The 72,089-nt window shown below is 39.8% G+C and overlaps 3 protein-coding genes, 2 long non-coding RNA genes and 1 other non-coding gene across 6 annotated transcripts; 3 read left to right on the forward strand and 3 right to left on the reverse strand.

Annotated features, from left to right (window-relative positions):
• The first annotated feature begins 14,494 nt into the window (after positions 1-14,494).
• On the forward strand, positions 14,495-19,311 carry LOC120287772 (sugar transporter ERD6-like 7). The gene is made up of 18 exons (XM_039301135.1): positions 14,495-14,806; positions 14,920-14,982; positions 15,542-15,631; positions 15,772-15,831; positions 15,941-16,006; positions 16,144-16,209; positions 16,374-16,449; positions 16,546-16,610; positions 16,710-16,802; positions 16,899-16,979; positions 17,140-17,224; positions 17,502-17,527; positions 17,578-17,655; positions 17,782-17,841; positions 17,923-17,976; positions 18,080-18,139; positions 18,262-18,376; positions 18,806-19,311. The coding sequence occupies exons 1-18, from the start codon at positions 14,621-14,623 to the stop codon at positions 18,922-18,924; spliced, it is 1,443 nt and encodes a 480-aa protein (XP_039157069.1). The 5' UTR covers positions 14,495-14,620; the 3' UTR covers positions 18,925-19,311.
• A 1,375-nt stretch (positions 19,312-20,686) lies between these two features.
• LOC108954558 (rust resistance kinase Lr10) lies at positions 20,687-23,714 on the forward strand. The gene is given in 3 exon segments (XM_039299673.1): positions 20,687-21,111; positions 22,388-22,456; positions 22,579-23,714. Coding segments are annotated over 3 exon segments (1,569 nt in total). The 5' UTR covers positions 20,687-20,747.
• Positions 23,715-35,461: 11,747 nt separating this feature from the next.
• On the forward strand, positions 35,462-38,498 carry LOC120286826. Its single transcript, XM_039299367.1, has 3 exons — positions 35,462-36,319; positions 37,007-37,072; positions 37,205-38,498. Exons 1-3 carry the CDS (start codon positions 35,467-35,469, stop codon positions 37,723-37,725), a joined length of 1,440 nt encoding a protein of 479 aa, XP_039155301.1. The 5' UTR covers positions 35,462-35,466; the 3' UTR covers positions 37,726-38,498.
• A 4,313-nt stretch (positions 38,499-42,811) lies between these two features.
• On the reverse strand, positions 42,812-43,397 carry LOC120286816. The gene is made up of 2 exons (XR_005545529.1): positions 43,138-43,397; positions 42,812-43,028 (listed from the first exon to the last, which is right to left on the reverse strand). It is a non-coding gene; the product is annotated as an uncharacterized LOC120286816 (long non-coding RNA).
• An 8-nt stretch (positions 43,398-43,405) lies between these two features.
• LOC104457047 lies at positions 43,406-49,048 on the reverse strand. The gene is made up of 4 exons (XR_005545640.1): positions 48,463-49,048; positions 43,999-44,205; positions 43,771-43,900; positions 43,406-43,452 (listed from the first exon to the last, which is right to left on the reverse strand). It is a non-coding gene; the product is annotated as an uncharacterized LOC104457047 (transcript).
• Positions 49,049-50,708: 1,660 nt separating this feature from the next.
• LOC120286617 lies at positions 50,709-51,754 on the reverse strand. Its single transcript, XR_005545264.1, has 3 exons — positions 51,703-51,754; positions 51,374-51,526; positions 50,709-51,283 (listed from the first exon to the last, which is right to left on the reverse strand). It is a non-coding gene; the product is annotated as an uncharacterized LOC120286617 (long non-coding RNA).
• Positions 51,755-72,089: the final 20,335 nt, after the last annotated feature.

Genomic DNA, 72,089 nt, shown 5'->3' on the forward strand with positions numbered 1-72,089 from the left:
GTTTTCGGGAATAAGATGAACGAGAAAAGAAAAGTCGTAAGAAACAAAGCAAGACTCGTGGCCAAGGGATATACGTAAGAAGAATGGATAGACTATGATGAGACTTATGCACTAGTAGCAAGGTTAGAAGCAATTCGATTATTACTTGTTTTTGCTTGTTATAAGAATTTCAGGTTATTCCAAATTGACGTCAAAAGTGCTTTCCTAAATGGATTTATCCATGAGGAAGTCTATTTGGAACAACCACCTGGGTTTGAAGACCCAAGGAAGCCAGACTCGGTATTCGGAGCGAAAAGGCCTTGTATGGTTTAAAGCAAGCACCTCGAGCTTGGTACGACAGGCTAAGTTTTTAATACAAAATGGCTTTGTCAAAGGTAAAGTAGATACTACTCTGTTTATCAAAAGAGAAAGCAAAAGTTTTTTACTTGTTCAAATATATGTTGATGATATTATTTTTGGATCCTCTGATGAAAGTTTGTGCAAGAAATTCTCTAAGTCTATGCAGGATGAATTTGAAATGAGCATGATGGGAGAACTAACATTCTTTCTTGGACTTCAAGTGAAACAATTGAAGGAAGGGACTTTTATTCATCAAGAAAAATATGCTAATGATCTTGTCAAAAAGTTTGGACTGGAAAATTGCAAAAAGACTGATATACCTATGTCAAGTTCCTTGAAGATAGACAAAGATGAAGGAGGAAAGAAAGTTGACCAGAAGCTATACAGGAGTATCATCGGTTCACTTCTTTATCTTACTGCTTCTAGACCTGACATTTTGTTTAGTGTTTGCATTTGTGCTAGATTTCAAGCAGACCCTAGAGAATCTCATCTAAATGAAGCAAAGCGTATTATCAAATACATTGTTTCAACTTCAAGCATCGGTCTTTGGTATCCTAAAAATGGAGACTTTACTCTTCTTGGATACTCCGACGTAGATCTAGCCGGTTGCAAAGTTGATAGAAAGAGCACCTCGGGTACACATCGGTTACTTGGAACGGGGACAAAGGTGTCTTGGTTTTCAAGGAAGCAAAATACAGTAGCTCTTTCTACAGCAGAGGCAGAGTATGTAGCTCTCGGAAGTTGTTGTTCACAAATTTTGTGGGTAAAACAACAGTTAAGAGACTTTGGAATTGAAGATTCATGCACGAAGATTAACTGTGACAACACCAGTGCAATCAATCTTACCAAAAATCAAATTCTTCACTCAAGAGCAAAGCATATAGAGATTCGACATCACTTCATTATAGATCATGTTCAAAATGGAAAAATTTCGATTCAGTTTGTTGATTCAAAGAACCAACTGACGGATATATTTACAAAGCCTTTGGAGAAAAATCAATTTGATATCATCCGTTCCAGGACTCAACATCTTGAAGCTTGAAGAAGTTAAAGTCTAGAGACTCTCGAGACTCGGACAATCATGGTTCTTGACTGTAAGTTATTTTATTTTCTCTTATATTAAATCTCGGAAGGTACGATCATTTATCTATTTATAATTGATTTATGCTATCTTCAACTTCCGTGAAAAGTGCAATTTTACCTTTTCAAAAAGAGTTAATTTCTCTTTTAAATGACAGTTATTTATTTTTTGAAAAAGGTAGTTATTGTTAAAAGAGGCATCTTTTCACTTTCCTTTACGACGTTTGGTATTTCCCTCTTTCGACTGGGCTATATATAGTCAGTTCTCATTTGCTTAACTCCAAAACCCTAAAAAGCATCCATCTTCCACTCCCGTCTCGTTTCCTTGTTTAATCTTCGAAAAAGTTGTCATCTTTCTTGGGAAAGTCAAAGAAGGAATCTTTCAAAGACTAAGAAAGATGTCGTCTTCAAAAAGTCTTTGAGGATCGCAAGCGGGGGACCACGGCGAATGAGTGAGGAGCCTACTCACTTTGATCTCATCGAGGAAGAGGAGTCATCAAGTCAGCAACAGAGCCCGCAACATTCTCAACAACATCATTCTCCACCAACTAGTCCACAGGGTGTGGGTCATCAACAAGAGGAAGAAATCGTTGGAGACGCAGATCCTGTAAGAATTCAAAGGCCCTCTTTTATTTATAAGCTTTACCGTGCTTTAAAGAGGACCGGTACTCCATTGAACTACGTCGATGAGTTTCTTAAGGACAAGGGATATGGGAATGAGTACATCTTTTTGCAAAAAATGGAGCTTTTGGGAATTGCTCCTAAGGGGATGGCAGAAGAAGCCCTTGCAAATATCCCAAGTGATCCGCGTGTTGGGGGATTTAATCCGACAAATGGAAATGATGATGACAAATTGTACAGCCAATTTCAACCGAGAATAGGTGTTGTAGCGAAAATTCGAGGAAAGAGGACAGAGTTGTTTAGATCGAAGGAACAGAATGATCTATACTCCAAATTGTTGAGACGTAGGGTGATAAACCCTAGGAGTGTAGATTTTGATTTCCTGGATGCTGTGAATGTGAACTTGAGGGAAAAGTTCAGTTTTCTTCAACTTGAGCAGTTCTGTTCCGACACCACAGAAGCCTATGCTCAATTAACTGCATATTTCTATTCAAACATTAGTTTCTTGGATGCGAATAGAATATCTTTTAGTGTCCGAGATCAGGACTTTGTGGTTGATGTGGATATGCTGGCGGATGTGATTGGGGTTGAGAGAGGAAGATATCAACCCATCAATGTCTCTATTGCTCGTGCCACATTGGAACTTGTTAAAGACAGAAGAACAGAGGGAAGGATTTCCTACTCAAGGATGCGTGCGAACAACATTCTACTTCACAAGATTGTGATCAATTGCCTCAAACCGAAATCAACTTCCAAGACTGATGTTTCTAACTCATAGGCAAAACTGATGTACGCCATCAATGCTTGGAAAAAGTTTTCTCTTCCTCACACTATTCTGTTCCACATGTATAGAGCAATGGTGAAAGACAAGGGCCAACTTCCTTATCCAGGTCTTGTGTCAAAGATATTCAGACATTTGAATATTCAGCCTCCACAAATTCTATGTGTTTGACCGTGTGACAAAATGGTGGTAGGACTGAAAATGGTGTCCAAAATGCGTCTGAAAGAACTTGACAAGGCGTTGGAGAAATTTAAGGAGAAAACACCTGTCAAAACTCATCAAGTCTCTTTTGCAGCGAAAAGAAAAGGGGAGGAGCCCATGGTTGCTCTATACAAAAAGAGGAGCTCTCCTCTTAGAGGATGAAGATGATGAGGATGATCTCACCATTTCTGCTATAGCATTGAAGAAGCTAAGTCGTTCCGTTCTAGAATCAATGGAACGACAGGAGAAAGAAGCAGAGGAGAGAGAAGAAGAAGAGAAGGAAGAAGAAGAGAAAGAAGAAGAAAAAAGAGAAGTAGAGGAAAGAGAAGCAGAGGAGCAAGAAGCAAAGAAAAAAGAAGAAGAGGAGAGAGAAGCTGAAGAAAAAGAAGTAGAGGAGGAAAGGTTTGAAGAAGAAGAAGAAGAAGAAGAGAGAAAATCAAGAGGAAGGAGAGCATGAAAAACACCCTTCTCCACCTGAAGCCATAGAAACGGGGGGAGATGGGGAGCAAAGAGGAACGACCTCATATCCTGTTACCAGTGAAGGAGTAAGCCGCTCTCCAGCAGATCTAGAGGACATTCATGCCTCTCAATTTCCTAAGGAAGGACATGATGCTTCATCGCCAAATCTGCGTGATTATGCTGATATACCATCGTCTGCCTTTACACCATCAGATCGTGCTGAAGCCAGTACGCAGACTGATAATACAGCAGATTTTCGCAAAATACTTGATGTTCTCTTGGAAATGCGGGGTCGGATATATGCTTTGGAGTGCGAAATTCAGAACTTGAAGAATGTTGGACAAGCTTCTTCCATTACCTTGTCTGATCAAATCCAAGCCTTTGCTCTTCAGATTCAAGCCAATGCTAAAGGTGAAGAGGTGGCTCATCTAAGGGAAAACTTGAAAAAGCTGGAAGGCATCGTTCAGTCTATGGGAGATTTCCAGCTTGTTCGCGTTCCCAAGCAAATTTGACTTCATTCTATTCCATCTCAACCTTTTTTATGATGACAAAAAGGGGGAGATATGCAAGCTTTGAAACTTTGAACTTAACTTGTTGAAATTTTAGTTTGTTTTGATGTTTGACTTGTGTGTCTGGATAAGGACTGAATGTGGATTTGGATTTGACTACTGCTTTTATATTAAGTATTATTGATATCTTATGAATGGTTTTACTCTCATGAAAGACTAACCTATTTTCTGTGGTTGCAGATTCTAGTGTTATCATTAAGCTATTAATCTTTATGAGATATCCATATTACTTGAGTAATGTTTTGTAGGTCAAAGTTGTTCAAATCTGCAGGAAAGTTTTATCACCATCAAAAATGGGGAGATTATTGGAGAAATCTTTCTGGAATATTTTGAAGCTGACAAAATGTGACATCCTGAAATTCGATCCCGTTTCGATAAAATGAAATGTGCATATCGTCGGCGTGCCTAGGGTCCTTTTTCTCTGAGCTGATCACTCACGAGTTAACTAACCTATTGGGTGAAGCCATTAAGGGATATATCCGCGGTAAAATCCCTAAAAGCTACCTAATTTGTTGGATTGGAATAAAATTGTGTCCGATCGATTTTAACCATGAAATTTAATTCGGTTTTGGGAATCGAATATTTGAGCGTGTCACAATTCATTTTTTGGACCGTCTCATCGCTTGTCAATTTATTGACGAGTCCGAAATTTCAAGAAAGAAATTATCGAAGGAAAAATCGAAGACTGGAAGAAAATAAAAAGGGAAATGGAAAGAGAAAAGAAAATTTAGAATAGTATTATTCTTTTGCTTTTCTTTTTCTCTCTCTCTCCCTTTTCTCTCTTTTTCTCTCTCTCCTCTCTCCTCTCCCCTCTCTCTTCGTGCGGACACACCCCCCACCGAACACTCCCCTTGCCAATTTTAAATTGGCTTCTCCTCCTTCTTCTTTTCCTTTTTGACCAGTCAAACCCCCTCCCTTATCTCTTCTCTCTCTTCTTGCCCCCACTCCCTCGTGACCGACCCTTTCTTCTCCTTTCTTCTTTGTGCGAACCAGCAAAGCCAGCAAAACAGAAGCAGCAGCCACCGTTGTTCGAAGACCGAAGCAGCTCGCCGTCGCCGCCGCACGCCGCCGGGCCGCCGTTCGCATCACCCGCGCAACGCCGCGCGTTCCGCCGGCCGCCCCTTGCGTCCAGGCGTCCTCCCCCGCGATCCAGCTGCTGCCCAACCTCTGTCAAACCCCCGTCCGGCCACCTCCGGCCACCAGGAACCGCCTGGCAGCCTCGCCAAGCCACCACCCGCTCTCCCGACCTCTTGCTGCCCCCAACCCTCTCTCTTTCTTGCTGTTTTGCAGCCGAACCATCAAACCCGCGAGTGGGTTTCCAGCCGGTTCGTGGGCCGTTTTGGGCCGTTTCCGAGCCCCGAACCCGAGCCGTGCTTTGGGAAGAATTGTTCATCGCGTCGCCCCCGTCGGATTGATCTGATTTGCGCGCGATTTGGTGAGTAATCTCACTAATCCCGGATTAGTTGGCTAATTATGCTTAAGGTTGGTTTAGATATAATTAATTATGTTTAGGTTGTTAGATTAGGATAAATTAGCAATTATTAGTCAATTGTGATGCGATTTAGATAAATTGATTGTGCAATTAACAAGTAGACGTGGTCTACTAATTATTGGAAGTGCTCGGGATTTTTCCCGACCCTTAGTGGGCTCCAATTAGGCTTTTCAGGCCTAAGTGTAATTTTTAGTATTTAAATATTAATTTTCGGAATTAAATTAAATAATTATTTATTTTCCGAAAATTCAACGGAGATGGCCTAGGACCGGAATATTATGCTGATGACCGTGGTGAAGTCCGTTTATTTAATCGGGCTTTATTTTGAGCTAAATTGAATTTTTAATATTAATTATTTAATTTTCTAAATTAATTATTTAATTAATTATTTTTCAGAAATTATGATGTTGATGACCGACGACCGAAATCTCGTGCTGATTGTCGTGGCGCAGTCTGTTTATTTATTTGAGCTCTACGTTGTATGAAATTAAATAAATTGTGATGGCTTAGGGATTTACCCTAATTTGATTGGAATCGATTGAGATTGAATTATTGATTGGTGATTGGCCAAGTATGTTATTCATCATTTATAATGCTTTGTTGAGTTGATTTAATTATTTGATTGAGAAATCGTTGGGCATTGGTTGTCGGTATTGAAAGAAGATTGGTAATCACTTGAAAGAGGACACGTGGGCTTGGTGAATTGGAACGTCACCTGGAGAATGCACGTGAATTCAGTGGTTGAATATGTCACTTTGGCGAAAAGGTCGCCTGAGAGAATGCACGTGGCTCGGAGACTCGGTATGTCATCCTGGAGAATGCACGTGGCTCGGTGACAGAGTTTGGCATCTAAAAGGGCATGTGGGCTCGGTGAATTGATGCATCACTTTGGTGAGATAGCACCTAAGAGAATGCACGTGGGCCCAGGCATCTAAAAGGGCACGTGGGCTCGGTGACTTGATGTATCACTTTGGCGAAGAGGTCGCCCGAGAGAATGCATGTGCTTAATAAATGAAAGGGTCGGCGATACATAGTCCTAGGATATCGCATTATAAAATCGACATAGTGAGAAGGATGTGTGCGTGCCCGAGGATCGGGGCGTGACACAAAACGTTTCTATTAGTCTAGTCTGAAGATTTGTAGACTCTACTATTTAAAGTCTGAAGACCTCCGGACTGCCAGACTCAAGACTCAAAGTCTACTCTCATTGACAGTTTCTAATATGTTGAAGAAAGGCTATCCAGAACTGAGTGCTTTATTAAGGATTTGGCCTTATCGACTGGAGAAGATCCCTTGGCTGGATGTGACATAACGGATTCTTTTATTCGAATTAAGATTGATTAAGGATCCGATGATTGGCGAAGTATCCTTGGAAGGTTCTACTTATGGAAACCAAGATCCTGATTGTATGGGCGAGCAGGATTGATGGGCTATCGAAATGTTCCTTTAATAGCTCGAATGATTTTCCTAATTGATTCTGTCCAACGGGAAGATTGGAAGAATTCCTTTGGTAAATGCCAACGGGTATGATGGCATAAAGGAGTATAAAAGAAAGACGTTCCAGTTGTTCGAGAGTGTGCACGATAGAAGAATTCCAAAGTCTGAAGCTCCTTAATTTTTAGTCAATTCATTTACTGAGCGAAATCTTGTACGCAAAAGAGAGTCTATATTTCGAGATACCTTAAGGAAGTGTGGTAGAATATCTACACTGTGGAATCAGGGGAAAGCATTGCTGTAACATCTCTTTTGTTCATAGTGAAATCCAGCCAGTGGACTGTCAGTGCAGAAGAGTGGACGTAGGCTTGGAATAAGTCGAACCACTATAATTCTATGTTCAATTTTCTCTTCCCTACTCTCCGTTTTACTTTGATCATAGTTCGTTTTGTTAACTAAAGGAGAGCTTCCTTTCTATTGTCTGCCTAGTATTGCTTTCATATCTCGAGAAATTATTTTTACACCTATTCACTCCCCTCTAGGTGCTTATACTAGCTATATCAGCTTTCCCTGTTCAAAGTAGAAAAATCCCTAAACACTTATTCTGCTAATAAAAACAGAGTGCAAGGTTCTTCGGTGTAATCTTTGCTCAAAATGTGAGTTGGTACTTTTTGCAACCAACGGAAGACATTGTATTGAAGGGTACAAGCAGATATCACCAGCACTTTTCCCCTTAAACCCAATTCTATGCCTTAAAAGCCTGACTGAAATAACTCAAAACCCAAGAACTTGGCTAAACTAAAGTTGTTCTGTCCAGGAAACATTCCTGCCTGGGCACCCCACATCTGAAAGAGATATTCTGTCATCACTAGAATTTCTGTATAAAGAAAGAATAACTTTGATGGGATTCGAGATGCTTTAGGTAAAAGGGAACAAATGACAAGACCGAGCAGATAAAGGAAACCAAATAGACTAATTGGGGACAATGATGCATAGAACTTTGATATACACACTATCCTGTCGCTGTGCCAACTGAGGAAGCTCTTAATAAATCCAAGTACTCCAAATTCCATAAGTTTGGAGTCATCAGATTGGATATACTTGCTCTATCTCCTCTCGTAGCTGTAAAGCTGCATCACAATCAGTATTGCAATAGACTGCCAAATATTCTGCAATAGCAAAGCTTATGAGTTGTAGGCCAAGTAAAACTGAAGATCAATCAACCTCGACAACCGCATCTCACGGGTGGAGAAATTGCTCAAGCTATATATGAAGATAAACACAGTGATTGCATATACTTTTAATGGAAACTAAAAATGTCTTCTCGTCCTTTCAACGAGTTGTCTTCCCATGATCCAACATAGGAGGAGCAAAATGTAGCCAAACGATATGTGATTAGGTGTCACCAAGTAAGCTATTATGAGGATTGTCAAAAAATCAATATACGTGCCACACGAGCAATACGCATATAGAAACTTCTGCCCAGTTGCACCAAGAAACAATGCGATCCTCCTCTCCCGAAATTGAAAGGAAATTACATTTTAGAAATGCAAATTATAAATACCTGTTGTATAATTTAGAAAAATAGTGAACAAAATCTTCCTCTATAAACCTCTACAAATAAATCTGGCATTCTGAACAGTGCATAACTAGTCAAAAGTCCGCCACCATATCTAAATAGATAAAGTCCAGTCATTACTCGCATGCTATTAAACCCGTGAATAATCAATTTTCATGTAGAAACTCCAGGGGGGAATTTAAAGGGTGTGTTCCTGAAACGAAAAGGGAGGAGTCTTGAGCATATTCCAGCATCCATCAACAGAGAATGAAAATGGCAGTACTCCAAGACATTTACTCAAAAGAAAGCAGCAAGTGACGCTCAAACTCGACAAAAGGGACGACTCGTTCAAATCGAGCATGCTGGTGGACTAGGAAAACGAGACCCAGCAATCGTTTCGGTTCCATCTTAAATAAAACCAAGCAATGGAGTTCCCGAGAGAAAGTGTTTGACCACGAACATCCCTACCTCGGCTCGGCGACGACGGCCAGAAGGTGAGCCTGAAGCGAAACGAGCTATGGTCGGCCGCCTCGACATTGCACCGAGCTAGGATCATCGAGATAAAAGTGGATCGAACCCAAAGAAAACTCACCACGTGCTCGAGGGTGTTGGCTGGAGATCACCGGTTTATGTTGGGGATGGCCGGCTTGTCCGAGAACGAACTTCGGTTCCTCGGTCTGCTTTCTCTCGTCCATCCCTCGGCTCACTCTCGGTTCTCTCTCCGCTTCACCCTTTGCTCACTCTCTCGGATCTCACTCTCAGCGTTGCGCTCGCTGTCTCCAGCCTCCCCCGAAGAACTCGAGAGAGAACACAGTCGCCTCTCTCTCCCGCTCTCTCGCTATCCACCTTCTCGGTCTCCCCTCTCGAGCGGCTCTAGCCTCTCCTTGGTTTTCAGCCGCACCCTTCCAGAAGCAGCCACCCTCGAGCTCCCTCTCTTCTCTGGCTCGCTCCTTCTCTCTCTCTCGACCTCACCTTCTCACTCTCACTAGCTCTCTCTCCCTCTCTCTCTCTCTCGGTTGCTCTACCTTGGCCGAACAAACCCAAAAAGACCGGAGAGACCCCCCCTTCCCTTTGCCGCCTCTCTCTCTCCCATTTATCTCGTTTCTGTCCCTTTCCTCAAGGACGAGACCAGCCAGCTTCGTACGGCACGACATTCCTTGGCGAACGTCGGGCGCAGCCTCGTGTCCTTGCATCCTTCGGCCAGCGACCCGCTCTCTGTTTTGCCCTGAAGCTAACGTCCAAGCGAGGGAAGGAGGAAGGAGGAGGAAGGAGGAAGTGAGGTCAAAGCAACAGTTCGTTGCTCAGAGAATATTCCATGTTGCCATAAACAAATTGAATTTGATTTATATATGCTGTGCAGAACCACAAAAGTCTAGAGGGCAAGTAGTTGTTTTATGTACTCTATGTTGATATCTAGGGGAAAAAAATTAATTATAGGTGATTCACCCCTGCCCTTCCTTAAAATAAAGAATTTATAATCTATATTACATAAAAAGTAATACTATCTTTGGTTTCGAGCCCAAGCTCTTTTTTTCTGTCCAAGAAAAAGAAAATTGTAATAATATGTTGTATTCACTAGCAAAGATGTTGATTAATAAGATAAGAACAAAAATCTCTCAAATTAAATAAAAGATGTTTCATCCATACAGGCAAAATCGAAATCTCTAGATTTTCTTTCTCGAAATATACGTAAATATTTTCTTTGTTTCTTTTGTTGGGCATAAAAAGTGTCTGTTCGTGGGTGATTTTTATTTTTTCTAGTTTCATATTAAAATAGTAATGGTCAGGACAATTTTTTTTTTCATATCAAGCCTACATAGGAATTTATAAGTGATGAAATTATATTTGTATTTTTATTTAAAAGGCGCAGATCATAAAATGAAGTCAAGTTGCATTTGTCATGTCTTAATAAGTAGATCCTTTAATAGTATATTCTCTTGGATCTTCTCTAAGTATACATCTTTATACGTAGGGCAATCTGTCTTGTTTAGTAAAATATAAGAGCAGGATGAAAGAAGAGTACCAAATGTTTGTTTCCTTAAACATCGTACTCTTGAAAATAGGGAATTACATGTCCTGGTGGATAAGATTGTCAACACAATCAGGATGTCTACCTAAAGAGAGGAAAACTAGGCCTTTCTGGATTTGGTAAAAATCTGATTCTTGTGCATTCTTGGATGTATCCTTATGGATGAAGCCATGTTCATTGAACAGGTTGGTGAAAAATTATAGTAATGCATATTATAATCCACAGTCATCAAGAAAAGAAAATTTTCTTGTCCAAATAGAGATTTTTCATTTCAGAACGTATAGCAAAAGAAATATTGAGAATTTAGACTAAGGTTATTTTACAATCTGGTTCATACATAAATTTCTTTCACAGCTCACCTCACCTTACCTCTTAGCTTTTTGTCAATTTCATTTTGGTAATAATCTGTCACTTTTCACTCTTTATTATTTTTGTTTCGTCAGTGCGAGGTCGGCAGAATAATTTTTCAAGTTCCTCTTGCTGATAGGATCATATTTTCCTACACAAATTGGAAGATTGGAGCGAAAATAAAAAAAGAAAAGAAAATAAAAGAGTCCAGATCTCTAAGATTAGGTGCAAGCAAAATGAAAGTGGCATATGCTCTATTACATTAAATATATTATTTCTGCAATTAGGATATATCCGCTCCCTCAGGCAATCCAGACCTTCTCTATCAATCAAATTCATTCCATTCCAACAAGTGGATTGACCTTATCAAAAGAGGGACCCGCAAACGACTTATTTTAGTCCATGCCTTTGGGGTTATATATATATATATGAGGTGAGGCAAGTTGTATTGCGTCCACCTATTTTCCCTTTAAATTAGGGAAGGCTACTTTGTCTTTGTCCTTGGTGTTTTAATCACGCTTGCCCAGCTACCCTTCTTCAAGGTGATGATAAGAGTTCCTAAAACTTCTTATATTAAAAGGGTTGTGCTAAATAATCTTGCCGATTTTTATTGGATGCTTAAACCAAGCCACTAGCTTAAAACAATCGTTTGTTGTTCGTAGCTTTGTTTAGTAGGGGTTAAGCAAAAATGACTGGCAGCCTCTAAAACCTGAATCAGCCTGATTAATCTCTACTTAATTAGATGCTTACATTAGCTAAAATAATTCTTTTTTCCATGTGCTTTTTATTATATTTTATGGGATCTGGTGTCATGAATGGAAGAAGGATATTAAGATATTGAGATAATGACACCACAAGTATCATAATTTTTGTGCGGTGCTCGCCTAAGTGCTAGAACATTGTTTTTCGATTACTTGAGTGTCATGACTTAAAAAAAAAAAAAAAAAAAAAAATCTTTCCTTTAGTGCCATAGCTTTTAATTGATCATTCGAGTGTTGTAATTTTCAAAGAATGTTTACCGTGAGTGCCATGTCACGTCAGATTTCCTTATTAATGAAAAATTACAATGCTTAAGTGATCGATTATGACATTTAAGTGATTGAATAAAAATTTATGGTATTTAAATGGTCATTATACAAAAGTTATGACACTTTTAGTGTATTTTTTCTTCTAATACATTTGAAATACAAATCTCACTATGTGCTTATTCTTGATTAGCATATTTGTTTTGTCTAAGTTTTTTGAGAAAAATATAACAAAATACACCTTATTTCTCATCCCATGACCACTTACCTCTTCTTTTGAAAATAATAAATATCTACACGAATTCTTCCATTCAAAAATAATTTTTTCAGTCTGCTTAAACCGTAAGGAAGATGCTAAAATGAGTTTACATGGAGGGGCAAATAAATGTTGTCAATGTGGGGTTTGTCTTGCAAGTATGTGAATGATATTTATCAAAACGAAGATATGTGAGTGGCTATTAGATCAGGAGTAAGATATATTTTTGATATTTTCCGTTTCTCGAGCAGGCCACAGCTATATATTCTTGCTGGATTTTGTTGGCCTATTCCGAATCGTGAAGTGAAAGAAGACGGAGATGCAGCAAATGTGGACCAATAAAGTATTTGGAGAATGGTGGTCGGATATTTTTGGCTAATGTGCTCTGCAACTTTATGGTCCATTCCGTTGTGCCTGTGAATTCTTTCCCGTCGGCTGGCTTCATGGTGGGTGAATACTTTAGATTCATGGGCCTCGGCAGTACATGACGTCCTTAGTAGAAAGTAATTCTGTCCACCTCTTGCCTCTATAAATTGCCAATTTCCGCAAAATTGGGCACTATGGAAAGATGAAAAGCATCCCTTTTTGAAATTCCTGCTATCTAGTCTTTGTTAGGGAAATCCCTTATGATGTTTTGAAGATGACAAAATAAATCAAAGGCTACTAACATGTTTGATGGTTGAGTAATAGACCATGCAGATAATGGAACATGTAAAGGATATTGTCAAAGTCTGAAGACAACCAGAAGACTGAACGTAACATATGTCCAGAGTATATTTTGAAGATTTCCAGACTTCTGTGTCAAAGTCTGAAGACTGTCAGACTCAAGACTCATATTGTAAAGTCTACAGACCCAGATTGTAAAGTCTCAAGACTCATATCGTAAAGTCTAAAGACTCAGACTTTACATCTAGATTTCGATGAATCGTAACTCAAGCCCAATCATACAACGGCTAGTGATCTGGTTTGGATTCCACATCAAGATTGATTTGATTGATTCAATCTAATTGATTGATGATTGGATCTTGAAGACAAGAATTCTATACGAAGAAGCTTTACTTATGGAAACCAAGATTTCGTTTGTATGGGCGATCGGAATCAATTTGGGATTCTACCTTTGTCACTCAACGGCTACCAAATCTTCTAGATACAAAGCTGTCCAATGGGTATATTGGAAGACGATTCTCCGGGATATTGTCCAATGGGTAGTTTGGAAATGGAGGAGTATTTAAGGAGATGAAGGACCGATGAGCAAGTAAGAGACGGAGCGTAGAATTTATATTCCAAAGTCTAAGCGACTTTAGATCATATACTTTTCTCTTGAGATCTTAAACGTTTGTAATCGTGAGAGAAATACCAAGAGAGTGACTTAGTGAGATAGTGTGATCTACTAAGTGTTTGCACTCGAAGTTGTAATCTCTTGTTGATTGCATAGTGGAATCCAGCCAAGAAGGCTGTTATCGTGGGAGAGTGGACGTAGGCTTGGATTAAGCCGAACCACTATAAATCTCGTGTTCTTATTCTCTTCCCTAACTCCTTTATTTTGTTCATACTAGCACTCTCAGTCTTACCATTTGAGCAGACATCAAAAGCATCACTGACCACAAAGGAGGCTATATGCATGCTTTTTGTTCGCATATGTAGTGGTTCTTTTAAAAAATAGAAAAGGAAGATAATGTGTCCCCAGAAGAAGGTCCGGCCGAAATTATCTTGTGCTCATCGTCCAATTGGAAAAAAAAAAAAGGGTTTTGGTCAAGAATTTTTCCAAAGGAAAAATAATGTTCTAGCAGAACAGTTCTTTTTCTTGATAGTTTCTTATTGCACCAAAGAGATAAGAAACTATTGATTGAGATCTTATCTTTCTTACACGATAAACGTGGGTTAAAGTTGAAGATAACAATGCCTCCATGGAAAAATGGATAGAACTTAATTACTTTCCAGGTTAGAAAAACACTCGGGTTTTCCTAGCCGGTGGTTGGCTGAAAAAGATAGAACTTTGTCCGTGGTTTTTACTTTGTCTTTATCCAGAGCCGTGTCATTGAGAAAATCCAGTTCCATGTTTTTACTTATTCCTTGCCCATAAAGAGCGATGCAGCCCTTTACATCTGTGATCCTGCTGTATTCGGAGACTCTGTTCCATTAGTGATTCCAATACCATTAACGGAGGCGAGTCAGAAAAGCATAGAGTTGCTTGCCAGTTTGCAAGACTGAGGTCCGCGAGGAATTCCTAGAAACCGCGAGTATAAACCAGTCGGAGATAGGGTTTCCGTATTAGCACTTGGGGTTTCTCATTTTGAGTCATCCATATAAAGCAAGCAGACTAGCCACGTTGGAAAGAGAACTTATCTTCTCTGGAGCTTATAGATTTGCTAGTTTCTTGTCGTAGTCAGATAGAGAACGAAGGAGCATTTTTGTAAGGCGAGCTAGCATGGCGATTAACGAGGACATTGAAAATCAAGAAACTGGGGACAGAGAAGGAGTAAGAGAGCGGCTCCTCGTGCTGCAAGAGAAGGACCGAGCTGGCAAAGATGAAGGAACCAATAAGGGTCGTCCGTGGATGGTCTATTTCACCACATTCGTTGTGGTTTGTGGTTCCTATGAATTCGGGACCTGCGTAAGTAGGAAATGCAATTTCTTTCTGAAAAGTCCAGGTCCAATAGTAGTGGTTAAAATGAAAAGGATGTGATTAATTGAATCTAATGAGAAATTGTTTCATTGGATTTTCAGGCAGGTTATTCATCACCAACTCAGGATGCTATAGTGGAGGAACTTAGTCTCTCTACAGCTGAGGTATGTTGAATTTACCTGCGAGTGTTAAGAAGCACATGTTGCGTTGTCTTTGTTCGTTGCTTCGATTCAATATCGGACTTATCACTGAAGGCGCCCATATACAAGAAAATCAAAGTAACGATCTGCTCATATTCCGGGTCCATAATATGGATGAGTTATATGATCAAAAACTTTATAAACCAGACTCTCTCAAAAATAAGGATGTTGGCTTTGAGGTAGAGATACTTCTTTCTCTAGACATCTTATTCTTTCTGCATTGTAACGAGTGAAATGTATACCTAATTTTTGCATTGAGTTCCATTGTTGGACACCTCAGGACAAGAAAACCAAAAAATGGGGAGATTTAGATTGGGTATCGTCAGCTGAAAATTGCGACTGCATATCATTCAGGTTTCTGATCGAAGTGAGAGGTTTGTTCAGAATATGTTCAGAATAGCTTTCCACTGAGATTCTCGGACATTCGGTGACTTCTAGCATCGTTAGCTAGATGGTAACTGAAGTTCTTGCTCTCACTGAACTCAAGCTGATTTGCAGTTACTCTTTACGTGTCTTTCAACAGTATTCAGTCTTTGGATCCATACTGACATTCGGTGCAATGATTGGTGCAATTACCGGAGGACCAATCGCTGATTTTGTTGGCCGTAAATGGGTAAGCTAACAAACGAGTGCGTCTTTCACAATGTAAAACAGAACAGTGTTGCTCAAGACTTTTTTTGAGTTTTAGCTTTGGGATTTAGTCGTATCATGGACGGAGGACCTGACAACATAAACATTTCCCTCAAAATGCAGACAATGAGAATAGCGAGCGCTCTTTGTGTAGCAGGATGGCTTGCTATTTACTTTGCTGTGGTGTGTCCATATCCTATTTACAAGCCTTATCATACATGAAGATCGATTAGTCGCATAAGAACTTCAAGTCTCATCAACTCTCTGTTCTGTTTAATTTTGAGTAAATTAGGGAGCACTTGCTCTGGATATTGGAAGATTGGCCACGGGATATGGAATGGGAGTCTTTTCCTATGTGGTAATTCCTCACTTCGTACCACGCAAATTTGATGTAGCAAGTTGTTCTACGACAACATGCTGGATTCGATTCACAGTGACAGCATGAAGCTCTCTCTTCGGTTTAGATTGGTTAATCTTTTTCTAATTTATGTCCAGGTACCAATATTTATAGCTGAAATTACACCCAAAAATCTCCGTGGAGCTTTGACTGCTGTCAATCAGGCAAAGATTTTGTATGAACATTCTCGGTTAAAATTGCAAGCATGGAGCTATTGGCAAAAGGCCTTAGCTTGTAGCAAATTTTGCCCTCTTGCAAGTGCGAGATGGTGTATATATGTACATCCTACAGAACCTACTAGGCCTAACATGTTCTCTTCTCTCAACAGCTTATGATCGTTGCTGGAGTGTCCGTTTCCTTCATAATTGGGACAGTATTAGCTTGGAGGGTTTTGGCATTAATTGGTAAAACAGAAAAAGTAGCATAATTCAAATTTAGTGCCAATGTTTTATTGAAAAGTCCAAGTCTGAAACCACCTTGAACATCTGCGGTTTATGCAGGTCTAATCCCCTGTGCAGTCCTACTGTTCGGCCTATTTTTCATTCCAGAGTCTCCTAGATGGCTGGTAACAAATCAAGATGAACACCAGACTCTTCTTATCTGAATTGTTGGAAGAGAGGGATTTGTAGTGTTGGAATGAATTTTAGGATTCTGCCAAATGCAGGCGAAAACTGGCCGCAAAAAGGAGTTTGAAGCTGCGCTGCAGAAACTCCGGGGAAAGGATGCGGATATTTCTGAAGAGGCTGCTGAAATACAAGTAAAAGGCTTTAAGTCTATACTCATTTCATCTTAGTGCCTCAACTTTATAAGTACGAATAGCTGACGGAATGATCAAATTTGTTTTTCTTGACAGGACTACATCAAAACTCTTCAACTGCTCCCGAAAGCCAGCATTCTCGATTTATTTAGGAGAAGATATCTGAGCTCTGTCGTTGTAATCTTCTCTCTGTATTTACTGCTATGTATCCAATAAAGTCCCTCCTTCGTTGATTTCTTGGAATGCCCTGTGGATCGGGAGTATGCAGTAGTTGTACTTTCGGTGATATTTCCCATTGTTGTTCTTTTTGCTGACAAATTTGTTAAATTTTGGCCAGATTGGTGTTGGATTGATGGTCGTCCAGCAGTTCGGAGGGATAAACGGTGTCTGTTTCTATACAAGCAATATTTTCGAGGAAGCAGGTATAAAGTTCATTGCAAGAAGCTCTTGGGCACCACAATAATGAAACTATGCATTGCATTTTGTGATTCCAGAACGGATAACCAAATAAAAAGTAAAGCAAGGGTTCCAATTTATAAAATCCAGTTAATATTCAAATGGGTTAGTAAAATTCACAATGTCGAATGCTTTTGGTCTACTTAATTATCACTGAATGAGCTGTTCACATAATTTAGTGTTGAATCTCACAAGCAAGGTATTAGTCTCACCTTTATAATCGCATTTGTACAATCTCCTCAGGTTTCTCCTCCAGGTCTGTAATTCTCGCCCTTTCCTTTCTGTTGGGGATCTATTTTTATACACGTCACGCTTAAAGAGTAAATTTTTGCAGGTTATTGTCACGGCTATTGGCGCTGCACTGGTCGATAGAGCTGGAAGAAAGCCCCTTCTCTTGGTAAAATAGATGAAAGCTAAGAAATCATGTCTATAGTAACAAAGCTTTTCTGGTTCTGCCCCCTTCGCGAGTTCTGCAACTTGAACCATAACCTTCTCTCTCTCTCTCTCTCTCTCTCAATCGCAGATCTCGGGGACAGGATTGGTCCTAGGATGCATAGTAACTGCCCTTTCATTCTTTCTAAAGGTAAATACTATCAGTCCTAGTATCTTCCTTCTGCTTTGCAATGCTTGTCAACCAGTAACTTTTGAGAATCTTCTGAGCCAGGTTCATGATCTGGCAGCTGATGCTGTCCCGATACTTGCCGTCACCGGCATTCTGGTAATAATCTCACCTTCCTTGATCTCTTTCTGGCTCTATCTGGTTGGCCGCCACAACAACTCTCGACTATTAATTTTTCTGTTCTGTTTTTTCCAATGCTCAGCTATACATAGCAGCATTTTCCGCTGGAATGGGCGCCGTTCCTTGGGTCGTGATGTCCGAGGTAATCCTAAACATCCCCCGAAGTTTCATGCTTATCAAATTAAAGGGCCGTTTCCGTAACTGGTGTTGTTACGAGTGTTTCAAAAAAAATTTCCGATCATGTAATGTGTTGCTGGTGTTCAGATTTTCCCCATCAATATCAAAGGAGTAGCTGGAGGGTTTGCAACACTAGTAAACTGGTTCGGCGCTTGGGCAGTTTCCTACACTTTCAACTACTTAATGAGCTGGAGCTCCTATGGTACGACTCTGCTGAAAACTCTCTTTGAACTGTTGCTCTGGCAGGAGCTCGATAAACATTTGTCATATTGGAACATGAGTTGTTGCGCGAATTCAATTAAACTATAGACTTGAGACTTAGCTTTTCCTGAAAACTTCAATCCTATTTGGAGCTGGAGGTGTCTGCCACTCTGTTCTGCACGGTCTCGAATGCATATTCAGTCCATTTATTTCAATCAATGTGTTTACGGCAACTTCTACCTAGATTCGAATATCACGAAAATTGAGTCAACGTGTCATTTAGAAAAGAAAATAAGTGAATTGGGTCTTTCTACATAATGATTAATAGACAGGTAGCATATATCAAAGCATTCTTCCCATGAGAAAAATGTCAGAATATGCTTCCGCAAAACTTGTCGAAAGCAAATAACTCTGCCGGCTTGCTTCACAGGTACCTTCCTTCTTTATGCGGGGATTAACGCCGCAGGGATGGTGTTCGTGATCACGGTGGTCCCTGAAACGAAAGGGAGGAGTCTTGAGCAGATTCAAGCAGCTATCAATAGAGAATGAAAAATGCCTGCACTCTTCCATGTAGTCCCATTTGAGCTCACATGGCACTCGCAATACCACACATTCGAAGATGGAAAATGATTATGAAGCAGGCAACAGCATCCTTCATAAAATGACGTTATTGTTGAGATCTATCAGTTCATGTATAGAGTGGTTTTATTGCAGGAAAGAGATAGGGTTATTTTATAGGAGAGTGATTGATTGATCTACGAGAATAATATTTCAATTGCTAGTGAAAAAGCGTGTATTGCTTTATTTTTGTGAATGCGAACATTACACCTATAGTCTTCGTGCGCGTCGGGCAATGACGAAGCAAGTGACTTTCAAATTGAGGCTCGCGTCCATCTATTGTTGGTTGAGAAATTATTGTATGGCCTTTATTCTTTTCTTGTAATGTGCAACGATAGTCTTTGGTGCTGTTATTAATCTTTTCAGTTACAAACTTCCTTTTTGTCAAAAATGAAAAATCTTAACTGCGAAAGACATTATCATTTTTTATAGTAAAATACGGCGCTGAATGAATCGATTCTTTTTTTATGGTACTAAGAAAAGTCAATGTGGAAACTGCAGAGAAGTTTCTTTTTTAATCAACGTGAAAGTTCCAATAAAAAAAAAATCAACGTGAAAGCTATGCATAAATAATTCCAACACCGAGTCTTGTCACCTTGACTGCAAGGGCTGCAATTTCCACATGAGACCCACTTTTTCTTCGCTAGACTTTGTGTTGATGGTTGACTTTGAAATCCACATCTATACTCTTTGGGTGATGACGAAGCTAGTGAGGTTCTTGTCAAGGCGTGTCAGTACGCCACTAGAAATTATCATATTGCTTTCTTTCTTTCATAATGTGTTACACCATCCAAGAAGCACTTATTTCTTATTTTCCTTTTACTTTTGCCAAAAGTGACATTATACAAGTTAATATTCGTGTTCATAGTCTATTTTTGTTACCAATTTCTGTTTTTTTTTGGTCAAAAATAAAAAGCTTAGATGATGAAATACGACATCTTTTTCCTTTTCATCTTCACAATTTAACGAATGGACACTTGTTGACACCTAAATTTTGACAATCCAATCATTTATTTATTGCATAAAAATTAGGGATTAATTTTTCCCCAAAAAAATATTAGAATTAAATTGCGTAGTATATAGTTTTAGGAGCATTTTTTTTAATCAATGTGAAAACTATGCATAACTAATTCCAACTTTGTGTTTTGTCACCATAAATGCAAGGGCCGCAATCTTCGCTAGACTTTGTTTTATTGGTTGACTTGGAAATTTGCATCACCACGACTCCCGACTTTTTTCATTCATATAACTGGGCCTCCTTCACATTGCCAATTAGCAAAAACTTCCATTGCATCAGATCAAACGATAGAGAGACCATTAAGTCTTTGAGCTCCACGAGCATGTTCCGTGTTTTGCTTTTCATATTGCATGTCCTGCTGTTACTGGGGATGAGTTGCGGTGCGAAGAAGAATCACTTGTGCCCCGCTTCATCTTGCGGTGAGATCCATGACATACACTATCCCTTTCGATTGAAAAGCGACCCAAAACATTGTGCCTACTCTGAGTATGAGCTAGTTTGTGAAAATAATCGTACTTTTCTATATCTATATGCCGGTCAATATTATGTGAAGTCGATTAAATATTCTAATTTAGATGATTTAGATGCTTTTTTGGGTATAATCACGGTGGTTGACGATGGATTGCAAAAAGGTAATTGTTCATCCCTCCCTCGTCAATCATTGGCGATGTCCAACTTTAGTGCTCATAATCCATACCGTGGTGGTCTTTCGCCCTTAGCTGATCCGGTGGTCTTCATGAAGTGCTCACAGCCCGTTGCTTCTGCTTTTTATATCAATACTGAACCATGTATTGAGGAAGCATCCCTTTTTGATACACCCCCTAATTTTTCCCAAATGAAGGCATACTCATACGCTTTGTATGGGTCTGATCTACTAATACGGGACATCGAGGATTCTTGCAACATAACCATGATCACTCTCTTATCGAGCCAGGAAGTGGATCGGTATAAACGTGTGAGCCCACCGTATACGGACCTCCACAACATGATGGCTGAAGGATTCGAACTCTTATATTCTGGATCTTATTCGTCGGAAATATTCCAGATTTGCGCGATAAGTTTCAGATACCGAATGGTGTGGTGCAACCCATATGACTCCTGTAAGCTGACTTTCCCTAAAGCTTTTCCTTCTTTACTCCCTTACTTTGTTTCTTCTTCTTCATCTTCATCCTTTTTTCTTAAATGTTAACTCTACTCAAGGATCTTTTCAAAATTTACTTGGTGATGTGGCATGTTTCAATTGGATATTGCAATACGTTTGGTTCAATTTATTGAGTCATCACTTTTTTTAATACCCAATTTAAAAAATTGCCACATTCGTTTAGTGAAAAAGTTTAGAAATTTTTTTAGTAGATTGGGCGTGCATTGCCCTTTATTTTACAACTATGGAGCTTTTCTGGAAGTGACACTATTTCTGTATTTTTTTTTTTTTTTTGGGCCTTATTCACTAAAAAAAAAACCCAACTTTAAATTTAGTCCCGATTATGTTTCAAACTTTTTTTATCAGAAAAACCTAAACTTAGGTCCAGTCCAAATTTGCCTCAATCTTTTCTTTGTCCGGAAAAAACCTCAATCTTTAGGCCTAATCCCAAATCTACCTCGAACTTATTTTGTCTAAAAGAAAAAGCACCAATTTTTACTCTAATCCCAATCTACCCATTAGCTCGCTGTTCAAAAATCGCCGTTAGCCGTCCCTAATTTTCATATCTTAGAATAGCTTCATTTGAAAGTACTTTTCCATGTCACCTTACTGAAGTGGATTTGTTATTGATGTGGAAATGCCACATCAAGTTGGGACTCGACCGTGGGGGTAGGTTTGGGAATATATTAAAAGTTGGTGATTTTTTAAAACAAAACAAAATTTGAGGTAAATTTGGGATTGTACCTAAAGTTTAGGGTTTTTTTCTGAGACAAAAAAGTTCAGGCTGAAATTGGACTAGAACTAAAGGGTTTTCAGGGAATTAGGTCTTTTTTTGGGGAAAATTGTTTGATTTAATAATATCTCATGTCCCTTCAATCGCTGTTAATGTTACGGCGAACTTGTGAACATTTGGTACATTTAGGAGAACAAAAGCAAAAACGTGTTTCTTCAAAAGAAAAGATCATGCAACATTAACATGGATTTCATGAGTGAATAGGATAACGTCAGATCTGGGCGCTACCTAGAAAAGTGCAACTCGTTCATTCTTTTTTATTCTAGACTTCTCCACTTGTAAATTTCAATGAACAAAAGTGTGGCTTTGCACTTTGCAGTGATTGCATGAATTTATCTTTCACTAGGGTATATCTTAGCGTGAATTGCTTCTTCATTGATTGGTCTTTAATTCTAATTAACCATTTTTAGTAATTTCTCACGAATTCTCTTACTATCTACAGCTGATGACATGCGCCTTTTTGCGCTCCGTCTTGTGCCTGTTGCAGTATTGAATCTCTTCTTTTTCTTGGGTATGATAAGTCCTTTTTCTCTTCACACCTATGAAGCTCTCATTCAGCACTTTGACAAACAAAAATTGTATGTGTAATTTTTTTTTGACACTATGCTAATCAATGGCCAAATTTCTCTATAGTCCACTTCCTAGCAGCAAAATTCATACTTGGAGCTCCGTGTGTGTTGATACTTCTAATCTTAAAGTGGATGAGAAGGCATCAGGCGGCCGACGCAAATATCGAAGAATTCCTACTAGCTCACAACAACTTTTTGCCCATAAGGTACTCTTACTCGGATATAAAGAAGATCACAAAAAATTTCAAATGCAAGTTAGGTGAAGGGGGATATGGTTCTGTATATAGAGGAATACTTAGAAGTGGCAATGAAGTTGCAGTTAAGATTTTGAACAAATCAAAATCTAATGGCTAGGATTTTATAAGCGAAGTGGCCACAATTGGAAGGATCCACCACATTAATGTGGTGCAACTTGTTGGTTTTTGCTTCGATTACTCCAAACAAGCTCTTGTCTATGATTTCATGCCGAATGGATCTTTGGATAAACACATTTCCTATAAGGATGGTGATGATCCTCTTAATTCTAAGAAAATGTATGAGATCTCTCTTGGCATAGCTAGAGGGATAGAGTATCTACATCGGGGATGTGATATGCAAATTCTACATTTTGACATCAAGCCTCACAACATTCTCCTAGACCGAAGTTTCACTCCGAAAGTTTCTGACTTTGGACTTGCAAGACTTTATCCCACCGATCGCAATATAGTATCGCTGACTGCAGCAAGAGGAACCTTGGGTTATATGGCTCCTGAGCTATTCTATAAAGACATTGGTGGCATTTCTTACAAAGCCGATGTTTATAGTTTTGGGATGTTATTAATGGAAATGGCCGGTAGAAGGAGAACTCTAAATGCACATGCAGAGCGTTCGAGTCAAATTTACTTTCCTTTGTGGGTTTATGATCAACTTGGTAAAGAAAAGGAACTTGAAAGGGTAGATGTCATAGAAGAGGAAAGAGAAACATCAAGGAAGATGATAATCGTTGCATTGTGGTGTATACAATTGAGCCCTAATGGTTGGCCGTCGATGAGGAAAGTCCTAGATATGCTTGAAGGAGATATGGATAGACTGCAATTGCCTCCAAAACCACTTTTGTATCCAATGGAGGCACCGGTTGATGATGTTGACGCTGAGATAGAACTTGAAACAGTCTCATCTTTGTCAAGTACTCTGATAGTTTCTAGTGGTTACCAATTTTAGCATGACCATGAGTTTACGAAATCATGTTTTTGTGATTGTTCCCTTATAATGAGATGCAAAAATTATAAGTAGTACTATCAACATGTATAATCATTTAAAATGTAATTTGCAAAACTTTTACATATTTTTCTTATGGCACTAGTTTTTTTATCGGCCGAGTTATGCCCATTTTTTATAAATGACGATGAATGTTGTATGGCATTCATTCAATTTTTGTTTCATGTGAATCCTCTTGGTATAATAAGATAATTTTTTATTCGTGTCAATGTTTGCATTTTGAGCAACAAATCTTTCATTTCCAGCAAAATCTCTCATCCCCGCCCTTTGACCTCTATTTGATCACCTACGTTGAAGATAGCTACCTGCTCAAGCTATCTCCAACTTGGACCTCATGTCACGGGATGGGTCCAAGCCTAACCGATGAGCGATCAGCACTTGTCAAAGAGTAAAGACAGAGCAGGCTGACAATTTTGCCTTTACGATGAATGGAAATTGAATACGTGATGTTACGTTAGAGTATATGATGTATTACAAAAGCTCAATCCCTAAATGCAGTAAGAACTTGTGTGTTCACTCGATGATATGACATGAAATGGTACCTTACATTATTTAGAACAAGCATTACATTCCTCATTGTTGTTCCTTGCACAAGAGTTTTTCTACTAAGCAAACATCCCTCGAGACACCAATGTTGATAAGGAACGCGTGATCTCCACTTTGTTAAGAGATTGCAGACAGAGAAGTATAAATTTTAATTTTTATTATTATCAAAATAAAGCAAAAAAAAAAAAATGATTCTAAAAAAGTGAAAAATGCAAAAAATTAACAAACCTAATCTCTTTAGTGGTCATGAATTCTACATGAGAATGGTCCTCCATTCTGTGTGAGTGTGCACATGGAAAAGGATGGGTTATGGAGTTAATATCATGAAAAAAAACCCCAAACTTATACATCGTGACAAATTTATCCCTAACTAAATTTTGGGTCATAAAAAATTTTAAATTGGTACACACGTGACACATTTATCCTCCGTTAGCTCCCGTGAAATTTTATCATTAAATTATTGAGTTGGATGATATAGACAGTTAACGTGGCAAGTTCACATGAAAATCCATAGGGTAATACCACGAAAAATCCCAAACTATTACATATGTGATAAATTTACTCAAAATTAGTTTTTGGGTCACCAAAAACGCAAATTGGTACACGCATAACACATTCACACTTCATTAGTTTTCATCAAATTTTACCATGAAATTTATGAGTTAACCAAACTAAGCTCAATAAACATTTTGTCACATTGGAACGTGAGTTTTTGCACGGATTCAACCAAACTTCAGACTTGAGACTTAGCTTTTCCTGAACTCTTCAATCCTATTTGGAGGTATAGGTGTTTATCACTCCGTTCTTCACTCTCTCGAATGCATATTCGGTCCATTTATTGCAATCAACGTGTTTACAACAACTTCTACCTACATTCGAATATCACGAAATTGGTTCGAAGTGTCATTTAGAAAAGAAAAGTGTGTTTTTCTGCAAAATGATTAATAGACAGGCAGTATATAATAGAGCATTCTTCCCATGAGAAAAGTGTTGATGTGCATCCGAAAAACTTGTCAAAAGACAATAACTCTACCGGCTTTGCTTCACAGGTACCTTCCTTCTTTATGCAGCGATTAACGCCACGGGGATGGTGTACCTGAAGCGAAAGGGAGGAGTCTTGAGCACATTCAAGCAGCCATCAACAGAGAATAAATATGGCAGCAGTCCAAGTTGAGCTTATATGACACTTCCAATGCCACACGTTCGGAGATGGAAGATGATTTTGAAGCAGGCAATAGCATCTTTCGTTCAATAAAATGACGTTATTGTCAAGACTTTTCAGTTTTTTCATAGGGCAATCTTACCGCGGGAAAGAGATTAGATTATTGTACTGGAGAGTGATTGATTGATCTGTGAGAATAATATTTCAATTATAGTGAAAAAGCACCTATAGTCTTCACGTGTGTAGGGCAATGACAAAGCGAGTGAATTTCTAATCAAGGCATGCGTCGGTCTATATCGGCGAGAAATCATCATGTGGCCCTCTTTCTTTTCTTGTAATGTGTTGCATTGCCCAAGTAGCAAGAAGCACCTACTCCTTATTTTTGGTATCTAATCTATTGCATTACCCTATATTCCCCTTTCTGAAAATTGGTTTGTTGTGCGAGCATCTCCACACTCGATGAATTTAGGGTTGGGAACTTAATTACACTAATTCATCAAATGCCATTTTGGTATTTAATCTATTTCATTTCACAAAAAAAAAAAAAAAAATTGTCAGGCAGCTTGGATTGATTTTAAACCTATCCACTAACATATGAGATAATCATGTGGGTGCGCAATTATTAAAATAACAATCAACAATCAAGAAAAGCATTAAATAAATTGCATAGGAAAACAAAGATCTAATATTACCAAATAAGGAGCATGCAATCTCTAACTAAGCTAAAGGGAGCCCATAGTCAACATTGAAAGTGCGTAATCAAGGGCATTTATTTTTAAGGACAATCGAAATCTTATGGTAAAGCAGTAAGGAATTATTCAATTCTTGAGCACAATTTTCTTATCAAGGACTTTAACACATTTTAAGAGTATTTACTAAAAAAACTAACTCTTAAGCTTTTTCCTAATTTTTAGAAAAAAATAAGTTTTCTCTTAAATTTTTTTACAAAATTAATTCCGAAAATAGGGACTCGGGCTGGGCCCCAAGGTCCGTGAGAACATGGGTTGCTATGGACTTTGCGGGCTTGGACCGGGAACATGAATTGGGCTCTATTAAAACAGACCTCCATTTTAGTAATGGACTCTCAAAGACCCACTTCATGAAAATTTAAACCCAGCCCAAAATTCACAAATTAAGCCCAGCCCAAGTCCGCCCAACTTAAACCAAACCTAAATCTACTGAAACAAAACCTCAAGCCCATCTTCCCATCCTCTTTCCACGAACGTCTGCACCACGCCTATTTTCGTGATTTTCTTTTATTCTCTCTCAGCCTTTCAACGTCTTCTTCTTCTTCGTGCCAACTCCCTGTTACGTCCTTTACCGAAGCCTCCCACACCGACGAACTCCACACTGGAATTTCGCCGGATGGACCCACGGCAGAACTTTAAATGGATCGACAGCAACACCCAACGTCGCCGGCCGTCACCAAGCCATCTTGGCTCACCACCGCAAAACCAAATTCGCTGCCAACGTCTACCATCACGCAGGCCGCCACCACCGCTCATCAAGTTCAACGAAAAATACACAGCATGTCTCGAACGAAATGCAGAGATGCAGTGACTTCATTGCTCGTGAAAATCGAGCTTAACAACTAATGACCCCGGACGAACTGCATCAAGTGGTACCTTCGCATTCGAGTGAAAATAGAAGCCATTTCTTAAACAATTCTCTCATAAACATTTCATCGAGCAAGTCTTAGGCGTTCGACTAAAAGTGACATGGCATACCGATGAACCTCCACATTGGTGTTGAGCTCGTCCTACGACATCTCAAGTCGATGAAAATATGTCAAAAACAGATCCATCGTCTCGTTTTTAGAACAAACAAACTGAGGCATTATATCGGGCATGCGATGAGCACGGATTATGGAGAGGTCGTAAACCCATTCTAGACTCTAGCTCGTGTCCCGACTCAAAAGAGAACAGCAAGTGACACTCAAACTCGACAAAAGGGACTGCTAGTTCAAACCGGGCATGCTCGAGGACCAGGGAAACGAGACCCAGCTATCGTTTTGGTTCCGTTTTAAATAAAACCAAGCAACGGAGTTCCCAGAGAGGAGTGTTCGACCGCGAATATCCCTACTTGGCTCGGCGATGACGGCCAGAAGGTGAGCCTGAAGCGAAACGAGCTATGGTCGTCAGCCTCGATGTTGCATCAAGCCAGGATCATCGGGATTAAAGTGGATTGTGTAGAAAATTATTCTCATAAACAATTAATCTTTTCAGAACAAATTGATTCATACATGATTGTAAAACACCAAGATCAATAATGCAGCGGAATTAAAGCATCCCTGTTTGAGCCATGACTTTACGAAAAGTAGATCACTCTGATAATCAGGGATCTATTGGAATGCCAGATCTTCCTCTCTATGACCTATTTCGATATAGCAGCTTTCAATGGGATTAAAGCAACTGATAGGTATAACCTACCCTTTTATAGGCTAGAGAGGGGACCTAGCAAATCCTAATCAACAGCGTGTCAACCCTGGCCCTTCCCATTACGGGCTTCGAGTCAAACACAATTGCCTACACTTTGCTGCTCAACTAGGCCCGTTTCAATAGATGCCAATACCCAATTCAATCAGATCACTTTAGGGTTCAACAAATATTGGAATATCCATTAACCCGATTATTTAAAATAGAAAATCAATTAATTAATGTAAGCCCATATTATAGGAAATTTCCAACAGATTGAACCTAAAGAAAACTCACCGGTAATTTGGGCGCCGAGGAATAGGTAGCCACGGGCTCGAGTGAAGATCACCGGTTTATGTTGGGGATGGCCAGGCAACGTTTGTCCGAGGACGAAGTTCGGCTTCGGGTCTCGCTTTCTCAGTCCATCCCTCCGCTCACTCTCGGTTCTCTCTCGACTTCACCCTTTGCTCACTCTCTCCGATCTCACTCTCTCTATTGCTCTCGCTTTCTCTAGCCTCCCGCGAAGAACTCGAGAACGCAATCGCCTCTCTCTCCCGCTTTCCCTCGCTATCCACCATCTCGGTCTCCCCTCTCGAGCTCGCTCGCTCTCTTCTCTGGCTCTCTCCTTCTCTCTCTCGAGCTCGCCTTCTCACTCTCACCAGCTCTCTCTCTCTCTTGGTTGCTCTTCCTCGGCCGAACAAACCCAAAAAGACCGGAGAGACCCGCCTTCCCTTTGCTGCCTTTCTCTCCCATTTATCTCGTTTCTCTCTCTTTCTTCAAGGACGAGACCAGTTGGCTTCATACCACACGACATTCCTGGGCGAACGTCACGCGCAGCCTCGCATCCTCGCGTCCTTCGGCCAGTGACCCTCTCTCTGTTTTGTCCCGAAGCTAACGTCCAAGCGAGGGAAGGAGGAGGAAGGAGGAAGAAGAGCGAGCTGGGCCAAGGAAGAAGAAAGGTGGGCTGCGCGGGGAAATAAAAGAAAATGAAGCGGGCTGGGCCGCGCCGGGGGGGAGGGGGGGGAAGAAAGGGCAAAGAACATTTTTGGTTAATTTTTTTCTAATTTTAATTTTAAAAAGTAATTTGTAAAATTTTTAATACTAGTAATGCAAATGTTCCTAATTTCTATTTACGATGCAATTTAATGAAAACACAATGCATTTTAATGAAAATTATTTACTTTACTTTTTATTTATTGTGGAGGCTAATACCTAATTTTCTAAGCAATTAAGTTCTAAATAAAAAGAGAAAAGTCTAGGTGTCAACAACAGGCAAGAACATTTTATTTTCATTTGATAGAATGACGGTAATCGATCAATTCATTTATTAAGTGGTTCTATTATGGGAAAGAGATGGTAATATTTTTCATAGATCTAGCACAATTAAGGAAGAGTAATTGTAATATTGAAGTTGATAGTGAACAAGTAAACATCACTTCTTTTTCTTCTTTTTTGTGTGAATTGGAACATGTATAGACTTTGCGTGATGACTAAGTTAGTGAGGCTCTAGTCAATGTGCATCGGTCCTATCACTATAAATTATTAAATTGCTTTCTTTCTTTCATAAAGTGTTACACCATCCAAGAAGCACTAACTCCTATTTTTCCTTTTATTTTTGTCAAAATTGATATTATACAAGTTAATATCCCCTTTAATAGTCTATCTCTATTACCAATTCTGTTTTTTGTCTGTAATGAAAAAGATTATACGATGAAATACATCTTTTTTTCCTTTTCGTTTCGCAATTTTGTCGAAGCAATATTCATGGAGTATTGGCCTTGAATATAAAATAGAACGAGGATTTTGATTCAATTTAGAGTCCATTACATTCAAATCGATTCTAATTTACGGTACTAAAATTGATTCCTAAAGAGTCAATTTACCAAGAAAAGTCAAATGTGAAAACTGCAGGAAGTTTCATTTCTAATCAACGTGAAAGCTACGCCATAACTAATTCCAACACTGCGTTTTTGTCTCCTTGACCGCAAGGTGTGCAATTTCCATGTGAGACCCTCTTTTTCTTCGCTGGACTCTACTTTATTGGTTGACTTAGACATTTGTATGACCGATGACTCAGCTCTTTTCATTCATATTAATCTAATATTTTCATTGCATCAGATCGAACGATAGAGGGACGATGAAGTCTCTAAGCTTCACAAGCATGTTCAATGTTTCGCTTCTCATATTGCCTCTTCTGCAACTAATGGGAACGAGCTGTGGTGTGAAGAAGAATCATTCGTTCGTCGCTTTATCTTGTCGCTTTATCTTGTGGCGAGGTCAATCACATACATTATCCCTTCTGATTGAAAGGCACCCAAAAGGGTGTAGGACTTCTAATATAATAAGCTAGCTTGTGAAAATAATTGCGGCCAATATTATGTGAAATCAATTTACTACCTTTCTTATCTTAGCAAATATTTATTCAACAGTGAAATCATGGTAATTGACGACGGACTGCAAAAGAGTAATTGCTCATCCCTCCCTCGTTACTCATTCGTGCCCTCCAACTTTAGTGATGATGATCCATATGGTTCGTCAACTGTGCCAGTAGTCTTCATCAAGTGCTCACAGCCCGTTGCTTCTACTTCATAAGTCGATACTGAACCATGTACTGAGGGAGCACATCCTTCCGATATGCCCCCTAATTTTTCCCAAATGAAGCTGTACTCATACGCTGTACATGGGTTTGATCTCCGAGTAGGGGACATCAAGGATTCTTGCACCATAACCGTGATGGCTTTAATATTGCATTATATCCCGGGGGTAAGAAAAGGATCGGTATAATCGTGCGAGCTCAACGTATAAGCACATACTAGTCTATTTTTGTGCATGCAAATATTACCTACAATTTTTGCATGTGTCGGGCAACAATGAAGCAAGTGAATCTTTAATTGCGAGTCGCATCGATTGATCATTGGTTGAGAAATTATCGTATTGCCTTTTTCGTTGAGATTGGTTTGTTCATTCATTAAGTGGTTCAATTATGGAAAAAAGATGACGGTATTATTCATAAATTTAGCATAATTATGAGAGAGTAATCTTAATATTTAAGTGTAGTGAATAAGTAAACATCACATTATTTTTGTGAATTCAAATATTGCATCTATACTCCTTGCGCGTGTCAATCCATGATGAAGTAAGTGAGTTTCTAATCGAGGTGTGTAGGTCCCATTGCTAGTTAAGAATTTACCATATTGTTTTCTTTCTTTCTTAAAGTTTCACATCATCCATGACCAAGAAGCGCCCTCCCCTTATTGTCTTTCTATATTTGCGGAAAGCGACATTATACAAGTCAAAATCTATGTACCCATTAATTAACATGATCCTTTTCTTCAGTTATTCATTTTATTTTTTCTCAAAAGTGAAAAATCTTATACAATGAAATATATCATCTTTTTTATTTGTCTTCCAAATTTAATGGAGCGACACTCACGAAATATTGGCATTGAAAATAAAATTGAATGCCAGATAACTCATTTGAAAGGATTTTGAATAAGTTTAGGGTACAAAACATTAAAACAGAATCTTGTTTACGATACTAAAATAAATTTCTAGAGAGAACTAATTTGCCAAGAAAAATTAAATTGAAAATGCAGAGAAGTTTCCTCCCGATGAATGTGAAAGCTGTCCATCACTAATTCCGAGACCGTGTTTTCGCCAGGCTGTACTTTTTAATATTTTTTTTTGCTAGACTTTATTTACGGGTTGACTTGGACATTTCGATGACCGACGACTCCCAACCCTTCATCAGGCCTCCCTCGGATTATCAGATCCGCTAAAACTTTCATACCATAAAGAGATTATTATTTCTCTGATATTAATGCTCCATGTTTTACTTCTCATATCGTATGTTTTGCTAATGTTAGGGACGAGTTGCAGTGTGAAGAAGAATCACTTGTGTACCTTTTCATCTTGCGGTGAAATTCATAACATAAGTTATCTTTTTCGATTAAAAAACAGTTTGAAACACTACAGCAACTCTGAGTTTAAGCTAATTTATGAAAATAATCGCATTGTTCTATATATATGCTGGTCGATATTACGTGACGTCAATCAGTTACGATTTCAATTATAATTAAGTTATATTGGGCAGTAATATCATAGTGGTTGACGACGGACTGCAAAAGGATAATTACTCGTCCCTCCCTCGTTACTCATTGGCGCCCTCCAACTTTAGTGATTATTGTCCATACCTCTTTAGCGATTCAGCAGTGCCGGTGGCCTTCATGAGGTGCTCACAATCTGTTACTTCAGCTTCTTATGTTGATACCAAACCATGTATCAAGGGAGCATACTCATACGCTCGACCAAACTGGAATTGCATAGAAGTTTCTTTTCCAATCAATGTGAAAGCAAACCATAAATGATTCCAACACCGTGTTTTGTCACCTTGACTACGGGGCCGCAATTCCAGTTTTGACTTTTCTTCGCAAAATTGACTGTTCGTTCCATGAAAAAGAATCGATTTGAATGTTATGTACTCTAAAATGAATAAAATATTCTTTCGAATGAGGCATTGGCGTTCTATTTTATTTTCAGGGTCATTATTCCATGAGTATTGCTTCAATAAATTATGAAGACACAAAGAATTTTATTGGTTGACTTGAACATTTGCATGACCGACAATTCCAACGCGGTTTTTGGTCACCTTCACTGCAATTTCTACGTGATACCCACTTTTTCTTCGCTAGACTTTGTTTTAGTGATTAAATTGGACATATGTATGACCAACGACTCTCAACTCTTTTCATTCATATTACTGTGCCTCCGTCGCATTACCCAATAGCTAAAACTTTCATTGCATCAGATCAAATGATTGAGAGATGATTCAGTCTCTGAGCTCCGTATGCATGTTATGTGCTTTGCTTCTCATATTGCGTGTTCTGCTACTAGGAACGAGTTGTGGCAAAGAAGAATCACTTGTGTGCTGCTTCATCTTGCGACGAAATCCATAACGTATGCTATCCCTTTCAATTGAAGGGCAACCCAAACAGATATGGCCGCTATGAACATAAGCTAGCTTGTGAAAATAATCGCATTGTTCTATATCTATATGCTAACTAATATTATGTGAAATCAATTTACTACCGTTCCAATCTTAGCAAATAATCATTTGATGGTGAAACAATGGACTGCAAAAAGGTAATTGCTCATCCCTCCCTCATTACTCAATGGCGCCCTCCAACTTTAGTGATCATGATCCATGTGGTTCTTAGCTGTGCCGGTGGTCTTCATGAAGTGCTCACAGCCCCTTGCTTTTACTTCGTAAGTCAAAACTGAACCATGTATTGAGGGAGCATATATATCCTTCCGATATGCCCCCTATTTTTTCCCAAATGAAGATGTACTCATACGTAGTACATGGGTTTGATCTCCAAGTAGGGGACATCAAGGATACTTACACCATAACCATAAAGGCTTTAATACCGCATTATATCCCAGGGTGGAAAAAGGATCGGTATAATCGTGCGAGCTCACCGTATAAGGACCTCCACAACACGACGGTCGAGGGATTCACTATCTCCTATTATAAACTCTCGCCACCAACAAGTTTCGAGTTTTGCTAATTAGGTTTCGGATACCAAAGGGAGAGGTGCAGACACCATGATTACCGAAAGCTGACTTTCCCAGTTCTTTCTTTGTTTCTTTCTTCATCCTCATCCTTTTCTTAAATGTTAGCTCTACCGAGGGATCGTATAAAAATTTACTTACCGAGTGATGTGGCTCATTTCAATTGGATATTGTAATAGGTCGTTTAGATTTATTGCAAGAAAAAGATGAGATTATTTTATAGGTGAGTGATTGATTGATCCACAAGAATAATATTTCAATTGACAATGAGTAAGTATGTATTAGTTTATTTTTGTGCATGCCAATATTACACCTATAGTCTTTGCGCATGTCAAGAATGACGAAGCAAGTGAATTTCTAATTGAGACCCGCATCAATTGGTCGTTGGTTGAGAAATTATCGTATTGCCTTTTTGTTGAGAATGGTTTGTTCGTTCATTAAGTGGTTCAATTATGGAAAAGAGATGACAGTCATATTCATATTATAGCACAATTACAAAAGAGTGATTTTAAAATTTCAGCATAGTGAATAAGTAAACATCGCATTATTTTTGTGAATTCAAATGTTGCGTCTATAGCCCTTGCGTGTGTCAATCCACGACGACGCAAGTGAGTTTCTAAAATGAAAAAACCTTATATGATGAAATACATCATCCTTTTTCTTTTCGTCTTCAAAATTTAACGAAACGACATTTACGAAACATTGGCCTTGAAAATAAAATAGAATGCCGGATGCCGTATTTGAAAGGATTTTGATTGAGTTTAGGGTACAAAACATTGAAAATGATTCTTTTTTTACGATACTAAAATAAAGAGAGAATTAATTTGCCAAGAAAAATCAAATTTGGAGAGGTTTCCTCCGTAATGAATGTGAAAGCTATCCATCACTAATTCCGAGACTAGGTAGCACGGACACGGCGACACGGACACGCGACACGACACGCGATACGTCATTTCAAGTAAAGAATTTCGATACATTCCGACACGTTAAATATTAAATAAATATTTTTATTTTTAATTACTTTGATTCAAATTCACAAACAAATAAATAAATAAATAGTTTACAATGAATTTATACTAATAATATTAATAAATCTTACACTTTTTTTATTTCATTATCCTAAATTTACATTTATTTTTCGAAATCCTTTCCTTCCCTCAAATTTACTTTTATCTTTCGAAACCCCCACCCCCAATCTGCGCCCAAGCTTTCCCCGTCTTTTTTCCCCCAAATTTTTTTCACTTTCTTCTTCCCTCCCCACCACCTGACAGCCCAATGGGTCGATTCCCCCACCCCCAAATTAATTTTTTATTCTTTCCCTCCCACCATCGTCCATTTCCCCCACCTGTCCGTCACTTCCCCTCCCCCAAAATACGTACCCATCAGACTCCTTTTTTTTTTTTTTTGAATTTCTCAGAAACCCTAGCTTCTTTAATCCTCCTCACCGCTCGCGACCTTTCCTCTTCTCCTCCTCCCTCTTCCCCGCACTCACGACCACCTTTCTCGCCGCTCGCCGCTCCTCGCCGCACGCACGAGCCCCTTCCTCGCCGCTCGCCGCTCGCCGCACGACCGCCTTCCTCTCTTCTTCCTCTCGCCTTTGATCCTTTCTCCCTCGCAGCTGTAGCCTCGCCCGATCCATCGCAGCATCACAGTGGCGGCCCTCGCCTCAGTTTCCGTCTCTCGCCGTCGCTCGCAGTCTGCTTCCTCCCGGACACGCGTGTTGAAACGTGTCGGGCAAAGGTTGACCACATGTCGAAAAATCTAACACGCGTTGACCGTGTGTCCGGCCGTGTCTGAACGTGTTGACGTGTTTGACACGGACAACCTAGTTCCGAGACCGTGTTTTAGCTGGGCCATACTTTTTAAGACTTTCTTCGCTAGACTTTGTTTTAGGGTTGACTTGGACATTTGGATGACCGACGACTCCCAACCCTTTATTAAGCCTCTCTCGCATTACCAAATGAGCTAAAACATTCATTGCACCAAACCAAACGATAAAGAGATGATTATTTCTCTCAGCTCCATATTTACACTTCGTGTTTTACTTCTCACATCGCATGTTCTGCTACTATCGGGGATAAGTTGCAGTGCGAAGAACAATCATTTGTGCGCTCCTTCATCTTGCGGTGAGATCCGTAACATAAGTTATCCTTTTCGATTGAAAGGCGATCCAAAAAATTGCAGTAGCTCTCGGTTTGAACTAACTTGTGAAAATAACCGCACTATTCTATATCTATATGCTGGCCGATATTATGTGAAGTCGATCCATTACGGTTTCTATTATAACCAATATTACTTCGATGGTAATATCACGGTGGTTGACGATGGACTGCAAAAGGGTAATTGCTCATCCCTTCCTCGTTACCCATTGATGTTCTCCAACTTCAGTTATGATGGGATATACTTCCCTCCTTACCCATTGACGTACTCCAACTTCAGTTATGATGAGAGATACGCTAGGGAGGTGGCCTTCATGAAGTGTTCCCAACCCATTGCTTCTAGTTTATATGTCGATACCAGATCATATATTGAGGGATACTCTGCCGACACGCCTCCTTATTTTTCCCAAATGAAGGTGTACTCATACGCTGTACAGAACTTAAAAGCAGGGGATGTCAAGGACTCCTGCACCGTAACCATGATGGCATACGCATCGGATCAAATCTCGGGGCAGGAAGGGGATCAGAATGGGAGCTTAACATACAAGGACCTCCACAACAAGATGACCGAGGGATTCAATCTCACCTATGGGGGATTCTTTCGGGCCAGAGCTTTTAGGTGTCGCTACTTAAGTTTCGGATACCGAATGGAGAGTTGCGGGGACATTAATTTCCGCAAGGGACTTCGCCTTAAAGGTGTTCTTTCTTTCTTTCTTTCTTTCTTTCTTTCTTTCTTTCTTTCTTTCTTTCTTTCTTCTTCTTTACTAAGAGATCTTACCAAAGTTTACTTACCAAGAGATGTGGCAAGTTTTAGTTGGGGATTTTTAATACAATCCACAAATTAAGACACTATTTTCTATAAAAACACAACAGCAAAAAAAAAAAAAAAAAATTGCTACATCACTTAATTTGAAAAGTCTAATAAGATTTCTTAGTAGATTAGGCATGCATTGCTCTTTTTAATCTTACAATTTATGAACCTTTTTTCTGGATTTGACACTACTACTTTATATTTGTTTGGGGAAAAATGGTTGATTTAATAGTTGCTCGTGTCCATTGCATGGCTGTTACTCCTATGTAAATGAATAAATTGCACGCGTCCTGAATGATGTTTGTAAATTAGAATTGTGCTGCAGTGAGATGTGAACTTATTAATTGTTTGGTACGTCTTGAGGGAACAAAAGCGAGATCGTGTTCTTCATTTTTATTTTTTTTTAGAGAAAATATCATGCTACCGTAACATGGATTTCCCATGTGAATAGAATAAGCTGCGATATGAGGACCTATTTAGGATAGTAAATTTATGTTTAAATGCTAAAATGATAGATTTAATTCTTCATTGATTGATCGTCGATTCTAATTAGTCATTTTCGATCACCTTAGATTATGCTACGTGGGCCAGGTATTATTATGCGCCACATGTGGGTCAGAGCCTCGCCCTCGTCTTGGGTATGACTTCCTAGCCCTTTTCTCCTCACAACTATGAAGATCTCAAGCAGCACTCTGATAAAAAAAAAAAAAAAATTACGTTTAATTTTTTTTTTATTGCACCGTGCTAATCTATAGACAATTTCTATCCAGCCAACTACGTTGCAGCAAAATTCGTACTCGGAGTTCTATGTGTGTTGATACTTCTAATCTATAAGTGGATGAGAAGGCACCAAGCGATTGATGCAAACATCAAAGAATTCCTACAAGCTCACAATAACTTTTTACCCATAAGGTACTCTTACTCGGATATTAAGAAGATTACAAAAAATTTCAAATACAAGTTAGGTGAGGGGGGATATGGTTCTGTCTATAGAGGAATCCTTCGAAGTGGCAATGAAGTTGCGGTTAAGATTTTGAACAAATCAGAATCTAACAGCCAAGATTTTATTAGCGAAGTGGCCACAATTGGAAGGATCCACCACATCAATGTGGTGCAACTTGTTGGTTTTTGCTTCAATTACTCCAAGCAAGCTCTAGTCTATGATTTCATGCCGAATGGCTCCCTGGATAAACACATTTCGAATAAGGATGGTGATGATCCTCTTGATTATAAGAAAATGTATGAGATCTCTCTTGGCATAGCTAGAGGGATAGAATATCTACATCAGTGATGTGATATGCAAATTCTGCACTTTGATATCAAGCCGCACAACATTCTCCTAGACCAAAGTTTCACTCCGAAAATTTCTGACTTTGGACTTGCAAGACTTTATCCCACCGGTCACAACATAGTATCATTGATTGCAGCAAGAGGAACCTTGGGTTATATGGCGCCTGAGCTATTCTATAAAGACATTGGTGGCATTTCTTATAAAGCCGATGTTTATAGTTTTGGGATGATGTTGATGGAAATGGCCGGTAGAAGGAGAAATCTCAATGCACGTGCAAAGCATTCAAGTCAAATTTACTTTCCTTTGTGGGTTTATGATCAGCTTGGCAAAGAAAAGGAGGTTGAAATGGTAGATATCATAGAAGAGGAAAGAGAAACAACGAGGAAGATGATAATCGTTGCATCATGGTGTATACAATTGAGTCCTAATGATCGGCCATCGATGAGGAAAGTCCTAGATATGCTTGAGGGAGATATGGCTAAACTACAGCTGCCTCCAAAACTGCTTTTGTATCCAAGAGTGGCGCCGATTGATGATGTTCACATTGATATAGAACTTGAAACGGTCTCAGCTTCGTCAAGTGCTTCGATAATTTCAGGAGGTTACCAATTTTACCATGACAATGAGTTTACGAAATCATGTATTGTGTGATTGTTACCCTATCGTAGAAATGAGGTGCAAAATTTAAATAGTACTATCAACATGTATCATCATTCACAATGTAATCCGTGAAGCTTTTACAGGTTTTTCATATAGCACTAGTGTTTCCGATAGACTCATTATGTTTATATTTTATAAATGACAATGAATGTTGTATGGCATTCATTTAATTTTTGTTTCATGTGAATCTCTCTCATTTCCATCAAAACCTCTCACCCCCACCCTTCGACCCCGCTCGATCACCCACCTCTACAACTGCTACATGCTCAAGCAATCTCCGACTTTGACCTCATGTCACGGGATGGGTTAGGGCCTAACCGATGAATGACTGGCACATGTCAAAGACGAAAGACAGAGTAGGCCAACAATTTTGCCTTTACGATGAATGGAAATTGAGCAGGTAGTGTCGTTTAAGAGCATGTGATGTATTACAAAAGCTCAATCCCTAAATGCAGTGAGAATTTATGGGTTCACTCGATGATAAGACATGAGATGGTGCCTTACATGCTTCCAAACAAGTATCATATTCCTCCAGACATTGATGTCGATAAGGAACCCGCGATATCCACTTCACTTAGAGATCGCAGACAGAGAGCCCTGATCTAATGCCAAATTAGCGAGGTACTCCCCCACTGAGATTCAAATAATGTCATTCATCAGGACTAAGAAAACATAGAAAAGCAGCGAAAGCGCATGCTGCTGCTTAAAACTTGGGTCGTCTTGTCAAGTACAAAAGCAATTAACATTTTCTGCGAGGTCTTTTCGATTGCTTCAAATGGTTTTCAAAGTTTCTACAAATAGATAAAGCAGAAAGGACCATCCTAGTACAAGGTTAAAAATTGAAGGCTTTCAATGACTGAACGAGTCTCGGTTTGGAGAATACGAAATCGTTCGAGACCACTCCCGAAAGCTAACTCTCGACTCTGGAAATGGCAAACCGTGTCTATATGTATAAAGAGATGTACTAAGTGATAAATTGATTGATAGCATATTACTAGCTTTTGTCAGATTTGATGCACCACGAGTCGAATGCACTGATGGGGAAACGAACAGAACCACCATGTCTATGCAAGTATGCTGACTAGTATAATGCCAAGCCAAACCTTTACATGAAGAGATTCGCCAGTAGAAAGTTCAAAACAAGTAAGGGCGACGATGCTGAATGTCGAGCTAAATAGCGTTAAATATCACGAATGCCTTCAGAGAAAGTAAAGACACGGTTTGAATCCAAGTAGCTAAAGCTTCGAGCCATCAAAAGTCAACAGTTGGAAAGGTCCCCTGAAGTTTGCAGCCTGGAGGCCACCTGTAATGAGGTTCAGAACTAGCGAAATTGGCATATGTGCAGCGTCTAATGGAGCATTTATTCTCATTCCCTGTGCCTCCAGTGAAGGACAAGCAAGATTACCGTCGGTTACGAGACGTGGAGCGGACCCTGGCACCTCTCCTGATCCGACAAAGCCGATAGGAATAGCAGGTAGCCTGTCAGATTCAGCTCTGCTCATCATCATCTTAAACCACAGCGCAAACACAGTTAGCATCACACCTCGAAGTTGAAACTACGTTGTTCGACTAGAATGCACACCGCGACTATCATGTTGTCATTAGCAGTGTGTTCTACCAATGGTAGCAATTACGATCATATAAACATACAATTACTATCGAAAGAATATTCATGTCCTCTGAAGCAAGACTTGACGAGGCAAATAAAGTTTTGCCACCCCTCGTGCCGTAAGCCGACAAAGGTACCTGTGCTATCAAACGATGCATGTATTTAAACTAGCGCAGATGACAGAATTCACCAAGTAAAATAGTGTGCACAAGCAGGTAATTTATATTAAGAATCTGATCAAGTTGGTAAGTAGCTTTCAGATGGAGATGAATAGTTAAGCTCATTGCCAGAGTAGGTACTATGTTCGACGCGATGGAGAAAAAGTAAACGATATGACACGGAAACATCTCAAGAATCGAGTTTCTTGATGAGAAACTAAAGGTTCCCGTAGTTCGTCACGCTCACTGGAGAATCATCCTAATGAGAAAGACCGTTGTGACAGGAGACTGTGGAGCTGTCTCTTCCTGTTCATTTGACATTTGTTGCTCGGCTACACCATGAATGGAAGGCAAGAACAGTCGAAACCTCAAATAACGAAGTGTTCAGAGTACGGCAACAACCCAGTGGCCACCCTTCCAACATAGAAGGGGAAGGTGGGGGGTTCGAATCCCCACCTTTTCATCCTCACTTTTTCAAAGGGTTGGGGTGGGGACGAATTAGTTTCAAGTGTGGGTTTTGACTCTCACGCCCTGCAAGGAGGCATGGCAAAAGTCTATAAGAGTGAATATTATAATAGGAGTAGATTATGACTAACAAAAAAAAAAAAAAAAAAAGTATGACAACAAGACTCGTCTAATGGACGGCAAAATTCATAGGCTGAACATCAAGGTCTCCATAAACCGACTTCCAGAAGCAAACAATAATAAACAGATGGCCTCACTTGGAAGAGCCCTCGGTAAGTGGCTCGAGGAGCTGAAGAGATTCATGGAAAAACATCCCCAAGTGAAAGGTGAGCAGAGGACAATTCAGGCGTAAATTGTGTTTCAATTCCGCTTGTGGAGGAACTGATTGTTGACAAGGCGATGCACTTAAGTTGAGGTCATGTGGCACGGATTGCTCCCGGCCATCTTGAACTTCATACAGGTACAAACTCTATCTCCATATTGAGCAAGCTTACAAAGCTTTATTCATGATATAGAAAGAAATTAGAGGTATCAGCACGTGCTGAATGGACCAATTATTTGGACAAAAAAAAATTTGTGCTCATGTTCGTGATTTCTAGAAGGGGAAATTCACAACAAAAAGGGAAAAGATACAACATTTTAATAAGTGACCATATTACTATAGGAAAAAGAAGAAGAAGAAGAACATGTGCAGTTAAAACATCATTAGATGCTTGTGTGACTACTAGCATAGCCCTTAAACAAACGGCAGAAGTATGAAATATTAATGATTATTTATCTTTTTCACTCATTAAAAAAATCATTTATTTTTATTTTTCATGTCATATGTTAGTGAGGCCCCGAGTAGTAAACCTTCAAGATCACTAGCACCGGGGATTCTTACCGGTCAACGATATCGATGCTATGTCTTAACTGTTTTTTTTTATTGCTCTTCTTGTTATTTGTGCTTTAGATCCCACGATTTTCTAAATTGATGCCAAGCAAAAATCAAAATAAATAATTCAATTGACACACACACACACACACAGATATATATATATATATATATATATATATATTACATCAAGAAGGATTGAAGAGTATACGCCAACTGAGAGATACTGGCGTCCTCTACTATGCTGATGCAAGGTGTGCAATTTGACAACCATTAGGAGGGAAAAGCAGTTTTTTATTGATAAGCTAATTAGCATTATCCATCAGTCAACAATTATAAATATATATATACATTACATCAAGGAGGATTGAAGAGCATACACCAACTGAGAGATACTTGTGTCCTCTACTATGCTGATTAATTTGACAACCATTATAAGGGACAAGCAGTTTTTTTATTCATAAGCTAATTAGCATTATACATCAGTCAACAATGCATATTACATAGAAAATCTATTTCTTTCTCTTTTAATTACACTTTCACTTATGATGCTCATTAGGGCTCCATTTGTTTTGCTGAAAAAAAATTTCGATGAAAATATTTTTTAAAACATTTTTTGATGTTAAAAATGCTAAAGTCAACCATCAAATATCTTTGATAGAAAAGCGCTCACCACTCGAAATCAAAAAAATGATTTCTCATTTTGAATAAGAAGAAAACATTTTCGTTAGCTGTATCACTCTATTCCATGTCATTGGGACATCAATGGACTTCGACCATGCTGAGAGCTTCAATAAAAATCTCTCTCTCTCTCTCTCTCTCTCTCTCTCTCTCTCTCTCTCTCTCTCTCTCTCTCTCTCTCTCTCATCCTTGCTTGCTTCCATAATTGATTTTCTCTCTTTTTCATGGATCAATCAGTAATCCTCTACTTTATTATAAAATAATTACTCCCTATACTTGATTTCCCCCTTAAAACAATATTTTACCATTGGAGAGCACATAAGACATTTTTAAAGATATTGGAGTACATTGTACTTACCACTTCACTTCTTTCCAATACTAATTTCGAAATAGGAGGAAAAAGAAAGAAGACATTGAATTCTTTCACGAATGTTTAGAATTCATAATCACCGGACTTTACAGCTTCTTTTTTTCCATATTTGCTTTTTAAAGGTATTTAGATTTCGGTCTTTTATTAATCGCCCGAAGTCCAGGTTAACAAAAATCATTTCAATTTTCAAAATTTGCAATTTTATTCCAAGGACTTTTAGTTAAATCTAAGATACAACATCGCTTTCTCTAACCTTGACCTCAGCAAAGTCAAGTCAAGATGTCGCCCTCAACAAAAACTGATCTGAATCTTGCAGTTAAAATTACAAGCGAAAAAAATATATATATACAATACTCAAAAATAACTTGCCAGGACGGTTCAGCTCCAATCCCCAGCTGAAAGGTAAGAATTCACTTCTGTCGTGTTGAAATCTATACGGATGTGAGGAAGCCATCACCCCAGAACACTCCCCTCTTCAACTCTAAACTGAAAAGAATCGAAGATATTGACGAAGACAGCATGCCCAAGATCACTCAACAGCAACAATAGCAGCAGCAGCAGCCAAGAAAAGAGCGGACAGAAAAGGAAGATATACATGTAATGTCATTCAACTTTGCTTAATGTATTCGTTGTCTAGATACCCTTTGAAGGTGGAGCAGTGCCTGTGATCTTTATGACTGTCTGGTGCTTGCGCTGTCGTCGCCTTTTCTTGGTAATTTTATTGTTGTTGCCGTCACTTTTGTGGGAAGGGTTGTTTGCACATTTCATTATGTCAACCTTTACGATGTGGTGATCCGATGTCCCTGTCAATGACAGGACCGAATACAACCCAGGAACGAACTTATATGGGCAATCTGGTGATACTAGTATGTAGTCCACCCTTGTACCGTATTTGCATGTCCTTGCATGCCTGAAATAGAATAAATGGTTTTGGATTACATATTCGGACAGTAGTCTCTCGAATAATGACTTTGGACTTCAATTTTTATTCCACGGATTTTCACATCAAAGGTTGATATCGACACAATAATGACAATAACAGGTGTGTACATTTATATATTCAACGCGAGCATCATGCTTCAAATGTTATGAATTTCCGTCCATTCAAGCCAATCATGTGATCATCGAGCTAAAGGAGCATCATGCTTGAAAATCGCCTTAGATTAGCCATTTGACAAAGTGAAAAAGAAAAACTGAAAGATGGGAAAGCAAACGAGTGAGTTCTTACTTTGTCCTTTGGCAATGACGACCATGGACTCGCATTCTCCAGAGAAGTCCTTAGCATCTGTGTACTGCTTGCTCTTCAGAAACCTCATGACTTCAACCTTTGGGGTTGGTTTTCCTATCTCCTCATAGAACTATAACAAAAAGTGTCAGTGATTACACAAACGCCCTAGCTTAAGCTATCAAGTAATCGAGTTTCGCATGCTAATGATTAAAAAGGGCATGTGCATACCTTGACGATGTCAGTCCACTGCTCTTGTGAGTAATCAGTCTCGTCAAGAGAGTTGAGGCCGCCGGCCAAGATGTGGGGGGAGTCACTCGACTGGATGATGGCGCCGACCTGCTTCATCGCCAATTCTCGTCGAGATGATCCAGGTGGATGCACTGGAAATTCTCTTCCCCAACATGAGGCACTTCTATTGTCGCCTTCAGCACATTCCTGTGTAACCAAACACATTGAGTTCACAGCCACTTCGATTCCAGTCAATTTAATACGTTGATTGACTATATTACTATCAACTTTTTATATCTTTTTTTTGAATTTTCACGCAACAGAAATGCATAATCCCTCAACTGTTTAAGATGCGGCTTAATTAATCGAACGCAAAACTCTCAGAAATTGATCCATGATGAGCAATTGCTTGCTGTCTCAAGCAAGTTGATTCTATCTGGTCTGTCTCGCTTGAGAGAAATGTACCTTTCCTTGAAGATGAGTAGTCCTTGTACAGTCTTCAGGTCAAACATCTGATTTGGCAAATACATAAAATAAAGCAAAGGCAAAATCCTCCCCAAGTTACTGTCCTGCCTACATACTGTCACGCCCCGATCCTCTGAGCGTGCGAACATCCCACTCTAGTCGATACAAATGCGACTTCCCAGGACACGTCGCTAACCCATTCAATTTTTATTGCACATGCGGAAGCAAAACAAATCCCCTAACAACAATTAACTTGGAATAGAAAAGCAGGCAATCAATCACAACCAAACAAGCTTTCTATAAACACATAGGTTTATATACAACACTGGATGGTCTACAAAATAGATAGGCTCAACAACTAGGGAATTGTCCTATGACCAACTTGTCAGACACGTTTGCCGATTCTTCAGCCTCCACCTTCCGAACTCCAGGACTTCCTGTCCTCCACGACCGTCATCTAGGGACCTGAAATATTATCCCACAACTGGGATGAGACTACGTCTCAGCGAGTCCTACCCTTTAAAACTCAATTAGGGAGAAAATACGCCTCAGGGCGCTCTAGCCACACAAATAGGATAGTGGGCTTACCTCGCCTCAGTCCCTTTCCTGCACGTCAGTACAATTCATATTCAACAATACTCACACAAGCTGAAACTACTGACATACCCATCGGTCTATCAATTCAGTCAATCCAATTGATATCATACGATCCACACATCTATCAATTCATATCATCTATTAAACCATACCATATATTCATCCATCAATACAATTACGGCTCGCACAAGCTGAAATGGATGCAATGCTCTCACAAGTTGATATAGATGGTAGCTCGCACAAGCTGATATATGGATCGTTGCTCTCACAAGCTGATAAATCATCATTGCTCTCACAAGCTGACATACAGTGCTCACACAAGCTAACAATGATGCTCACACAAGCTTATACATATATAAACCAATTGCTCGCCAAAGCTGATAATTCAATAATAAACCAACTCATACCTCAATTTAATCAATCAATCAATCCAATCGATTTAAACTAGTCATACAAATCAATTACGGTGCTAAAAGCCAACACCGGGTATTTTCAAGTTAAATACCACAACTTCATCAATTTCACACAATTCCACACTTTTGGAATTATTAACCATAATCATCAATCACTCAATTTCTCAATTTAAACATACAATTAACACAAACCGACCGCACTGCTGCGATCAGCGCGAAATTTGGATTAACATTCCGACGAGTCCACGGCGAAGGCGACGCTAAGGCGGGCGATAAACCTCAAGGCGGCGACACCAACCAAGGCCGGGAAGACACCTAAAACGGGCCTCGAAGACCTCTTAGCTTTCTAGTTTTCTGCTTCTGATCTGGGCTGAACTGCAGAGAAGAAACCAGCAACTTCAACGGAGAAAATGGGTCGATCGGAGCTCCGGCAAGCAGGTGGTTGGCAACCGGCGGCTCCCGGGGTCTTGGGGATCTTATAGGAGGTTGGGATGGGCAAAGGAAGGGTCGGAAAGGGGCGAAATAGCAAGAAAACGCGAAACAGGCGGAACCGGGCGGGTCCAGACGGTCCGGCGAGCGGCGGCTTCAGGCGGCCGTATGGGACGGCCGGAGAATCGTTCCGACGAGCGGCGAGGTGCTCTGGAACAGTATGGATGTCTTCTCCGTGGCGATGGGTGGCTCATTCACTGATTCATCGGGGAAGTTGACTTTTCACTCGGATCTTTGGCGAAAGGTCGGCTGGAGCAAAAACTGGAACGAGGAGAAAACAGAGGAAGAAATGGAGTCCGATGGGCATGCGACGGTGGAGGGCTGTTGCTGCTCGGTTTCTCTGGTTTTTGCTGAGCTTCTCTCCTTCAACCACAATGGAGAAAGCCACAAATTAAGGGAGAAGAAGGCTGCTGAGCAAGGGGGGTCTCCTTGGGCTCTTTAGAGCTCAACACTTGCCATTCTCTCATTGGCTTTGCCCCCACCATGACATCACATGACCTCAGCTACTCTCTCTCCTCAAGCTTCCTCCACAACCTTGCCAATAGGTGCAAAATAGCTCTCCCCCATGGCATACGAATTTGTTACATTTCCCTCTTCAATCTCAATCAATTTCATCCAATTCTCAACCAAACACATCCAATTGAAGCCCAATTAAATCCATCAAGGTATCCTCGTCCGTCTCATGATTTTTTCCCATCAAATGATCCAACTTGCATCCCGAAGATTCAATTAAAAATGGCCCTCTGACAATCCCGAACAAAAACAGCATTACTTTGCTTTTCCGCCAAAAATCTCGGTTTGTAGAAAAATCTTCTGGAGATGAGTCGACATTCCTAAAATGAATTGTGACTTGATAGAACTTCCAATTTCTGTAATCGGGTTCAATTTCACGGTTAAATTCAATCTAGCGCGAATTTAGCGCGTCCTAATCTACCGGGTAGCTTTTAGGAATTTTCTGTGCAATTGACTTGTGGTTGATTATTCTCAAGCCACAAAGTGCATCTTCGACACCTTGGCGACTCTCGATTGTCGTAGAAATCTCGAGGTTTCGATTACGGACACAGGGTACCCAAAATGACAGAAGAATCGGTCTAGTGCCGGTCGACGAGGATATTGTGATCGGTGGAATCACCTACACTCTAATCACATATCTCAGGCGAATCAACCTATTACTGATCTCTGTTCGATTTTGACAGTGTCATAATGATCCTTGCCGATTAATACGGTCGAGTAGCCAATTCATGGTCGAATTCTCAAGTCTATTGCGTTTAGATTCCTTAACGGCTTCACCTGATAGACTAGTTATCTCGTGAGTGGCCAACTCGGAGAAGAAAGCTATAAACGCGAAGATGAAATGCCCGACTTATTTAATTGAAACCAGAATTGGAAAAATCGGGATGTCACACATACATCTTACCTTGCCCTCATCTAACGGACGCACAGCTCTCTCATCCTTCATTTATCTTCCCAGCTCCTTATTTAAATACTAAAGAGCAAATATATATATATATATATATATATATATATATATGATTTAGCAGCTTCCTAAGCATTCTCTTGACTAAGTCAGCAATTAATGGAGAATGATCTTTAAAGCTGACTCTCTACCACCCACTAAATGCAACCGGAAATGAAAAAAAGAGGAACGATAGATGACAATTGTATAGAGAACCCACATCCAAAATCTTAGAAAGAAAATTGGGTTTTTTTTCTTTATTTTATTTATTTTATTTTTAATTCTGACTGGCATTGCTCACAGCTGGTGCTGGGATCTTTGGACAGGCCCACCATCGGTGTTGCAGAGAGCTCTCCGTAAGCTGTCCGAAGGCAAAAGGCTGTAGAAGAAAAGCCTTACAGCCTTGGGCAGTTTTTGAATTTGGTGGTGGGGTTCTCGTGAATAATATTCTAAATTCTTTCCAGATCAATTCTTGGACAACTCCATTCAGATAATTCCAAACAGAGAAGCTAGAAAAGGGGAGGATAAAAAAAGGCAAAATATAAACCAAGTGACGGCAAAATTTTCATCCACAAATTCTGATGGATGGCTAGGCAAAACTTACGTTTTTATTTTTAATTCTTTTTTTTTTGGTAAAGACGTTTTTATTTTTAATTTTGGTCTTGCGAATTTTTATTATATCCAACTTACCTTAATTTCAACGAAAATTTTGATTGTCCGAAATGGATTTGCACGGTTATAGATGGGTCTACCGAAATTAATCTTTTTCACTTAGAAAAATGTAAGAACAGAATGATATAATATGCCCAAAGGGAATATTAATTATGACATATTATCAAACTTCACTCCCAACGATGGACGCCTTAAATAAATGAAAATATATTTAAAATTCGAAATCGCCCGGGAAGACCACTTGCTCAACGAGAAAGAGAGCATATCATCGTCACCATAATTACGAAAATGCTAGCAAGAATAACAGGTAAAAATATATGGAAATAAATAAATAAATAAATAAATAAAATAAAATAAAACAAAATGACGGACCTGAAATTGGTGTTGTCGAATATCTTCTGGACCTTCCAGTGCTTGATCGGCCACCGGGAGAGGACGGCGTTGCCGTACTCTGGCGCCCAGCTCTCGGTGAACGCGTAGCTCATCCCCAGCGCCGCCGCGAGCTCCGACAGCGGCTTCATCTCCCTCTCCTCCTCCGCCTTCACGTCCTGCAGCGCCACTATGTCCGCGTCCAGCTCCCGCAGCACCTCCACCACCGTCCTTGTGCTCCTATACGCTTGCCGGCCGCCGCGGGGGTCGCCGCCACTACCGCCGTTCTCGAGGCTCACCCTCGCCGTCGCCGGAGCCTTCCCTTTGAAGATTCGACTGATCGACGCTGAGGCCAAGGACGAGGAGTGGGGAGATGGAGAAGGAGAAGTCGGAGATTCGGCGGATGATTCGCTGAAGCTCGGGTTCCGCCGGCTGCGGAGGAGGGAGATTTTGTTGTCCGGCAGTTGATGGAGACTCGGAGCTTCGATCGGCGTCCTACCGGAGCGGATTCATCCGTGACGAAGCGCGGTTTTTGATCGGCGACGCTGTCATCGCCGGAGCTGATCTCGCCGCAAGGGTTTTCCTCCATTGGCGGGCGATTGGAGATTGAGCGCCGGCAGTTGGGAATCGCGAGGGGGGATCGATTTCGTTCTCTCTCGATCTCTACCTCCTTCGGACCCTCTCGAACCCTAGAAGACGAAGCAGCTGCTGATCGAGGAACTTGTGGCGCGAGGCTTGGATTCGCGCCGAGTTTTCAGAGATATCAGTTCAGCTCCAAGGGTAGAGATCCGAAGGCGGTGACAGCGGCAGCAAAGGCTAATGCCCCGTTCGTTTCGCAAAACAACTTCTAGGAAAATATTTTCCTGGATTTCCGGTGTTCGGTGGATGGAAAATTCATGGTCAAGGAAAATATTTTCCGGTCAACGGAAAATTCTGTCTTGACTTTGAGGAAAATGTTTTCCTCTTTTGAAAAGAGGAAAACATTTTCCTGGCCTCTCACGCTCGCCCTCGCGCTCCTTTTTCCTTCTCATTTTTGCACTCTCGCTTAGGGTTTCTAATCTCCTCCTCCTCCTTCGACGCCGACGATGGGCGAAGCATCCCTCATTCTCCGCCCTCCCTGGCCGCTCCTGCCCGCTTGCTCGGCCACGCGGCACCGCCGCCGGCGCGCTCGCTTCCCGGCGGTTCGAAGCCGCCGGGAGGATCCGGCTCAAGAGGGAGCACCGCGGCGGCGGAGCTCGCGGCTCGCGGCTCGTCGGATCTAGTGGCGGAGCTCGCGGCTTGGGTGATGCGATGAGGTTGCGGATCTAGCGGCGGAGCTCGCGGCTCGCAGCTCGCCGGATCTGGCGGTGGAGCTCGCGGCTTGCCGATCCAGGCGAGCTCGAGCTGTCGCCGCGATCCGGCGAGCTCGGTGAGATCGGCCGAGCCTCGAGCTCGCCGGATCTGGCCACTGGGTCTTGGTCGGCGGCGGGCAGCCGGCCATTGTCAAGCGGAAGGAGGTGGCGGAGGCGGAAGGAGGAGGAAGAAGGAGGAGGAAGGAGGCGACGGTAGAGGAAGGAGGAAGAAGGAGGAGGAGGAAGGAGGAAGGAGGAAGGAAAAGAAAAAAATTTCGATTTTAAAACTATAAATAATTAAAAAATCATTTTAAAAATATAAATAAATAAAATAATTTTTTTGGTCATTTAAAAATATTAAAATTCAATTTTTGATAAATTTTTCCAAATAATTAAATGAGTTAACGAACGGTGGAAAATATTTTTCATTGAAATTTTAGATTTTGGCCAAACACCGGAAGATAGAGTCATTTTCCTGGAAAATGACTTCTAGAAAATATTTTCCGGAAATATGATATTTTCCGCGAAACGAACGGAGCCTTAGTGGGCCGGGCCGATAAGTATAGGCCAAATAATGGGCCGGGCCATATGACAAACGCCTAAGAAGTGGGTAGAGGAAGGCCCAAACGTCCAGCGCTGCCAGGTGTGGACATTTTAAGGCACGAGGGGCAATGACCGGTTGAGGTCATTAAACTAGGCCGAGCCGAGACCCGAGATCAGGTTTAAGCAAAACACACAGGCCCACTCCATGCCTCCATTAAAATAATCGAACATAGCACTTATGGCTAGTACGTAATTTTCGGTAGTCTCCGAAAGCATCACGATAAAATGTTCATCCATCAAAAAAATTTACAGCTATTCCCTGTTTAACTACATAACCAAGTGTGTGTACTAGGGCATTCTAACAAAATCGGAACGTTGGCTTTTCACCTGTGGTTTTATCAGCGAGGAAGAAATTCCACAATCAAGCGTGTTATTTCACGCATTTGCAAATAGCCCAGTTAAAATAAGATTACCCGGTCGATTAACAAAAACTAAGCAAAATGAATAGCTCGCTTCTCTCTAAAATTCTTGAGAAAATTTTAAATCTCTACCGGCGCTACCTTGCCTTTCTCACAGCCTCCCCATGACCTCATTTTCTTGATGGTGTGCATCTCCATCCCCAATCTCGACAGCATACGCACACCATAACCACTTGTTTTTCCTTAGTTGATGCAATTCCAAAACGTTCTTTGCTGATAGTTACCCTTCCATCCTCGATCAGGATTACAGTTGGGATAAATCATGTCATGGCTGAATGAAACCATGCCTTACAGCTCTGACTTGGATTCAAGGTCAAGTTCCTCTACCGATGACTCATCACCCTGTGAACCCTGCGACTTATCTGAAGCCATTGCTTCTTGAAGCTCAGATTCATCTCTGAGAATTTTCGCAGTAAACGTTCTTGCCTCTAAGTCAAGATCAGGCCATTCAGAAACTATTCTCTTCGCACCCTGAGAGGACAACAAAAGCAAAATTACATAACAACTACACGAATCATTTTGGCAGTGGGAAAAGAAAAGAACCCAACCTTATGAACTTACCTGAAGCTTTGGTTCCTTCGTCATAGGATTGTTGCAAAGATCAATGGTCTTTGCCTTGGATTTAGTGGCTGTACCACACCACGACTCACACCACGACCATTCTTGGGGTAATGAGAAGATAGGCACGGTGTGCTGAGCATAATTCGGGAGGTCCTGAAGCATGAGAGAGGGCACTTAGACAAACAACTGATATGTTTATGCTCACGGATATTTAAGCAGTGCTTTTACAAATTAACACCTTGCGAGAATCTTTTTAGAATGTCACAGCTATAACCTCGCAAAGAATATCTCATGCTGAAGAATTTGCAGTTTATTATCCAAGAACTGACCTGATCAAGATTGGACAGACTGTTTGGATCCTTGCGGAGAGATTGATAGTTCACTCTCAGGTTATCTCCTGCCGCAGTCTCTCGAAATTTCTCCAAATCAACAACGTACAGTGCACTGCAGAACGATATCATAATTAAAATCACGTGGACAGAATGGAACCGCCTAAAAAATCTACCTTATATGATATGGTCTTCCGCGTAAGTGCTCCTTCCAGAAACCCTGTTTTTGTGAGAAAATAAAAGAGCTTACTTAGGGATGTAGACAGTAATGATCTGAAAGGGCAAGAGCCTTCTATTGCTTGTAATAAAACACGAATAGATTGATCGGAAAAGGCAAAGGCATTCTATTGCTTGAAATAGAACACAAGAATAAATTGATTCAATATGTACTTGTCTCCAAAAGCGATATCCATCCATCTCCTTGTTGTTGTCACAAAAAGGAGTATATGCAAGCGGTCTTCCTTTCAGATCCATGTCATAAAGTTCTCCCATGTCTGCTCGCACCACCTGATCTGCATCAACAAATATAACCTGTTGCAAAGAGGGGTCAATAGAATTTAGATGTCACAGAGAACTGAAAATAGCATGAGTAGACAGTCAAAGGCAAAGTCATAGATATCGCATGCTTACCTTCTCTAGAGAAACGGGAAAGATAACATCTAGGAACAAAATTTTATATGCCCATATAATCCTTTGCTTTTCCTTTTGCTTATGTTGTTAGAGGAATTAAACAGATATTAAAAGAACAGTTGAACACAGAAGTCGGTGATAGTAGAAAAACCAAACTTAATGAAGTGACTGAGGCAGAGGAGGCTGGAACAGAGGAAGCTGGAGCAGAGGTAGATCGTGAGCTGGCGATCCAGTTGAATTGATGAGCTGGCCAGTTGAATTGATGAGCTGGCGATCCGTGACATCAAAACCTGAAACACAGAAGTTGATCAAGCAAATTAAAGGAGCTGCACAGCCAGAAGAAATGCACGTGTGTTTCTATATTGGTTATTCTGTTGTAACAATTCTGTAACAGAAAAAGTTGAACTAGTGTTGAGTATAAAAGGATAAGAAATACATCTGAGCTGAGGTATTTTTCATTGATTGTTCAAGATCTAAACCTCTTTCATATATAGATCTTGTTCTATCTTCGATTTCTTCACATGGTATCAGAGCATATAGCCTGGGAATAATAGATCAGATATGTTCTTACTGCAAGATAGTATAAAGATCCTGATGTTTCTTAGGTAGCATATCTTCAAAGTTTACTGGATTGTTTCTTCGAATCTTCAAAGTCTCTGGACATATAAGAATGGCAACTAGAGTGCAGAAGTATTTTTTCCCTATCCATGTGAATATAGCTAACTTCGTTACCATCAAGTTGAATGAAGAAAACTTCCTGTTATGGCAAGCTCAATTCAACAGATTTCTGAAAAGTCAAGATCTGATTGGTTTTATTAATGGTGAAACATTACCTCCAAATCAAATGATACAGACTGTGACAGGAGAAATGATGAATCCTGATCACCTAGATTGGATAAAAACCGATCAGGTTATATCATCCTGGATAAGTGGTGCAGTATCAGAGAATATTCTAAGTTTGATAATTGGTTTAGAAACCTCACTCGAAGTATGGCAGGCCCTCATAAATAGGTTTACACAGAAATCTGTTGCAAAGGAGTTTGAGTTAAGAGGAAAACTTCAAGCTTGCAAGAAAAGAAACAGATCACTAAGCGAATACCTTCGAGAGTTCAAAACCATCTGTGATCAGTTAAATGCAATTGGTAAGCCTGTTGATGATATAACAAGAATGTTTGGCATACTTGAAGGGCTAGGTTCTGAATATGAAACTTTCAGGACAACCATGTATTGTCTTAAGCCCCAGCTAGAATATGATGAGGTTATCTCACAACTTGAAAGGTTTGAAACCCGATTACAAACATATTCTGTGAATGAGTATAATACTAACCTGGCCTATTATGGGCAAAGAAGAACTGGAACAAGTCAGCAGAGAGTCAATCCCAGAAATCAAAGAGAAAACTTTCGAGGAGAAGTTAGCTATGGCAGAGGTCAGTCTTTCATTAGAAGGGAATATGGAAATAATTTTATAGAAGCAGGAAGGAATCAACAAACTAAAATGAATAACCTGAATTCAACTCAGCAAGGTCAAGTTAACAAGGATAACTGGTCTAACTATGGACAAGGTTTTAGACCATATTCCAATCCTGCACAGAGGTATCAAAGTGTTAGGTCTTATCCACCACAAAGTTCAAATGGTGATAGAAAAACACAGATCACAAAGCCTATAAGTAATGGACCTCTGCAATGTCAGATCTGTAAGAAATCAGGTCATACAGCACTCAGATGTTGGTATAGGTTTGATAACTCATATCAAGCAGATGAAATACCAATTGCATTGGCAGCAGTTCACATTAAAGAACCTTATGGTTCAGAATGGTATCCAGATACAAGGGCTACATCTCACATTACCTCAGAACTTGGTATGATTCGAAACTACAGTACATATAATGGTAATGACACTGTCATGATAGGAGATGGATCTCATTTGTCAATCTCATGCATTGGTAATGGAATACTGAATATAGAAAATAGCAAATTACCTCTGAATGATGTATTAATAGTCCCTGAAATAAAAAAGAACCTTCTATCTGTATCAAAACTAACAAATGATTATCCCTGCTCTTTTATTTTTGATAAACATGGGGTATATATGAAGGACAATCACAATCATACAACAGTGAAGCTAGGAAGGAAAGTCAAGGGGCTATACCAGGTGGAACCTAAAGTTGCAGAAGTCTTCTTCACACAAACTCAACAGGAAGTAGGAGAAGATATCTGGCATCAAAGACTTGCTCACACCAATCTTAAAACAATGAAGATCCTACAGAAACAACATCTCATTCAGTTCAGTTCTAAGGCTCAGAATATATGTAGCAGCTGTCAAATTGCTAAAAGCTCAGCCTTATCTTTTCATTTCTCAGACCATATCTCTAATGTTCCATTAGAAAGAATACATTGTGATGTATGGGGACCTTCACCAATTCAATCTGTTCAGAAATTCTCCTACTATGTCATTTTTGTGGATGATTTTTCTCGATATAGCTGGATATATCCAATGAGAGAAAAGTCAGAAGTCTATGAGATATTCATTATGTTTCAAAGATTTATAGAAAATCAGCTTAACCACAAGATCAAAATCTTCCAGAGTGATGGAGGAGGTGAATTCACTAGTAATAAATTCCAAATTCATCTACAAAACTGTGGAATTAAGCAGAATATTTCTTGTCCTCACACACTAGAGCAAAATGGTGTCTCGGAGAGAAAACATCAACATGTGGTTGAATTGGGTCTAGCAATGATGTATCATGCTAAAGTACCAATGAAATACTGGGTAGATGCATTCAAAACATCAGTTTATGTTATCAATCTTCTTCCCACAACAAAACTACATATGCATTCACCCCATTATAAGCTCTATAATAAGACACCAGACTATTCTTATCTTCGAGTTTTTGGATTAGTCTGTTATCCATGTCTCAGGCACTACACAAAGCATAAATTTGATCCAAGATCTCTTACATGTATCTTTCTTGGATATAGTGAGAAGCATAAAGGGTACAGATGTCTCTTGCCTACAAATGGAAGAGTCTACATCAGCAGACATGTCATATTTGATGAGAAAGTCTTTCCCTTTACTCATACACTAAATACTGAATATCAGCAGGGATCTGACTTATACAAACTGTGGATAAAAGGAGTACTATCTTCTATTTCCAGATCTACTAAGCAGGCTCAATCACAAGACAATATATCGAGGGGATATTTGCAACATACCAGATTCACTCAAACAACTCCAGAAATGCAGGACAATGAGCTCAGTACAGGTAATCCTTCAGGTCAATCACAAATACAGATGATACCTGATACTGAGATGCAGAGTGATGTCAATAATGTCTTTGGTAGTATTGAATCGCATCAGTCATCTCCAAGCATAGAGGAACTAATACCTACAAATCAAGAACCTATCTCAACATCAAATGCTAATACAGGACAAATACAAATCAGTTCTGAAACTGCAGATATACAAGGTACTTCTTCAACTCATCCTATGCAAACTAGACTTCGATCTGGAATTGTTAAAGCAAATCCTAAATATGCATGTCTAGTTGAATATCGATTCTGTTGAACCAAAATCGCAAAGTCCGCCTTAGCGGACATCGAGGATGGTATCAAGCAATGAAAGAAGAAATGGATGCCTTATATCGAATCAAACCTGGGAATTAGTTCCTAGAGATGATCACATGAATGTAATCGGGTGCAAATGGGTGTTCAAGGCAAAACTCGCACTTGATGGGAGCTTGGTAGACTCAAAGCTAGGCTTGTAGCTAAAGGCTTCCATCAAGAAGAAGGTCTTGATTTCACAGAAACCTTCAGCCTTGTAGTGAAGCATGCAACAATTCGAATAATCCTATCAGTAGCTATGATGAAACAATGGAAAATTCATCAATTAGATGTCAAAAATGCCTTCTTACATGGAACCTTAAGTGAAACAGTGTATATGGAGCGGCCTCCAGGATTTAAAGAATCACAAAAGCCTCACCATGTTTGTCTCCTTCGAAGATCACTTTATGGACTTCGACAAGCTCCTTGAGCCTGGTTTGATAGGTTTAGCAGCTTTCTGCTCGAATATGGATTTTTCTGCAGCTCTACTGATCCTTCCCTATTCATCCTGCATACTGAAACAGCAACTATTCTCTTATTACTGTATGTAGATGATATCATTCTCACTGGAAGCTCTCCTCGCATAATTTCTAGTCTTATTACTTCTCTGAGTATTCATTTTCATATGAAGGATCTAGGTTCCTTGCACTATTTCCTTGGCATTGAAGCTACACGAACCTTAGATTACCTATTCCTGTGTCAAACCAAATATGCTCTAGACCTCCTCACCCGAGCTCATATGCTAGACTCCAAACCAATTTCAACTCCTCTTTCATTAAAACCACCTATTTTAATCAATGATTCTATACCTTTGAACAATCCTACTGAGTACAGAAGCCTAGTTGGAGGTCTGCAATACCTCACATTAACCAGACCAGACATTGCTTATGCCACAAATATACTTTGCCAAAGAATGCAGCAACCCACCATTGCAGACTTCAACAGATTAAAAAGGGTCTTGCGATATATAAAGGGTACTATAAAGCTTGGCTTATTTCTTCATTCTCACGGTACCATGCATCTCTATGGTTACTCGGATGCAGATTGGGCGGGTGTGCGAAACCGGAAGATCAACAACTGGTTTTTGTATATATCTTGGATCCAATCTTATATCTTGGGCAGCAAAGAAACAGCCCACAGTGAGCAGATCCTCCACTGAAGCTGAATACCGTGCTCTTGCATCAGCCACTGTCGATCTTACTTGGGTCAGTTTTGTATTACGTGATATAGGTTGTTCTCTTACTCCTCCTATTCATTTGTACTGTGATAATAAGTTAGCAATCTCTCTCACTTTGAATCCTGTCTTACACGCTCGAACCAAACATATTGAAGTAGATTTTCACTTTGTTCGGGAAAAAGTATCCTCAGGATCATTGCATGTCAAATACATTCCAAGTTCTTACCAATTAGCTGATGTTTTCACAAAACCACTGACACGAAGAGCACATTCTTATATACGAACCAAATTGGGAATCTGTACTCTATCCATTCCCAATTCGAGGGGGGATGTTAGAGGAATTAAACATATATTAAAAGAACAGTTGAACATAGAAGTCGGTCATAGTAGAAAAACCAAACTTAATGAAGTGACTGAGGCAGAGGAGGCTGGAACAGAGGAAGCTGGAGCAGAGGTAGATCGTGAGTTGGCGATCCAGTTGAATTGATGAGCTGGCAATCCATGACATCAAAACCTGAAACACAGAAGTTGATCAAGCAAATTAAAGGAGCTGCACAGCCAGAAGAAATGCACGTGTGTTTCTATATTGGTTATTATGTTGTAACAATTCTGTAACAGAAAAAGTTGAACTAGTGTTGAGTATAAAAGGATAAGAAAATGAGAGAAGAGTGTGCGAAGTTTACCTTCTTCTTCAATCTCTGTTTTTCCTTGATTCATCTTGAGCTTTCTCTCCTACTTCTATATTCCGAGAATGGTGAAGTCCTGTAAAGAATGAACTCAAAGTTCTGAAGAAGAAATACATCTGAACTGAGGTATTTTTCATTGATTGTTCAAGATCTAAACCTCTTTCATATATAGATCTTGTTCTATCTTCGATTTCTTCACATATGTAGCCATGTAGGCCACTTGTAGGTGATTAATGCATAATCAAAACCATACTCATGAGCCATATGTGGGATCACATCCTGAGAAGTTCAAAGCAGAAAAGTATGCAAGTATAAATCAATACTTCTCATAGTTTTAGCAAGGGCAGAGGCTGCTAAGAGAGACGCAGAACAAACCTTAAATTGTGGGGAGAGATAATTCTTTATGAACCAGAATTTTACAGGGCGCTGTGTATTCTTGAGGACACTCAAGATCATGATTTTCAAAAAACGTTCATACCTGTCATGAGATGCCATGAAAATGTTAAAGCTGGGACAACGAAGCAAAACTATTAGTCCTATTACAAAGTACCACAAATGTTTTAATTTGCACTTGATACCGATTGTTATGTCCAATAACAATTATATGTTACGAGAAATTACTTCAGGATGTGAAGTAAGTTTACAAATAAATATTAAGTTATGCATGCAATATTCTCAACAATATAAGAAAGATCCTAATAGGAATTCTTACAGGTGTCCAGAAGCAATAGAAAAAATGGTTAATCAGGTGCAAACTGCTTGATTGTGCCTCTGGCATCCATGTCTTCTGGCTTGATGTTTGGGAAGGTTACAAGAGAACTAAACGCCATCTCCTAAAAGCTGCACAGCAGAAACTATAGAGTTATCCTCAGCTTGACCTCTGGCTCTCTCTTTCTTATCTGAATCATATAAAGAACCTCCACCATCCTTCTCAGCCTTAGTGATCTCGCAATGGGAAAACTCATATGAATGATCAGCTGAATTCATCACATGAAGACTTTCAGCATTCATACTGGCAGGAGAATCATAAAATTCGAAAGGAAATACAGACTCAGCCTTGCTTGATGTTTGTGAATTGGCAGATGGTGTGCTCTTCCAAATGACAAAGTATTGTAGGACAAGAATGGAAGCAAGCAAAAAGACAAGTGCTGGCCATAATTTCCGAATGACATTGCGATTTAGAAGTATGCAGGCAGTGAGAAGTGCAATATATAGCATAGAAATGGCATTTAACATAGCAAAGGAGGCAAGGAGCAAGGCCACCATGTTTATTTCGAGGCCAAAGAGATTAAACATGTTCTCCATCCAAAAATTTATATAGACTATGAAGATTGTCTTCTGTGTTTCAAATCTCTCCCTTCTCATGGTGATAATCCTTTTCTTGTTCCATTTGTGGCTTTCGTTGGTGCTTCCCCAAATATATCCAAAAGAATATTTTCTAGCATTGCCACCCCCAGAGCCTCCAGCTGTGGGTACATTATTTGATGCTTGAGAAAAACCAGAGGCTGAGGAAGACAAATTGTTTCTCATGCCTTCTGCTTCACAAGGAATTGCAGGCGAATCTGCAGGTGGCTTGCTTTCCCCATTTGAATTAGAAAAATCCCTAAACACTTCTTCTGCTGATACAAACAGAGGGCAAGGTTCTTCGGTGTAATCTTTGCTCAAAATGTGAGTTGGTACTTTTTGCAACCAATGAAAGAAATTGTATTGAAGGGTAAAAGCAGATATCGCCAGCACCTTTCCCCTTAAACCCAATTCTAGAGCCCAAAAGCCTGACTGTAATAACTCAAAACCCTAGAACTTGGCTAGACTTATTCTGTCCAAGAAACATTCCTGCCTTGGCACCCCACATCTGAAATAGATATTCTGTCATCACCAGAATTCCTGTATAAAGAAGGAATAACTTTGATGGGATTTGAGATGCTTTAGGTAAAAGGGAACATATGACAAGACCAAGCAGATAAAGGAAACCAAATAGACTAATTGGTGATGATGATGCATAGAACACTGCTATATACACTACGTTGTCACCATGTCAAATAAGGAAACTCTGAATAAATCCAAGTGCTCCAAATTCCATAAGTTTGGAGTCATCAGATTGGATATACTTGATGTGTCTCCGCTCGTAGCTATAGAGCTGCATCACAATCAGGATTGCAAGAGACTGCCAAATATTCTGCAATAGCGAAGCTTCTGAGTTGTAGGACTGAAGATCAATCAACCCTGACAACCACATCTCAAAGGTGGAGAAATTGCTCAAGCTGTATATGAAGATAAACACAGTGATTGCATATACTTTTAATGGAAACCAAAGGTGTCTTCTCATCCTTTCAATGAGTTGTCTTCCTATGATCCCACATAGGAGGAGCAAAATGTAGCCAAACGATATGCAATTGGGTGTCACCAAGTAAACTGCTACAAGAATCGTCAAAAAAAGCAATATATGTGCCACACAAGCGATATACAAATAGAAACTTCTACCCCATTGCACCAAGAAACAACGCAATCCTTCTTTCTGGAAAATCGAAAGGATATTAAATTTTAGAAATGCAAATTACAAATACCTGTCGTCTAATTTAGAAAAACAGTAAACAAAATCTTCCTCTACAAATGAATCTGGCATTTTGAACAGTGCATAACTAGTCAAAAGTCCACCACCATATCTAAATAGATAAAGTCCAGTCATTACTCGCATGCTATTAAACCAGTGAATTATCAATTTTCATGCAGAAACTGCAGGGGGCAATTTAAAGGGTGTGTTCCTGAAACGAAAGGGAGGAGTCTTGAGCATATTCAAGCAGCCATCAACAGAGAATGAAAATGCAAGCACTCCCAAGTCATTTACTCAAAAGAAAGCAGCAAGTGACGACTCAAACTCGACAAAAGGGACGGCTCGTTCAAACCGAGCATGTTGGTGGACTAGGGAAAACAAGGCCCAGCTATCGTTTCAGTTCCGTCTTAAATAAAACCAAGCAACGGAGTTCCCAGAGAGAAGTGTTTGACCACGAAAATCCCTACCCAACTCGGCGACGACGGCCAGAAGGTGAGCCTGAAGCGAAACGAGCTATGGTTGGCCGCCTCGACTTTGCACTGAGCCAGGATCATCGAGATAAAAGTGGATCGAACCCAAAGAAAACTCACCACGTGCTCGAGGGTGTTGGCTGGAGATCGCCGGTTTATGTTGGGGATGGCCGCGTAACGGTTGTCCAAGAACGAAGTTCGGCTCCCGGGTCTCGCTTTCTCTCGTCCATCCCTCCGCTCACTCTCGGTTCTCTCTCCGCTTCACCCTTTGCTCACTCTATCGGATCTCACTCTCTCTGTTGCTCTCGCTGTCTCCGGCCTCCCCCGAAGAACTTGAGAACACAGTCGCCTCTCTCTCTCGCTCTCCATCGCTACCCACCTTCTCGGTCTCCCCTCTCGAGCGGCTCTAGCCTCTCCTTGGTTGTCAGCCGCAACCTTCCAGAAGCAGCCACCCTCGAGCTCCCTCTCTTCTCTGGCTCGCTCCTTCTCTCTCTCGAGCTCACCTTCTCACTCTCACTAGCTCTCTCTCTCTCTCTTGATTGCTCTACCTCGGCCGAGAAAACCCAAAAAGACCGGAGAGACCCCCCCTTCCCTTTGCCGCCTTTCTCTCCCATTTATCTCGTTTCTGTCCCTTTCTTCAAGGACGAGACCAGCTGGCTTCGTTACCGCACGACATTCTTGGGCGAACGTCGGCCACAGCCTCGCGTCCTTCGGCCAGCGACACGCTCTCTGTTTTGTCCTGAAGCTAACGTCCAAGCGAGGGAAGGAGGAGGAAGGAGGAGGAAGGAGGAAGTGAGAATATTTCATGTTGCCATAAACAAATTGAATTGATTTATATACGCCATGCAGAACCACAAAAGTCCAGAGGGGGCAAGTAGTTGTTTTATGTACTCTATGTTGATATCTAGGGGAAAAAAATTAATTATAGGCGATTCACCCCTGCCCTTCCTTAAAATAAAGAATCTATAATCTATATTACATAAAAAGTAATACTATCTTTGGTTTCGAGCCCAAGCTCTTTTTTCTGTCCAAGAAAAAAGAAAATTGTAATAATATGTTGTATTCACTAGCAAAGATGTTGATTAATAAGATAAGAACAAAAATCTCTCAAATTAAATAAAAAATATTATTTCATCCATACAGGCAAATTGAAATCTTTAGATTTTCTTTCTCGAAATATATGCAAATCTTTTATTTGTTTCTTTTGTTGGGCATAAAAAGTGTTGGGTGATTTTCTTTGTTCTAGTTTCGTATTAAAATAGTAAGGGTCAGGACAATTTTTTTCTTTTTCATATCAAGCCTACATAGGAATTTATAAGTAACGAAAATATATTTGTATTTTTATTTAAAAGTTGCAGGTCAAATAATGAACTCAAGTTGCATTTGTCATGTCTTAATAAGCCAATCCTTTAATATTATATTCTCTTGGATCTTCTCTAATTATACATCTTTATACGTATGGCAATCTGTCTTGTTTAGTAAAATCTAAGTGTAGGGTGAAAGAAGAGTACCGAATGTTCGTTTCCTTAGGCATCGTACTCTTGAAAATAGGGAATTACATGTCTTGGTGGATAAGATGTCAACACAATCAGGATGTCTACCTAAAGAGGGGAAAACCAGGCCTTGTTTAGTTCTCTGGACTTGGTCGAAATCTGATTCTTGTGCATCCGTGGATGTATCCTTATGGATGAAGCCATGTTCATCGAACAGGTTGGTGAAAACTTTTAGTAATGCATAATTGTATAATTATAATCCACAGTCATCAAAGAAAAGAAAATTTTCTTGTCCAAATAGAGATTTTTCATTTCATATCGTATAGCAAAAGAAATATCAAGAATTTAGCTAAGGTTATTTTACAATCTGGTTCATACATAAATTTCTTTCACAGCTCACCTCACCTAACCTCTTAGCTTTTTGTCAATTTCATTTTGGTAATAATCTGTCACTTTTCACTCTTTATTATTTTTGTTTCGTCAGTGCGAGGCCGGTAGAATGATTTTTCAGGTTCCTCTTGCTGATAGGATCATATTTTTCTACACAAATTGGAAGATTGGAGGGGAAATAAAAAAGAAAGAAATAAAGAACGGAGAGATTAGATGGAATTATGCAAAATGAAAGTGGTATATGTTTGTAATAACCCGGACTCCACTATATAATATTATCTGCTTTTGACATTGAGTCATCACGGCTTTAAAATGTGTCACATAGATTAGAGGGACCTAAACCTTATAAAGTAACCTCAAGACTCCCCTTTAAGCAATATGGGACTAGAGACGCGCCCTGCGCTTGGGTCGTCACAATGCTCTATTACAATTAATATATTACTTTTGCAATTAGGATATATCTGCTCCCTCAGGCAATCTAAACCTACTCTATCAATCAAATTCATTCCATTCCAACAAGTGGATTGACCTTATCAGAAGAGGGACCCGCAAATAACTTATTTTAGTCCATGCCTTTGGGGTTATATATATATATATATATATATGAGGTGAGGCAAGTTGTATTGCGTCCACCTATTTTCCCTTTAAATTAGGGAAGGCTGCTTTGTCTTTGAACTGGGTGTTTTAATCACGCTTGCCCAGCTACCCTTCTTCAAGGTGATGATAAGAGTTCCTAAAACTTCTTATATTAAAAGGGTTGTGCTAAATAATCTTGCTGATTTTTATTGGATGCTTAAATGGAGCCACTAGTTTAAAACAATCGCTCGTTGTTCGTAGCTTTGTTTAGTAGGGGTTAATCAAAAATGACCGGCAACCTCTAAAACTTGAATCAACCTGATTAATCTCTACTTAATTAGACGCTTACAATTATGTAACATTAGCTAAAATTATTTTTTTTCGCCTGTGCTTTTTATTATATTTTATGGGATTTGGTGTCATGAATGGAAGAAGGATATTAAAATATTGAGATAAGGACATCACAAGTATCATAACTGTCGTGCGGTGCTCACCTAAGTGCCATAACATTGTTTTTCGATTACTTGAGTGTCATGACTTTGAAAAAAAAAAAATCTTTACTTGAGTGCCATAACCTTTAATTGATTATTTGAGTGTTGTAACTTTTAAAGAACGTTCATGTCAGAAGACCAAGAAAGGCATCGAGAAAAAGGTAGAAGAAATGTAGGGGAAGAAATTGTTGTATTCACTATATATTCTCTGATGTGTACAAAGTGTATTTAATTACAAAGACAGAGATTAATAAAGGAAAAGAAATATTCTTCTATCTTTCTAATCCTAAAATAAATAAGATTTTCTACCTATCAACAATTGGATAAGATTTGATGAATCATATCTTCCAACACTTCCCCTCAAGCTGGCGGCTTGTAGATGTCCAAGACACCAAGCTTGCTTAGAAGATATGCATGTTGTCTATGACAAAGAGGTTTAGTGAATATGTCCGCCGGTTGCTCTGAAGTCCTGATTCCTCTTGTCTCAATTATTCCCTCTTGAATTTTCTCTCGAGTAAAGTGGCAATCGACTTCTATGTGTTTTGTCCTCTTATGCAATACAGCATTTGCTGCAAGCTTTAGTGCTGAATCATTGTCACAAAAAAGTGTAGTTGGTCCTTCAACTCTTGCCCCGAGATCCTGAAGTAAACCCCTGAGCCAAACTATTTCACAAACAGTCTTGGCCATGGATCGATATTCAGCTTCGGCTGAAGATAGAGATACAGTAGACTGCTTCTTTGTCTTCCATGAAAGCAATGATTCCCCAAACTTGATGCAATAACCGGTGATGGATCTCCTGCTCATAGGACATGTGGCATAATCTGCATCACAGTAAGCCACTATTTTCATGTTGCATTTTCGAGAAAGGAGTATCCCCAACCCTGGACATGTCTTCAAGTATTTCACAATCTTCAATGCTGCATTCATGTGAGATTGTTTCGGACTGTGCATAAACTGGCTGAGAGTCTGCACTGCATAACAGATGTCTGGCCTGGTCATAGTTAGGTATATAAGTTTCCCTACCAGTCTCTAGATATCCCGATGGATCTCTCAATAATGGATCATTAGAAGAAGATGATATGCCAGAATCATAGTCGACAGATGTCAATCTAGTAGTTTGCTCAATAGGAATAATAGCTGGCCTACAACCTAATAATCCCGTTTCTGATATGATTTCCATTATGAATTTCCTCTGACTGAGAGAAATTCCCTGATCTGAACGAGCTATCTCAATTCCAAGAAAATACTTAGGTGGCCCTAGATCTTTGATATGAAAAGTGGAATGCAGATACTCCTTAAGTTTCTTCACAGCAGAATCATCATTTCCCATGATAAGTATGTCATCAACATAAATCATCAAATAAATAGATGACATACATTTTGTCCAGGTGAACAGGGCATAATCATGTTTGGACTGTTTGAATCCAACAACCATAAGTGCATTAGTGAACTTGGCGTACCATTGTTGAGAGGCCTGCTTTAGTCCATAAAGAGATTTTCGGAGACGACACACCTTAGACTCCCCCTGTCTCCGTAATCCTGGTGGAAGATCCATATAGATTTCTTCATCCAGATCACCGTGTAAAAAGGCATTATGTACATCCATTTGATGTAACCGCCAGTCACGAAAAACAGCAACTGATAGGAAAGATTGAACTGTGACATATTTTGCAACAGGCGAAAAAGTTTCATGGTAGTCAAAGCCTTCTCGCTGAGTAAAACCTTTGGCCACCAATTTAGCCTTATATCTTTCCACATAACCATCTGCCCTGTACTTGATCTTGTAAACCCACTTACATCCAATGGGTTTTCGATCACCATGTATTGTTATGATATCCCAAGTATGATTCTCCGTCAAGGCATGTAACTCGGCCTCCATGGCCTTTTGCCAACGAGGATCGTCTTTAGCCTCACTATAACTAGAAGGTTCTTGTTTTTCATAAATACGACTCATGCAACATAAATGTTCTGCAGATAGCCTATCAAATGAGATATAAGACAAGATGGGATACCGAGTACCTGACGATCTTGAAGAACCACATATGTAATCCTTTGTCCAAGCTGGTGGGCGAGCCGCTCGATTAGAACGCCGTGGGAGTTCTTGTTGCATTGAAGAGGGCTCTTCTTCAACAGGGGTTGATTCTAAATGTTCAGTGGACTGGGCTGACTCTTCTATATGAGGCTCTTCAGTGGAGTGACTCGTAGAAGTCTCAATAGGTAATGTACGCGATTCACCAGTTGGTCCTGGGAGAGGAGTAGCAAGAAATGTACCTCCCGGAAAGATATCTTCTTCCAATAAGAATTTTGAATTCCTGTCTTCTCATCTTCAGTTGAAGAAATAAGAGTTTGAAAAGGAAAAATATTCTCATGAAAAATAACATCTCTGCTTACGAAAAATTTCCCTGTGGATGCTGCATAAATCCGATACCCCTTTTGCAAGGTGGGATATCCCATAAATATACACTCACTAGCTCGTGGTGCCATCTTATCCTTGTGTCCCACTATAGTGACATAACAGAGGCATCCAAAAACTCTGAGATGACTCAGATTTGGTTTTTTTCCATACAACATCTCAAATGGCGTCTTTCCTTTCAAAATACGTGAGGGCATGCGATTAATCAAATATGCTGCTGTAACTACATAGTCTCCCCAAAAATTCTCAGGAATAGATGCTTGAAACTTGAGGGCACGTGCTACTTCTAAGAAGTTACGATGTTTCCTTTCAACAACACCATTTTGTTGGGGTGTATAAGTGCTAGAACTCTCATGCAGGATTACATTCAGTGAAAATAAGGAAGCACACTCACTATTAAAGAATTCCCTTCCATTGTCAGTTCTAACCCGACGGATTGTTTTTCCAAATTGAGTCTTAGACAAGGTAAGGAATGTTTGTAGGTGAGTAAACACTTGATTTTTGGATTGCATGAGGAATATCCATGTCGCACGAGAGAAATCATCAACAATTGTGAGGAAATATCTTGACCCATCGTGATGCATAGTATGATAGGGTCCCCAAACATTAGCATGGATCAATGAAAAAATACTATCTGCTCGCGAATTATTATTTAGGAAAGGAGCACGTGTTTGCTTTGCCAAAGGGCAGATAGGACACCGGGGACAAGGGAATAAGGCACTATGTCCCAATCTTTTATGATGAAGAGAATTTTTGTCATTGATACATGGTTACACAATGAGTTATTGAATTCATTAATAAGAACGTTCACATCGGATGTCCTTATTAATGAAAAATTACAGTGCTTAAGTGATCGATTATAACATTTAAGTGATTGAATAAAAAGTTATGGTACTTAAGTGGTCATTGTACAGAAGTTATGACATTTGTAGTGCCTTTTTTCTTCTAATACATTTGAAATACAGATCTACTATGTGCTTATAAGATTAGCATTTTGTTTTGTCTTAAGTTTTTTGAGAAAAATATAACGAAATACACCTTATTTCTCATCCCATGACCACCTACCTCTTCTTTTGAAAATAACAAATATCTACACTAATTCTACCATTCAAAAATCACTTTTTCAGTCTGCTTAAACCGTAAGGAAGATGCTAAAATGAGTTTACATGGAGGGGAAAATTAATGTTCTCAATGGGGTTTTTCTTGGAAGTATGTGAATGATATTTATCAAAACGAAAATATGTGAGTGGCTATTAGATCAAGAGTAAGATATATTTTTGACATTTTCTTTTTCTCGAGCAGGCCACAGCTATATATTCTTGCTGGATTTTGTTGGCCTACTCTGAATCTGAAGTGAAAGAAGACGGAGATGCAGCAAATGTGGACCAATAAAGTAGTTGAAGAATGGTGGTTGGATATTTTTGGCTAATGTGCTCTGCAACTTTATGGTCCATTCCGTTGTGCCTGTGAATTCTTTCCCGTCGGCTGGCTTCATGGTGGCTCAATTCTTTAGATTCATGGGCCTCGGCATTACATGACGTCCTTAGTAGAAAGTAATTCTGTCCACCTCTTGCCTCTATAAATTGCCATTTTCCGCAAAATTGGCCACTATGGAAAGATGAAAAACATCCCTTTTGAAATTCCTGCTATCTAGTCTTACCATTTGAGCAGATATCAAAACCATCACTAACCACAAAGGAGGGTATATGCATGCTTGTTGTTCGCATATGTAGTGGTTCTTTTAAAAAATAGAAAAAGGTAGATAATGTGTCCCGAGAAGAAGGTCCGGCCGAAATTATCTTTTGCTCATCGTCCAATTGGAAAAAAAAAAAGGGGTTTTGGTCAAGAAAATTCCCTAAAGAAAAGTAATGTTCTAGCAGAACAGTTCTTTTTCTTGATAGTTTATTATTGCACCAAAGAGATAAGACACTATTAATTGAGATCTTATCTTTCTTACACGATAAACGTGGGTTAAAGTTGTAGATAACAATGCCTCCATGGAAAAATGGACAGAACTTAATTACTTTCCAGGTTAGAAAACACTCTGGTTTTCCTAGCCGGTGGTTGGCTGAAAAAGATAGAACTTTGTCCATGGTTTTTACTTTGTCTTTGGCAAAAGAACGCTTCAAGTGCCATAATTTTGCCCAAAGGGACACTTAAGTGCCATAACTTACGAAATATACACTTAAGTGCCACATTTTAAGAAAAGTGGGACACCTGAGTGTCATCTCCGGCGAAGCTGGCCGGAAATCATACGTGGCATTAAAATATTAATATCTCTCGCCGATGTGTCTCACCGGAGAGCTGAGTCAGCTTGAATTAACCCTAAACGACGTCGTTCCGGTGTTCGCCCAAAATAGACCCCTTAAATCAGCGAAAACGCTGTCGTCTTCCCCATTTGCCCTAAATCTAAAACCCTAAATCGGGCAAAATGCTATTGAAGCGCTGGAGCCCTAATCTTGCACCCTAATTCGATTTGCCCTAAATTCTACCATCGAATATTGGAAATGGAGAGCAAGACTTTCAGCAGCGGCTCAAATTTCTCTCACCGAAGCAAAGGAGAAGGCGAGCATTTCTGTTTCTGTGGTTACCAAGTCCAAGAAGAACATCATGGACTCGAACGAATCCCGGAGAAGATTCTATGGATATGCCCGATACGAGAAGGCTCGAAGTGCAAATGCTTCAAATGGGTCGATGCAAAATTCTCTCACCGAGCCACAGAGGTGATATTGGACCTACTTGATGGATGTCATCAATCTCCATCTACGCTTGTGGACGACTTGGACAATGTTGACTCAATGCAAGCTCAAGCTCAAGCATCTTCTGTTAACCATTTGAAGAATGAAGTTTCAAAAATGAAAATTGAATGGAAGTGTCACCAAGAGTTTATTATGTTGTTGTTTCTTTGTCTATCCTACTTTATGATGAAATGTAAAGGACTGGAAGATGAGAAGAAGTTTCTCCAACTGCCATAGTTATAAATGTGTGGGGAAATGTACTTGTTTTGAATGAATGAATGAATGATTTCGACAGTTTTTGCTTATTCTTGAATATAAATTAGTGATGATGGAATGTATATTAGGTCGATGTGTTATGGTGACTATTTTACTTGAATTGAATGTAAACCAGCAGCAAATGTGTAAACCAGCAGCTTCTCTGTTTTGCTGCAAACCACCATATACATAGAATAGACACGAGTGATTACTCAAGTACTATAAGTTGTATCTAGTGATCACTTAAGTGCCAGTTGTGATAGACAAAGAGTCATTTAAGTGTCAAGTTATTATTAAAAGGATCACTTAAGTGCCACTTGTTGTTAAAAGTTAACACTTAAGTGCTAGGTTTTTTAGAATGTGATCAGTTAAGTGGCATATTTTTCTGTACACATCGGCTACTACCAGCCACCACCACCGCCCACCACTAACCACCATCTCCAGCCATCATCACCACCAGGCATCCCAAGCATCCACTTGAGCCACCACGAGCCACTACTATGCTGGTGGTATATTGCTGCATAAGTTGCAAGTGTAAGGTGTCTTACACCAGCTTGCACCAACACTACTTGGTGCAAGCTGTGCATATTGCACATATATCTTGCATCAGGTGCAGCAAAAACCTCCAACCCAACCCACCACCACTAGGCTTTCCACCACCAACCACCACCAGCCACACGAGCACCCCAGTCACCATCACATATCCACCACAGGCTTCACCAGCCGCCACCACCAGCCACACGAGCACCCCAGTCACCACCACATATCCACCACCAGAAGTAGCAATAAGTAAAAGAAAAAGAAAATAAAAAGAAAAAAGAAAAAGGCATGCCAAAAATGATAAGCAACAACGGTTGTTCCATTGATTTTGAACATCTATCTCACAAACTCAATGACAAATGAAGTCTCACAAACTCAACTAACTCAATGACAAAATATTATATAAAAAACAAAAAACAAAAAAAAACAAACATCCACATGTTTACAACTGACTCCTCAGCCCCACAAACCATATCACATCCCATTTCATCAATCAATATGCACAATGCCTCCTGTTCGTGCTCATTTTGATGGACTTCGCACTTGATTCATAATCCTTGCACTTTTTCTAACTGGACGTGAGACTTCTTCTTCAGCTGTCTTGGGATGCGTTGAGTCTGATAGAGCTGCAATTGTCCAAGGCGGGCCGATTCTGAAGGAGCTGCAACCGTTGTAGGCTAAACCGATTCGGATGGACCCAGAATCGGTTCTTCTTACTCTTCTTTCTTGTTGGCACAGTAATGTCTTCTTCTTTGTTGGCGCAGCCGTTGATTCTTGAGTTCGGCCTTCGAGATAAGAACCTTTGAACTTCTCACAGCTTCAAAAAGAAAACTCAATTATCAACAAAAGTTTGCACTATAAATTAAATTAAATGCAGCTTATAAAACTTATATTAAGAATAACTGTTCCGTAACGGTCATCCGTATAAAGGCCATAACCATATTGTTTAAGCCTCTTCCCAAGAGCCCCTCTTGTTCGAAGGGGAGCGTCACTTTCAGGTACTTGTGATTAGTTGCCTCTTCTTCTCGCATGTGATTTCTTCGGCTCTTGTGGTTGTTCAGCTACAGAAGGGGCTTCTTTAGCCAATTCTTCAGCTAGGCATCTTGTAGATGGCCTTCTTATAGGTGGCTCTTGATTTGGCTTTGGCTTTCTTCTAGTTGTTTTTCTAGTTACGCCTTCAGCTTCAGTGACACCTTCGGTAGGCTTTGGTGGTGGCTCTTGTGATGACCATTCTAGTGGCCTTTGTGATGACCTTGGTGATGGATCTTGTGGTGGCCCTTCAGTTGGGCCCTCTATTAGCAGCTGAGCTCTAGCTTGTCTTCTTCGAACCTAAGAAAAATGCAAATGACATCATAAATATAACATTAGGCCATATTAGAACGTAAATGAAAAGTCAACTCAAATCATTTAACTGACCGGGTATTTTTTTTCTTTGTTGCTGCTGAAGAACAGTCGACTTAATTGGCCCTCCAGTTGTTTTAGCCAATCCTGCAGCTAGCTGTCTTCCACCTTCGGTTCTTTGAACAGGCCCTTCATTTTCAGGTATAGCAGGGGCTTCGGCCAATTCTTCACGTGTCACCGTGACTTGACAAAGACAGAAACATTACATACATGTCACTTATATCTATGTACATATTCATAACAAACCATAAAGCAACATAAACACAATTGTCATGACTTACAATTTATTGTCGTCGATCAAGAACAAATCGACTCACTTCGCCTTCGTTTCTCCTTCTCCAACCGTCCCTTCACTAGGTCCTTCGGCTGGCCTCAATTGTTCCTACTGCTTCTTTAATTAACAACCCTTAATATTGTGCCCTACTATGTGGCAAAAAGAGCACTTTATCGGTACACCCATCCTATTCATCCTACGGTGACATGAGTCCTCTCCCTCCGTCATTTTTCTTTTTTTCTTTGGTCTTCCCATTCTCTTCTTTAGTGGCAAAGGTTGAGGTGCTTCACGATCTGTTGGCTCCCAGAACTTGCTACTTCTAATTGGCTGCAACATGAATTGATACGAAGCAAGATATTTCGGTTTCTTGTACCAATCATCAAGGTAGTCTTCTGTGTTGTGGCCCTTCAATTGAATTGCACATATGACATGTGCACAAGGAATTCCACTGAGTTGCCATGCTCTACATGAACACTTCATCGTACCTAAATGGACAACATACTTATCGGAACCCTTCATTATCTCATATCCTTCATCCCCATTCCAAATGGGATGACAATACCTACTTGCAGCTAAGTTGTCATCCAATTTCTTAGCAATCCTAGGACCATATTACTTAGTCCACTTTGTAGTGTCATCTCTTTGTCTATGCAGCTGAGTCATGACCAAAACCCGTATGTCTTCAAGCATCGAGATAATTGG

This window comes from Eucalyptus grandis, chromosome 8 (genome assembly GCF_016545825.1).
Source record: "Eucalyptus grandis isolate ANBG69807.140 chromosome 8, ASM1654582v1, whole genome shotgun sequence".
NCBI lineage: Eukaryota > Viridiplantae > Streptophyta > Magnoliopsida > Myrtales > Myrtaceae > Eucalyptus > Eucalyptus grandis.

Excerpts from the sequence above, each read along its gene's own strand:
- LOC120286826 (XM_039299367.1), top strand. The coding sequence starts at position 35,467 with ATGATTATTTCTCTCAGCTCCATATTTACACTTCGTGTTTTACTTCTC. Across the intron at positions 36,320-37,006 it reads CAAGGGACTTCGCCTTAAAG|ATTATGCTACGTGGGCCAGG; the intron begins GTGTTCTTTCTT and ends CGATCACCTTAG. Across the intron at positions 37,073-37,204 it reads GAGCCTCGCCCTCGTCTTGG|CCAACTACGTTGCAGCAAAA; the intron begins GTATGACTTCCT and ends ATTTCTATCCAG.
- LOC120287772 (XM_039301135.1), top strand. The coding sequence starts at position 14,621 with ATGGCGATTAACGAGGACATTGAAAATCAAGAAACTGGGGACAGAGAA. Across the intron at positions 14,807-14,919 it reads CCTATGAATTCGGGACCTGC|GCAGGTTATTCATCACCAAC; the intron begins GTAAGTAGGAAA and ends TTGGATTTTCAG. Across the intron at positions 16,007-16,143 it reads TGGGAGTCTTTTCCTATGTG|GTACCAATATTTATAGCTGA; the intron begins GTAATTCCTCAC and ends ATTTATGTCCAG.